Below are 72,089 nucleotides of genomic sequence, written 5' to 3'. Positions count from 1 at the left end.
TTGGTCCTAACAAGTTCCAATTCGAAATTCTTGTATATCCCCCTCCATCCTACTCCCTTGAAAATAATATCTCCTTACAAAATCACACAGGATTGCCACTCTCTATTCCCTCTCTTCCATCTCATCAGTTTGTTAGGCACATTAAGAGCTCGCACACCTTTCTATTTCCCTCATTTAATAACTATTGGGACTTACATAAAATTCTCCCCACCCCGGGGTTCCTATGCATCAATCACTAAGTATGATGAACATAACTGATCAAACATATGGGGTCAATCATTGAAATATAAGACCAGATTCAAAGAACATAAAATAACAAAGTTTTAAGGAGTTCCTGACCAGAGATGCGACAGCTGTAAGTAGCATCCTCTTCATCAGCAATGAACTGGTTGGCATCTGTTGTCCACGTATGAACCTAGAAAGTGATAGAACAAATCCTAAGTGTAATTATTTTTAATTTTTATTAGTCAAGATGCAAATCCAGAAAACTTGGAAAAGACAGAGGTTGAACCAATGGTGCCACTATACACCCATAATTTTTAATCTGTCAAGGAATTAAACCAAATATATGTCCTATCTCAAACCAACAATCCATAATTGCTCCAGTGTATTCTTATTATTTCATTCAATCAATATCAGTTGAGAGAAATTTATTGATAACTCAGTCAAGTTTTAGGAGGAAATATGAGGCTTGTTCGATAGCCTTGTAGCTAGAGGTAGAGAGATCCAAGGAATCATTAAAAGAAACTCAAGTATAAATGGGCTAGACACATATGCTTTATAACAGACCACTCTGGTGTCGCTGAATCCATATAGCTAACCCCATCTAGTGGGATAAAACTTTGTTGTTGTAGTGTGCAAATATAGGTCCTGCTTTGTAGCAAAATGAACACTCTTCCTAATTGAGGAAACACTCCACCGGTGATTTAGTGGCAAGTAAGGATGCATATATCTTATCATTCTTTAGAGACTAGAGTTCATAACCATAGGACCTCATGCACCGAGCGACCCATTTTTCATATACCAGAATATTGTGGTTGCAAGATCTAGTGCTGAAGCAGAATATTGGCCCATGGCATTAACCTCCTGTGAGCTTTTGTGGCTGAAACAACTTGCAGAAATCCAATTTTGGACAATCAAACCAATGACACTTACATGTGACAACCAGGGGGCTTTGCACATCACTTCTAATCCAATCTCACGGTAGTTAATTATGTATATCCTGTAATTACGTACAGAACCCCTTTTTCAAGCTATATAAACTTTGCTCCCCTGTGTAACTCAACACACAGAATTCTTATGTCTTTTCTCCCCTTCTCTAACACTCAACAGTTCATCAGTTCCAACATATAAATCCAAAACCCCTTGGTGCTGCAACACACACTGAGCATGATAAAACTAACTAGAAGATTCTCATCGATCTTTCCCTTTCATATATATGACACAAAAATGCATAAATATGCAAACCATAAGATGTATGTAGTTGCAACTTGCACATGTGGTAAAAAAAGACACAAATATTAGACTTCCATCCATCCTTCTACAGTGAAATAGGTACTAAAAAGTCATTGGCATTGCATGGGATCAACCAGCAAGATAGCGGAAGAAAAGCATATGAACTAGGAGTAATGCAAAGACTCAAAATGTAATACCTGTTGTTCAGTCATCTGAAGAAAAGCAATAGTGTGGAAGACCAATTCTCTGGCATTCGCTAGAACCAGCTACAGAAAAGAAAAACACATTTAACAAAAACAAAACTAAATAAAACCCTTCACAATAGAGAAAATTATCAGAAAATAACATTTTATAATGTTGCAAACCAAACCTGGCTTAGTCTTGAATTACCCACAATGGTCAATAGAAGTTCAAACAGCTGTATAAAAGTTAAGAACCAAAAATATAGTTAAGAAGTTATGATGAGAAATCAAGGAAACAAAAGCATATAAAACTATGTAGACCTGACTGAACCAGTTCAAATCAACCAGTTGATTACTTGACATCCAAGCACTACAACATTTAATCCTTTCCAATTATTCAGCAAAACATTTACAAGAACTAAGGAAAGATAAAAATCAAAAACTATAGGCGGCCCTCTCTGCTAATAAGTTGATCAAACCACTACATTTGATAACACAGAACAATATCATTGTCATTTCAGGAACTTCAATATCTTCTGCAGAATCTGTTTTGACTGACTTTGATAATTAAATTTAGGGTGTGTTTGGATAGAATATTCTTAAATTTCATTGTATTTCAAATATAAAGGAATTTAAATTCTGTAATTAAACTCCCTTCAATTTTAAAATTTTTTGTTTGGTTGAAGTAATTATATTAGTTGTATTTTTAAAATGCTTTGTTTTGGAAAAGATAGTTAGATTATCTTCATTAATAAAATATATAGTTGATTTTATCATTTATCAGTTTAAGTGTTAATTAATGCATATAAATGCATTTTGAAGTGAGGTAGAGAGAGAAAATCCTCTTTTGGGGGAATTAAAATTCCTCATTTTTAATAGCCAAAACCCCTCGATAAAATCACTTGAATTTTGATATTCTCTTTAGAAAATATCCAAACACATTGTTTCGCCATTAAGAAATTCAAAAATGGTGCTGAACAATAGATATCTGAAATTTGGATTGATTAACCAAGGATATCTTTAATAGGATTCTAGTTCCCCATTTACTCAATAATAAGAGACACACGTAAAAATAAAGTAACTGGAAAGGAAATTGAAGAAACCACCTATAATAGGGGAAATCAATTAGTTAGTTGACTGACATGAAAAATATCTCCAATAGTGGAATGTCCATTCTGATATCATAAAATCATACAATAAACATAACAACTATCTGTTTTATCATCACCTGGATAACAAAAGAATCAAGGCTTTTCTCTGAGCCGTCAGAATCATATCTTCCGTCATATGAATCTTCTGCTCCTTCAATCGATGCCTGCTCATATACTCTCAAAGTGGAGATAAATGTATTCCACAACGGTCCCAGTACAACTACAAGACCAGCATGATGTAGAACAAATATTACAGGACCACCAATAAAAGGCTCGGCATACTAATAAGCAGAAGAACATACCCTCAAATTCGCTTTTGATTAGGCTCGAAAAATATTGGACAAACTGATTCAAGCATTTCACAACCTTGAACAAGGGAAATTCATTATCACATTATTAATTACAAAACTAAAAAGAAAAATTACGAACAGGACTTTTGAAAGAACCAGACAAACCTCCATTCTGACACTCCAATCATCTGGATTTTCAGGTTGGACTGGAATTTCTAGAATAGAAGAGAATTGTTGCATCCATGGTTTAATCATAGGAAGAATCAGAGAACTTGTTTCTGTCTGAGCAGAACATGTTGATATATTAATAATTAAAAGAAAAATACACTAATCCAACAATGCACAAGAATCATTCAGTCACTTAGCTGAAAGAAATACCTTATATACACCAGCCATTGTCCCCAACACGGAGGTGCAAGAATACACAATTGAAAGAGCCTTGCTTCTTATGTACATGTCATATATCTAAATGCAAAATCAGATATACAATATGCTCAGCTTACAGAAAAATGCTCATTTCCATTCTATATTATTTTATTTTGTCAAGAATTCATTGATCATGGGTAAGTATGAAAATGAATTATCAACAAGATTAGATTAGTAAAAATATTTCAACTCAAACGGCATAGTCTCCCCATACTCACTTAAGAGGTCGCGGGTTCAAGTCTTCCTATCTTTGATAAAAAAAAAAAGGAAATCGCACTAATAAAATAAAAATGAATTTTTTTACAGCTGACAAAGCTAATATGCAATAGTGCAAGATGCCAGTAGGCAGAAAGGACCATTATCTATAACCAGACCTGTCAATTTCATTCCAATATGCTCCCCTCTTTTCCTAGATTAGAAGTTATTGTTAATGTAGAGAAAATAGAAGAAAGAACTCATTGCATTTTCATTTCGTCCAAAGAGAGGTATATATAAAGATATCTATCACTACTATCACAAATGCTAAACTACTATCAACCAACTACATTAATAAATGCTAAGCTACTAACAAGCAACTACATGCTGACTTTCAACACTCCCCATCAAGCTTGAGTATATAGATCATATACACCAATATGTTTAGTCCTCTCATGAAAAACACCATTAGAAGCAATATCTGTCACGACCAGATCCTTTATTCGAACAACTATGCACAACAAAATAATATCAATGAAATTTTGCAAGGCCACAAAAAGCTATTTTCTTTTGTGTGTTATGTGCAGGGAAAACTTAGAATAAATTTTCCTTGCAGTGGCTTATGGCTGACTCTTTATGTAATACTTTATTTGTCGTCATCTTTGGTGAGTGTTTGATCTGCCCTACAACCTTATGTCAATTTCAACTTGATTAGGTTTACTAGTTGTAGGTGTAGGAAAGATTTAGTGGAATCCATGTCAGCAGTTGGAGTATTTGGTTGAAGGGCACCCACCTTCACTGAAAGATTTTCAAATAAGCAAGTTTTATGGGATAGGATTAGAAATTAGACCTCTATTTCATGTAAAGCTCGTGATCTTTGATGGCATGAAAATTTTTCAAAGCATACTCAACAAGAAATTCCTTTTTTCCCTAAAGAAAATAGCAATGAGTTGGTAAACATCATGGAGGATAGTTCCATTTGATATCATATTGAATTGGTAGAAAAATAATAATAAATTTTGTGAAGGTGAAACAAGTATATGTGGCTTCAATCCTTAGGTTCAATTCTTGCTCTCTTGAGGATAGACATTGATCAACACTATACACCATGCAAAGAAAAAAAAAAGACATCCTCTATTATTTTCAGTTTGAAATTTCCATCGTACCCAGTATCATCTTAAGAGAGTGGCACAAAACATTAGTCACATGTATCAATTTTGAAATGAACAATCCACCAAAGAGCAACTTAAGAAAATCACCTGGGGAGAGGAGACAACTGTCATCAAACTTGGGAACATGGCAGGTATTAGTGTTGGAACCATTTTATCATCCAAGTCCGCACAAAGAAGAGCCAAGCATCTCATAGCTCCATGCACTAAAGTAAAATTACGTGAGGAGATAAAAGCAAGTGTATTAACATAGTGATTCCACAAACATAGTAACACCAAAATCAACAACAAATCCCCCAAAAATAACAAAAGAAAAAACAAACAGGTATCATAAATTTATTTACAGTACAAGAAAAAAGTGAAATTGAAAGAAAATCAACTAGTAAGCTGCATCATGCCATATTTCATTGGTATATGAACTGGGTGACCAATGATCCAAGCCTAGTAACAACATGCTAAGAAAACCAAAGGGCAAAACAAAAAAGTGATCTTTTAATCTAATGTTGTCTCTACAAGAAAATAGATCCCGTTTCATCTGACGCAAAAGTTGTTCACACACATAAAATGCCAGAATCACCAAGTTATACAAAAATGCATACCTCCATTTAAGTTGGTTTGATTGTTAATCAAATTTAACAGAACTGGTAACAAGTCTGGCCATGATTCCGGCCAGTCATACACTGCAATGGATGCCACAGCCATACCAATAGCTGTGCAGATTTTCCTATGACCGTCATCCAATGCTAACAGAAGTATTCTGCGTACAATTTCCTGATGATGAAACATGATGTAGCTAGCATGAGAAGCAAGCATAGTTGTAGAAAATTTCATTAAATGGCCTTCAACAGATGAATAAACCCTAAATCTTAATTCCAAAAAATCTTTAGAAAACAACAACCAAGTCTTTTCGACTAAGTGGAAACAATATCAGTACATACAACCATTTATAGTAAGCTTAATAATTTTGGAAATGAGAATATATTTACCTTCTCATCGTCAGGAACAACAGGAGGTTCAAAAGCGTCCTCACCCTCATACCAATGCTTTTTAACAAACTGCTTAAGAAGAACTGCAGCTAAGTATAGGAATGTTAAGTAATCAAATTTCATAAGATTGTTTTCGTTTCTTTTGAAACAGTTGACTATTTAACTGACATGAGGAAAGAATGTCCTGATTACTTAAATCATTGGAAAGATTCAAATTTTCAAAACAAGGAAAACAGCCACCAATGATGAAAAGTAGCATAATGAATGTTACTTTCAGCAGTTGATATAAAAACTTATCACAAAACAAGAAAAGATTCAGGAAAATATTTCAACTCCAAATGAAAATTGAAAATAAAAATTACGGGATAACTAAGAAGGATATCTGACGCAATCCCATGGCAAATTCCTTATTTGCAGCAACTTTTGTTAATGCACTGCCAAATCCTACACGGCCATTCAGATTGACAATTTCAATTAATGCAACACACACCATATTGAGACAACATAGCAATTTACCATTAAAATACAGTAATATCCAAGCTAGAAGTTGAAATATAAGAAGAACTGAACCAATTCTCATTGCCCTAAAACTAATGAGAAAATTATGTGCACTTAGCATGAAAGTTAGTATGACCACAGGCATTGCTCCAATCACTATCAGTCCATGAAGAACTAGAAAGACATGCCAAAAGTTATATGAATTATAAGAAAAACATCACTAGCAGTTAAAAGAGAATAAATTACTTTGAGCAGAAAATAAACGATTCCTCATTTATAAAGCTCCCTCATTTTACATTTGATCCATATCCTAATTATATATCCATATTCTTCCAACCCAATTAAGAGATAACACAGTAATTCAATAAAGAGAAATTGTTCTAGACACCGTAAATTATTTTCACAACCTCTTTTAATGAAAGAAGAAATATTATGATCAAGGTACAAACAGCACAGTGGACCACAGGTCCTCAATGTATAAAAGAGTATTAGCCCAAATTTATTATCCATTCCCACTTATTAAGACAGAAACCTTACTAATATCTATCCCCAGCATCATGTTCTTTTAATAGAAAAGAAATTTATTGAAAGATAAGACAATGTGCACAACAAGGTTAGACATCCTCACATAATAGATTAAGCTACAAAACTCTTGAATTACATTAGAAGAGGCAGGACTTAAGAAACTGACTCTACCCGCCAGAACTCCTAGGTAGATTAGGATATCTAACTTACAGGTTAAATACCTAATATACCCTTGATGAGCTTGTTCAACAACCCTCCTCTACAATACTATATAAGCTAACCGAAATTTAGTAACTCAAAGCAACAAATTCAGAAAATATCTTCTCTCCCCTTTCTCTCTATTCTCTCTTCATTCCAGCTTCTGTTATGGTATCAAGGGCTTTCATTGCATAACTTCAATGGAAACTCTGATCCATTCCTACTCGGAGCAATCAGCTCTGCCACTTCCTATCTCTGAAGCGCCACCGAGAATGCTACCTACACTGTCCTTGAAGCTACACGACCGAAACTTCCTCCTCCGGTGCCATCAAGAACACGCCACCATCAAGAGCAACAGGCTCTACAACCTTGTTTACCAAACAGCTGTGCATCCAACTCATTTTCTGTCGGTGGAAGATGCTCTCGCAACAAAAAGTCTCCACCAAATACAAACTCTTACCTGAATCTTCTAGTCTACTTCCTTCTAAATTGAGGTGTAAAGTAAATAGATAGTTAGTGGTTAGTTTATGTATAGATGGTGGACAGTTAGTGGTTAAGATATTTTTAGATGATCATTAGTTGGTTAAGATATTTTGTAATAGTTTGCCATAAATAGCAGGTTTGCTAATAGATTCAGTTTTCTTGCCATTTACACCAATTCACTTCTTTCTCCTTCTCCATTAGCTGCAAGCTCTCTCCCTTTTCCTCTCACCTCATATCTCCTCTCTTCCACTCTTCACATGGTATCATCCCTAGGTTTGATTCATGACCAATTGCAATGGCGTCCCTTCCCCTCATCTCTTGCTTCTTCCCCTTCTCTTAAACTCACACAAAAGAGTCTGATGAGAACTACTTTATCCTACAGAATTTCAAATCTGGTTCGGGTAACAGTTCCAATCAGCGAGTTCTAAAGAAGTTCTTAATCTACTCTATCCTAAGATTCATTGATCCAACCTTTCAAGATTTAGCTCATGATTCTTGATTCCTATTTCAATTGAGGTTTGTGCTCTATTCTGATCTTCAATGGATGTGCAGCAAACTGATTTTGGTAACATCGGTACTCAAAATGTGGATCTCAACACTCTCAATTGCTTCTTCAATTTCCTCATCTCCAAACTCAACGGAATCAATTCACAGTGCATCCCACTTCTGAACCAAATAGTTCCTATTTTCTACATTTAGTCAAAAGTCCCGGTAATCCTCTGATATTGTTTTGTTTCAATTCTCATAATTATACCACCTGGCCTGATTCAATTTGGTTAGTCTTGAACTCTAAAAACAATATTCCTTTCATTGATGGCTCCCTCCCCAAACCTGACATATCCGACCCACAGTTTAATGCCTGGGATCGCTGCAAAATATATGTTATGGATTAACTTGTCCCTTTCTTAAGACATCACAAAGGATAATTTCAAGGAATGATGCATCAAATTTATGGAGTGATTTGAGGAGGTATTATACTATTATCAGGGAGATCATTATCATGTTTCAGAATTGTATGAAAAGTTGTACAATGCAAGACAAGGTGACCTCAGTATAACATTCTATTTCACAAAGGTGAAGGGACTTTGGGAAGAAATTCATAATTTCAGACCAATTGCCCTGTGAACTAGTTGCTCCAACATATGCAATTGTGGATTAGGATTGATGAGAACCTATAGAAATGAAGACTATACAACAAGATTCCTTCAAGGCCTCAATGATCAATTTGGTGACTAAAACCCCTCCCTGAAATTGATACAATATTTGCTATGCTCACCCAGCAAGAACACCAAATCAATCCATTAACTGATAGACTCCAAGATTTTATATGTCGCAACTCAAGGAACAAATAGCATTAGGAGCAGAAGCAGGGGAAGATGGGACATGGTAGGTAGAGGTAGAGGCCAAGTTCGAGACCATAGCACCAAACATTGTTCCTATTGTAGAAGAACGGGGCACATAGTAGACACATGTTACAAGAAACATGGCCTTCCTCCACGTGCAAAAGACAGAGACTAGGACTATCAACAATGTTCACTAACGAGAATGATGAATCCAGCGACTCACCCAATGCTAGTGTTAAAGACAGTGAGAGTCTATATTGTAGCCTAACCAATGACTAAAGGAATGCACTGATGTCACTCCTACAACAGTCCACCCAACCAATCCAACAATCAATCAGATCTCCACTCCATCAAGCTCAAAAATCTAAAAACCACACAAGGTTCTCTCCTTGCTGTATCCCTCTCAATTAACAAGAAAAAGTTCTGGTGCCTGGGTAGTGAACACAAGTGAAATAGATCATGTTTGCTTCTCTCTCAAATTTTTTCACTCTTTCACTAATATAAATCTTATTGTTGTTAACATGCCTGATGATTCCAGTACTAGAGCCATGACTAGAGGCATTTTGCCAACCCCACTTGTACTCAACACTCAGATCACCATTAACTAACAGACCATGTGCTGAGCACCAAAAAAAAGCAAGCATCGTCATCATCATAATAATAATAATAAACCAAAAACCCTAAACATAGTATTTCCAACCAAATACACCATAACACTGCAAAAACTGTGAACAGCCACACAATCTTTGCTTCTTCTACATATGTCCAAAACTTTTGAACATAGTGAGTAGAAGCTTTGGTAAATTCAAACAATAAACTCACGATCCTCTGAGTTAGTCACTCCTTCAGGTCTGCTTAATTATGAATATCCTCTGTCTTCTACCCCTAATAAAAGTTTATAGTCACTTCAGAGTTGAGATATTGGCATGTTTAGTTGTAGACTTTATTTCCAGATTCTAACTCATTCCTTATATACAACCTCTTTCTACCTGGATAAACCCATCCAGAAGTTGGAAGCTCCCTCTAAAGTCAAATCCTTTACTTAGATACTTGTGCTTAAAAGAATTAACGCTAATGATAACTAGCAGGTTCAATAACCACATAAAGCTATGTCCAATGACATGGGTGTGATGTGTGGGGAAAGCTCAGAAACAGTCTTACATTCGCCCCTGCATTGTTCTATGGTCAGTATGGTGTCTTCGGCAAGTCTAGGGTGTGTAAGTGTGTTTATTTCTATTGACTAGGTTTGTTGGTTTTGGGAGCAGGAAAGAGGTGAAATATTTCTGGCAATGTGCAGTATGCAACAGAGTTGAACGCAATTTACGCACCTTTAAAGATAGATTTTCAGATGAACAAGTTGAATACGCAGAGGAAAGAGAGGAAAACCTGGTTGGAGAGAGGCTTGATTGAGGGAAGCTTCGGCAAAAGTGCGGACCTCGTGGTTTGGGTCGAGTGTGGCGGACAAGCAGTTGAGCAGCCATTGCTGATCGTGATCCACAACGTTAGCCATTCACCAAACAGAAAGAGAGTTCCTTCTTTCACTGCTGCGTAACCTATTTTTTTTCTTGCTTTTTGTCACTCTTGTTCGAGAGGAGTAAGAGGTAGAACTTCCAAGTTAGAAGGTAGTCTTGAGTGCGGCGTTCAAATGGTGAATGGAGGTTTAAGCCTTTATTTGTTTATAAGCATGGGACAACGCCACAACCGGACAGACACAAAATAGGTGTAGATTTCCTTTTTTTTTTTTTAACCATCGGTAGGAAGATTCGAACTCGCAACCTCTTAGATGAATATGGAAACCTCTTAGATGAATATGGGAAAATTTTGTCATTTGAACTATAATTCATTTACAAATCAGGTGTAGATTGTTTTAAGTGTTTTTATTTTAAACATAACAAACATATTATTTATACATTAAAATCAACCACTCAAATCAGTCATTCATGTATTTATGTATAAATATATGTAATTTAATTTATTTTTAATATGTATTTACAGGGACGAATCTCTTCCTATTGGTGTGAGACAAGTGTCCCACTACAATTTAAAATTTTATTGAGTAGTATATAATAATAATATTTATTTGTCCCACTAAATTATTAAATTTGTTCCCAAAATAATTTTTTATTCAACTTTAGATACTTGATAATCAATTTGAGAATTTCATAGTATATGTCTATTATAATGATCAATTTTTAAATTTATTAAGATGTGAGTTCTTTCTTAAAAATAGACTTCAAAAAATATTATCTATCTATTTGTGTTTTTCCTTTTGAAATTAGCTTTAATTTTTTTCATAATAACTACACTAATTGAATGAACTTTTTTAACTATTAATATCATCAAAAGCTAATTATATGAAAATTGAGTTTTAAATAATTGTTTAACGGCGTATACGAAAAAAAAAGATATTTTGATTATATTATCAAGGTTTCAAAATATGAAATATAAAAAATTAAATTTAAATTATATATTATTTTTTAAATTAATATTTTAGTAATTATTTTAAAATTTAATCATATATTACAATAACAAAATATAATTATAACAACAATTATGCTATGTATACAGAAAATAATCACTTGTATAGAATAAATTTTAAAATACAAATTTTGAAATACAAAATACACATCAAAAATAAATTAAATAATATATGTATTTATACACAAATATATAGTAAATAATTTGATAGCTAATTTTTTATGTAAATGTAATATTTTTATTATAAAAATTATTATCATATTATATATATTTCCTCTACTATTAAAATTTTCTGGATCTGTCACTGTGTATTTATATTTCAACATATATTTTATACTGATGACTAATTTTAATCACTGATTTTAGTGTACACGTAGCATTACTCTAAAAATAAAACATGAAAATATAATTATTTGAACATTTTAAAAATATTTTAATTAAATATATTTTTAGAAAAAGTAAAACAAAAATTAAAAATATATCTTTTTATTTTTGGAATTTGTAGTTATTATCTTTGAAAACATTTTTATTTTAAAATACGGAATTTTTAGTTTTAAGTTTACCATTTGAATTTCTTTAATTTTTTGTTTATGCATTGATTTTTTTTTTCTTCTCTTTTCTATTATTAATTTTACCCGCTGATTTTTTTTTCCTCCTTTTTTTATCATTAATTTTTTGGTATGCCAATTCCTCCGTTCTTTGTCATCAAATATTGTTGTTAGGTCTTTTATTTTTTAACCAACTTACATAAATATCCTTTTAAAAAAGTGAAGATAAAAATTTTAATATGGTCAACTTTTTAAAATAAAATTTTATTAATTAACTTCAATAAAAAATAACATAATTATCTAATATAAGTATAAAATAAGATGAGATCTTCTAAGTTGAACTAAAATAGCCAAATATAGTGCTAGAAACAATAAAAAAAAAAAACCAAAAAAAATATGATCAATTTAGTTCTAAAATTTAGAATTGGATAAAAAATTTAGAATTGGATAACTGTATTTATTAAATTTTTTTGTTTAGTACTAAATACCTACTAATTGAATCAAAAGAATTACAGGGAATAACAGATTAACTACTAATTTTTTGGCTAATCTTATTTTTAATATATATATATATATGTAATTAATTATTTTAGATTAAAGTGTCGTTTTTATTTCTAGTATTTTGGGTAAGTCTTATTTATGTCTCTAATGTTTAAATTATTCTATTTATTTATATCTCTAACGTTTATAAAAATGATTCAATGTTATTCTACTATTAATTATACTAACAAATCAGATTGGATTTTTCAATTTTTCTCACTTGAATATATTCATTCTCAATTATGTCTCGCTTGGATGTGTTCGATTTTAATATGATACCCACTATTTGTGTTCAGGTTCAATTATATCCATAAAAAAGTGAATTATGTGAATGTTGTAGGGATTAGTTTCAATTTTTTATGAGCTATTATTTAGAGTGGATAATTGATTTTGTCCCAGATATTTGTATTCTAATTTCAAAAAGAGATTTTTCAGAACTCCAACTAAAGCTCATTATGTGTAATTGACGGCAGGATAACATTGAACCACTTTTACAAACGTTAAAAATACAAATAGGATGATTTAAACGTTAGGGACACACATAAGACTTATCTCAAACGTTGGGAATAAAAATGATACTTTAAGTATTAGTTTAAGATAGTAATTTATTTAATATTTGATATTATATACAAATAAATTGTTAACTTAATAAAAAATTAAATAACTAAAATCATACATTTAATAAAAATATAATTTTATCCTCTAAAACATTGAAAAATACATTTTAAAAATAGACCAACCAAACATATTTTTATTATTTTTAACTTTTAGAAATGAATCCCCTTTTTACAAATCAATTATTGTTTCCTTATATGTGAAATGTTGAAAATGAAAATCATTTTTAAAAATTAAAAATAAAAAACAAAAATAAAAAATATTTTCATAGACAAATCAATCCCTTAGAATTAAGCCACTTTATCCACCAAAATCGTTACTGAAATTTCAATGGCACGAATTACGTGTTTGTTAAAAGTACATTAAGTTTAGGCCTGACTCATTTTTTGTTAATAGCGTGATGGCATAATGATAAATTTATATTTTATAATGAATTTTGGTTGGAAAAAAAATGAAATTTATCAACTTATCTTGTATTTATTCATTGAAATAGTATACTTTTATGAATTTCTCTTAATTGTGCTTGATTGTGAAAAACACACTTTTTATGCCTTTAAATTGTCAAATTTAATCCATCTTTATTTCATTTGATACCTTGATATGTTTGTTTAAATTATTTAAGTTTTAGAAGGCAAGGATGGTTTGGAAGGATGAAAAAAAGCATGCAAAAGTGGAGAATTCATGAAAAAGTGAAGGATTGTAAACTGTCAATCTTGACCTCTTTGTACTAAAGTGATCATAACTCGAGCAATAGAGTTCCGAATGAGGCAGTTCCAGTGGCATTAGAAAGCTAACATCCAGGGTTTCAAAATGATATGCATATGTCTATAGTTGACGTTGAGCGTCCGCGTACACAGCCATATCTCGTGTACGCGGGACACCAAAAACGTACCTCATTAGAGAAGTATGTGACTCGCAATTGGGCTCAATCTATTTTAGTCCCAATCCAACTCATTTCTGATGCTATTGAACCACGGATTGAAAGAGAATGAACCAAGTAGTGTTGTTTTAATTTTACATTATGTTTTAGGCCAATTCTAGAGAGAGAAGTAGATTTTGATCGTGTTCTAGTGTAGTTTTCTTTATATTTTTTATTCTGGTGTCTTAATTTTCCTACTTTTATTAATTTCTCGTTTTTACCACTTTTAGTTTATGAACGCTCTTGTTAAATTCGATATTCTTTTAATACAATTTGATGTCTTATGTTTTCTTCATGCTTGTTTGAGTTATTGTTATTAGTTTCTTGCATTTGGTAGCCATAGATTTTACTAATTCTTGTAATTTATGATACTTTATGCTTATACGCTCTAGGTGTTTGATAAAATATTTGGATTAGTTTTAGAGTAGATTTTTGCATTCTTGACTTGGGTTAATAACTTGGGTAACCTTAAGTCACTGATGTCTAAGTTGATTGATAATTTGGAGATTTTAATTAATCTTATTTTCATTGACACTAATTTTTTTGCTAATTTAATTAGTAAGTTTATTAGAACTTATGGATTATGATTAATTAAGCCCATTTGACTTTCTTTCGATGTTGGAGATAACGAAGTAGGATTGCTCTTTATAATTATCATGTTGTGGTTAGTGACAAGGATAGTGATCTTTAACCATTAACCCTTGCCAAGATCTTTCTTAGCTAATTTCCTTAAATGTTTTAGTTTAATTGTTTTGATATTTAGTTATTACTTGATTCTCTAATTTTTTGTCATTTAAATTCTTGTTAATTGCAATCCAAACTCTCTGATTTCTCTCATAGCCAATAATTGAGCACTCGATTGCAATTCTTAAGAAGAATGACCTAGGATTCTACTCCCGGTTATTTTGATTTGTATTATAACAACCTTTTAAACTTTGATTGAGAGTTATTTATTAGTATGGACTATACTTGCAATGCGATTCTTTTGTGAAAATTCTAAACTGACATCTAGCTCTTTGTCAAGTTTTTGGTGCCGTTACCAAAGAACTGAGATGGTGTTATATTATTGGCTATTGTGAATATTGTGAATAACTTGTTTTTTGGTTATTTCTTGGTTTTTGCTAGTAGTTAGGAGTTTTTTTTTTTTACTTTTTGATATTTTTTGTTTTGATTTCTCTCTTCCTTATGAATTATCATCCTTTTGGCTTTGTGTATGGTTGTGAAAATGTTGTAGGAAATGACAATCTCAATGTCGGTTTTCACCAAAAAAAAAATTATCACTTAAGAGAGGAGTCACATGCATATAGACAATCTTTATGGCAATCTCCTCATCTTCCCTCCCCCACTATGATCATAATCCTCCTTATGGTGCATATCCATCCAATAGATATAGTGGTCCTTGCTATGATTATGAACCTCAATCACTATATCCCCAAGACCTCCATCCTCAACAATTTTCTCAACCACCATACTATCAATTCACACTCCACCACCACAAAACACTTTCTTAAAATCCAAATCCATATCCTCCTTACCAATACCCTTGTGACCATTATGAACGAGCACCCATTGAACCTCCACCACTCCAACATCATTACTCCTACAAACCCTCTTGAACCATCACCTTCATATACACCACCTCAATATTTTTACTAAAATGAATCACCTCCCATATATGATGGCTACTCCCAATACTATCAACCATCTTTTACACCACAACCCTCTATGAAAGAATATCCACATCCATCGATCCAAGAACAAAACAATCCTAATTATGTTAGTCCAGAGGAATAAGAGTTAAGGGATCGTCTCAAAGAAGTGATGGACCGACTCACCGCAATCATGCTTCTCAAAAAGCAAGAGGAATCTCAAAAGAGGTAAGAAACCATCATGGCTACCCTAGATGATGCTTTAAACCACTTGACCTCAATGAGCTCTTGTAACAATTCAAGTATTTCCACAAATGAAATGCGAAGAATCCACTTCAAGTGAACGACGTGGTATGGAGGAAATCTTGGAGCCTCAAGAGAAAAAAGATGAGTTGAAGTATGAGTTGCAACAAATAGAGAAGGTTGAATACATTGAAATTAAAAAAGTGGTTGAAGAATTAGAGAAGTTGGGCAAGAAGCAAGCCCCGTCATTGAGGATGATTCTGCACCAACTAGTGACATTGGTGATCTTATTGAGCCTTCTTCCTTTGGGTTTAATTGATATTGATGCCGAGGAGGACCATGCATAACTTGCAAGACATAACTTAAGCAATGAAGAAGAGTTGGAAGAAGTTGACAAATAAGTGAAAATTAAGGAAGTTTGTCAAGAGATGGAGGTTATTCAAAAGGAATAAAAGAGAGTGAAGATCACATTGTTAACGTTATTAGAGACCTCTCTTCCTAAGTTACCATCATTCATCTTAACATTTGAGTGGGTAAAACTCTTGTCCCTAAACTTTATTATCCCACTTGAATATGGTTTGCTAGAGACGGATGGTCAACTTCGGGCCCTTTGTGGATTAAAGAGTAAGAGAGAGTTGTGTAGTGGTTGGAAACGTAATTCTAGGCTTATTAAGGTTGAATCTTCAAGGTTTAAGTACAAAGGTTGGCGTACTGCTCAATTGATTGGGTCTAGGAAGGTACTTTGGTGTCTATATGAGAATTTTGAAGTGAGCTCACCCGAGTGGAATCACAAGAATCAATCAAAAGACGGGTGTGAAAAAAAAGTTTGGGGTCTTGGATTACAAGATGAGGATCAATTTTGGGAGCTCTTAACTTGTGTGGAACTTCATCAAGGTTTGGTACACTTGATTGGAAATTCTGTCAATCACTTGAAGTCCAAATATTGGTGGAAGTTCAAGGATGAATTCAAGCACAAGCCATCTTGACAAAGAGCTTACCAAAATTAGGGGTGTTCATGGATCGGACTGATAGAGAAGAGTGCTTTGACTGTCTTATACTGCCCTCATCTGATCGAGGGTGGAAGCAAGCTGCTCCCAGCAGCTATCTTTGTCATCCTCATCTGCTCAAGAGAGGATGCGAGATGCTGCCAGCACTCCTAAGGTGGAAAATAGTTCCTTGAGGCAAGGGAGGCTCCTACTAAGCCTCCTCTTCATCTTGCTTTCCTCTGTGGATCCTCTGGTATTTCCTAACATATTCCATAGTCTTCTTAGTGATAGGCCTCTCAATTGGAATAGGGAAATCATTATCCACCTTCACCCTAGTAGCCTTACAAAGACAGTAGATGAGATGTGAAAAACTCAAGTTGGCATGTAAAGAGGAGTTGGAGGCAATGCTATAGATTTGCTGTGTAATGATGTCCTCTACCTCCACCTCCTCTCACAAAGCTTTGGTGGTTCTTCTCATTGACTCCAGTGACATCCTTGTAGGTGACCCAAAGGTTGCCATAAATTCCTGAATCATCAATTGTCCGACTTCAGTGTGTAGATTGCACAGAAATTGCCACCTCGCTTCTGAATTTGGAACTGGATTTCCGGATACTCATTCGGTTGAAGTGCAAATTTCACTTCCAGAATCATAGTTCTCTTTTCGGTCATATGCCTAGAGCATCCACTATCCAAGTACCACATGTCATCCTTCTTCTTGGATGCTAGGCAAAACTCATCAGGTTGGTTTTGGTCGGCCATAAGTCCTTTCTTCTTGTCTTTTCGGGACTTGTCTTCTTTCTTCCACTTTGAACAGTCATACTTGTAGTGTCATGCTTCCTTATAGTTGTGACAAATGACCTTGCTTAAGTGCTTCTTTGGTCCATTTGTGCTGCTTCCCTTACTTCTTCCTCTTAGTTTCATAATTTTTTTAGTTTTCTAGTAAAAAATACAAACTCGTCATCTGAAAAACTATAAATGGATTTATCATCCAATGACTTAGCACATTATTTGAGAGCAACTCCTTTCTTTTTTGTGTCATTTTTTAAGTGAGTGATTTCATAAGCAAGTAATTTTCCTTTCAACTCATCATAAATCATTTGACTAATGGTACTGCTCTCATATATGACAGTCGCCTTAATTTCCCACTATTTTGTTAGACTTCCTAGGACCTTTCTCACTAGCACATATTCAGAGTATGTAATTCCCAGAGCATCTAAGCCGTTGACAATGATGGAGAATCTTTTAAACATGTCACCAATGGATTCTTATTCCTTCATAGAAAACATCTCGTATTCTTTACAGAACATGTCGATCTTGGTTTGCTTGACTTGAATAGTTCCTTTATGTGTGACTTGGAGCTTATCCCATATCTCCTTTGCTATTTTGCATCTTAAAGTTGTTCAGTATTCTTCGAAGCTAATTGCACAATTTAGCATGTTGACAGCTTTGGCATTGAGTTCCACCTTCTTCTTGTCATCTTCATTCCATTCGGCTTCGGTTTTGGAAGATACAATTCCATCAGCGCCAATTTTGGTAGGGATTTGGAGACTATTCATGATTATCTTTCACAAGTGTAGTCCACTAACTGAACAAAGATTTTTATTCTTTCTTTTCAGTAGTTGTAGTTTTTTTCTATTGAAGAATGAAGGTCTGTTGTTAGACTGTCCTTCTGTCAGTGTGTAAGCTACTAGGTTTGAACCACCGTTGCTAGCCATCAAGATCTTTTCTCCAAGCTGCAAAACTTGATCTCTATGAGACCAAGCTCTGATACCAATTGATGGTAATCAGTGGTTAAGAGAAGAGGAGGTTGAATCTAGGCCTTCTTTTGACTTTTCTTGTAATTTTACTTTCTGTTAAGGAAATACAGGAGATACTTTTATTTTGTCTCCTAACACGGCAGGAGCCAGAATAGAGTTTCTTGAGAAAATAGTAATAATAAAATGTTGTTGAGTAGAGAAACTTGGAGATACTTTATTTTTGTCTCCAATTTAGAAAAATCAGTAAAAGAGAAGAGAGTAGAGAGTGACACATAAAAGTATCCTGGTTCGGTTACTCAGTGCAATGTAGCCTACATCTAGTCTCCATCACAATAATGATAGAATTTCACTATCTTTTCAACAGATTACAAATACTAATTCTCCCTAGGATCTACCCAATCCAATCTGGGACAAGTCTAGATTCTAACCTAACCTGAACTTGACTAGGACTTACCTTAGCTTTCAACTGCAAAGTACTAACCCAACTTGTAAGGAAATCTCCTCAGGATCATGACACAAAACAGAAATACTAATAAAGGATTTCTGAAATAACTTAGACTTTTTCTCCAAGTCTAGCTCTCTGCTTTTTTTCACTCATTGGCTTTTTCTTACAAACCTCACTATATTTGTCTTTTTCAAATGGGGCTCAGACAAACTAAACTGAGAAAAAGAACTACAAAATGAAAACTATGAAGAAGAAGAACAAGAACAGTTCAGGGAGCTATGAGAACCAAAATCATTGCTCTTTTTCTCTTGCTTCAATCATTGACCATTCATCCCTGTTATAGAGGAGTGAAGCTTCCACGGTTTGAGGCATCTTCAACATGGTTTGTTTTCTTCTCCAACAATCAGAATTGGCAGCGGCGTTCTTAGAGGTAGGAGAAAGCCGAAGCAGATACATGCAAGCTTACATTTCTCTTTCATCCTTTTTCTTCAAGTTTCTTGACTCTGAGCCATTTATCTTTGCTTTGACCCCAACTTTATTTTTTTTTTTTACTGTAGATTCACAGCAGAGCACCATTAGTTTCAATTTCTTCATAGTTTTTAGTTTGGTGCTTGTAGCCCAATTATTTTCTTCAACGCTTCTTAATGAAGCACAAATGGAGAAATATCATTTTTGTGATTCTCTGTTAGGTCGAGATCTTCCCTCTTATTGTAGTCCGTTTTCTTGCTTTTCTTACTTGAGAATGGAAACAAATTTTTTATTCTTAATTGTACCCTAGCTCTAGAAAATTTTTTTTCTTTCTTCTTGCTTCAGAGATGTTGTTATGTTAAAGAGAAGAGAGAGAAGAGAGAATTGCTGGTTCGATGGATGTGAGAAAGAATTCAATTGAAATGAATTTTATGTGATGATGCCAAGATAATGAGATGAATGGATTTGGATGTTGGACCAATGATTGGGCTTATTATGGATATTGGGCCGATGTGTTTTTCTTTTTTTTTCATATGGTTCAGCCGTTCAAACTTTGGATTAAGGTCGGAGCGAATGATTTTTTTTTTGGTCATAACGAGTGAATGGTTTGATAAGGTGGACTTGGTATCGGGTTTGAGTGTGTGTATATGAGCTTGTACGATAAAAATAATTTTGCACACTAAACAAAATATATCGTCCAACCAATTTGATTATTATCCCAATAATATTTAGTCATCACTTTAAACATGGGATAGTTTTCTAAACTCAACAACCTTTTACACTATTACATTTGTAAAAGATAATTTTATAGTAAAAAAATCTAATAAAAAATTGAAAGATATTAAACTACTAAGTAGAAAGATACCATCATAATAATAATATATTTAAGAATAAAATCTATCAAAAATTAAAAAATGTTCAGGATAGTTTTCAAACATATTTTTTTTAAATATTAATTAATAAAAAAATATATGAAGGGTAGCATAATATTAAATTATAAAATTAATATCATTTACATGTATATTAAGATAAAATATAGTTATGTGCAACCCACGGATTTAAATCTGATTGTAGTAATTTTTGGGTGGCAACAAATGTGGTTATTTTTGGCTTAAGTTGTAAGAAAGTTAGGTGCAAATTAAAATTGAATTGCTGTGTACAAATGATTACAGAAAGAAGAAATAGCCTAACACTTAAGTATACTTATAAATTGATGTAGATACTGATATTTTTTTCTTCTTAAAAAAGTAAGAATATAAAGTACAGACCTTCTTGATAGATCTAGAATTTTTTTTTTCTGTAACACTAATAGTTGAATGATGTATGTGAATAGTTTGATAATAATGACAAATCTGAGATTTAAACAAATCATGACATTATTTTCAAAAGAAAAAAAAAAGGTTTGTATTGCTTGGTATACTGATACTCCCAAAACACTGCACTATTTGGAGCACTATATCAATTTGCTAAAAAAAATAAACATCTCACATTCTAGTATCCACAACAATATTTTTTTTTGTTTTCTTCTCTTTGTTTTATATATATATTGGTTGGTTACCTTTTGTAAAGTGTGTTTTCTTTATTTTCTTATCATTTATTTTAATGGGATTTGCACCTCATGAGTCCCTGTTTTAATTCTCTCAGTATTCCCCAACAGATGTCTCCTGGCCTATAGTCAAGATAAAATACATAATCATAGAAAAAATAATTGTTACTAAATATAATATATAGGTAAAAGCATTACACTTCTATATACCAGACACTTCTAATATTAATCATATTTAGTAAAATTAAAGCATTGTTCTTTTTTTTTTTATAAAAAATATTGGCAACAACTTAAGATAACAAATGTAGAAATAACAAATTAAATTTTATAAAATATTATGTTTAGCTTTTTTTAAATGTATTTATTATCTATTTTGTGGATTATTGTTTTCTGTTTTTATTATTATGGATATGGTTTTTTTTTGTTGGTACTGTTGTGAATGTAGTTCTTTTTTCTATTATTTGTGTGTGTGGTGATTTTGCTTTTCTATACGGGTATTTTGGTTTTCGAATCCTTTAGTAGTATTTTATGATGAAGGTACGTAGTATATATAATATTTTGACGTGCATGTGTGTGTCTGTTTTTTTTTAAACTATGAAACTATTTATATTATTAAAATTATAGTAAATAGTTATATCCAAAAAAAAAATTTTGTTAAACGATTTAAAATTAATTTTTTCACCACAAAAGAATATTCTTATTATATTATTGTATTTTTTATTTTTGTATGTTGGAGTCATTTTATTTTAATAAAAATAAAATAGGTTAATTACATTATTTTCATTCAATCTACTTTAAAATATTAAGAACAATTCATGATTAGAGTTGTATATTTTAAGATAGTATCTTTGTGTAGATGGAGCCACGTTAAGTTATATAAAAATATAGGTTAATTAAAAATTAAGTAACTAATTTGAGCAAGAAAAATTATAAATAACTTAGTGTATGCAAAATGATAGATATCGGCTAATTTTTATAGTTATAAAAAAAATCAACATTATAAAAAAGTGACACCAACCTGGACTCTAATAGAAAGTTGGATTTCTCTTGAAATTTAGTAATTATTTTCGTCTATACCTTGCTTCTTGATATTGGGAGGATATTAATTGAGCAGTTGCGATTCTGAAAATTAATATTTGCCAAATTGAATAATATTTAAAATATAAATTGTGGGAAAAGCTAAATGAGCTAAAGAACATAAATATTGAACTTACCAATGCTCATGAGCAATTCTTGGAGGCATGCTGGCAATTTTGCATAGTAAATTTTGGTGATGGTCATGGATATTAAAAAAATATTCGACTACATATGAATTACACATGATCAAGCTATAAGCATTTTATTTTATTTTTTTTGGAGAGAAGAATAAAATACAATAAGATCACAAAAATAAAAACTCAATTTCTTTAAAATAGTTATACTATGAATGTAAATGGATATTTCAGAACTATATATATATATATAAAAGTGTGCACATATTTATGATATTTTTTTGTTATTCGTGACTGTTAAAATGACTATTATAGTTACCGTTGTAATCTTTCATTACTTAATATATAATTTTGTTATTCTTAATTACATTTAAAACAAATATTACAATTCTTAAATTATCAAAACATATAAAAGATTGTAAAATTTGATTACCCTTATTAATGCCAATAATACCAATTCATTACATAATAAATTATAAATAGTAACAATTTTTTAATTTTGTTTTTAATTATATTTGAAAATAAATATAAAAATTAATAAATAATGAGAATACATGAGGGAAAAAAAGTAAAAAATTGAGAAGTATTTTAATTAAAGATAAAAAGATTAAAAGGCAATTTAATTATATAAGATATTTTTTTTTTTGGTGAACAACTAAGAGGAAAAACAAAAAAGTAGAAAAGAAAAAGAAAAAAAATTAGGTTATTAACAATAAGAGAGGACAATAAGTTATATTTAAATTGTGTGAATTTGTCATTTAAACTGACATGATATAATAGTAGAAATTTAGACGGCTAATAATGCCTCTAAAGACCATTTTAATTCTGTTTTAATATATTACTAATATAATAGATAGTAGTACATAGACTCTCCCATAATGACTTAATCCTTCATGAGTTGTAAAACAAATAACAAACGGAAGAAAATGGAAAATCTTTCTTCAGTGGCAATAAGCATTCAAAGCATTTTGCTAGACTTTCCCCTAAATTGTGAAGAAAATTATATGTATTCAACTATTCATACTACATAAATTGAGCCAACATAGACTGACTTATTATTCGACACTCTTAAGAACCCCTCATGAGATTAGTGGAACACCTTATCTAATGGTGAACTAATGTGTGTTGACTCAGTTTACAAGATAAGAATGAGTACATATAATACATCAACAAAGCATGTACATGACAAGTTGACAACTAATTGCCGGAAAAACAAAACTCATCCCACTACATTTTGCTAGTTTCATAGTAGATCAATGCATAAATAATAGAGTCTATTCGTTCATGTGTATTCCTTTCTTCATGAGAGCACCGTTTCAACTTTTGCCATGTTGCCCCGAACATGGGTGTCTCCATAGAGTAAAAATGGCAACAGCTTATAATCCTGTCAATATTTACAGATTACACTGCAGACACTACATCGTGGTCCTGAAAAGCAGGTTCTTGGTCTGTTTTTCCTCTCCAGAGGATTATCTGTTCATCCTTGAACAAGATTGGGACACACGGCACCAAATCCTACAATAGCAACATGGTTAAATGACTTCACGCACATACTCATGTACGATCTGATTTTCAGCTACACGATGCAAACAATGGATTTTGACATACCCTTAGCTTAACTCCAATCTTTTTGCAGTCACTCATTCCAACATGCCTGCAGTCCAGTCTCACAACCTCCTGAGTCTTGAAAGCTTCTCTCACTCTCTCCACTACATTCACATATACACCATTTCTAGCTGAACATAAAAATTTGAAAATCATAACACGTTATGATCAGCAACTTCTTCAAACAGGCAAGGACTAAATAGTAGCCATTAGTTTAGCATGTATTTCTATTTCGAATGAGATGCTTTAGAAATTGGAATCAATTCTACAGGCCCAAAATCAATTTGAGATGATGTTTGATTTTCATGAACGATCATCAATTCTTGCCTCTAGAATTGACTTTAAAAGAAGTAAAATCTTTTTACTATCTATCATAATCACTTTTAGACGAACTATCAAACTTAATCACTTCACAATAAAACTAATTCAAACTAAATCACTTATGCTATCTTCCCAAGAATAATATGAAAACATAACCAAATACAGAGTCTTCAACACCAGAGTTCACTTACTGAGTTTCATCAGGGGGTCTAAGTCCAACCCCTTCTTTCTCATTTCCTTCGTTCTTTCATACGTCAAACCCTCAATGACACTCATCACAAGCCTTGGATATATTGGTGCATAGGGCTTCCACAGCATGAGAGGAATAACAGGGTGGTTCTTGGGATCATAATTTCGACCTCTATACAACAACAAAATATTGATGTTTCGGTAGATGACTTTTCCACCAGACTTGTCCTGTAAATACAGCAATAGTACACAAATTATGAATGAACATCAAACTGCAAATTAGACAGCAAGAATGGGGACCTCGAGGTGGAAACAAATTTTGTCCATGTCAAGAGTTGGCACACCCAAGCACTTGATTCTGACAGCTTCCGCTTTCTTCCAGTGATTATGGATGTCATCCAGCATGTTGTGTGTGACTCCTCCCTTCCCTACCACAACAACATATACAACATTATCTACTTCCAATTAAAGGTGGTAACTGGTAAGTATTCATCATACATTAGCCCAAAGAGACTTCAGCATGAATGGACTGAGTTTAGACACGATTCACAACAAGGTGCAATGACATTTTGTGCTCCATGCAGCTAACCCTATCTAGTGGGGCAAGCCTTTGTTATTGTATTTAGTAGATGAGTTAATTGAAGATGCATTTCTTTTGGTGCATCAGTTTAAAAATGCATCTAGTTTAAATTGACAATCTTACACTAATGATTTTGAAATTCACTTATATAATTATACTATTATACTATATGATAACCTGGTACAAAAATTTACTATAAAGAAAGATCCAGTTGAAACAAAAACGAAAAGAAACTGCAAAATTGCAGTATTTGGCGCTTCTCGATCCTTAAGCATTTACACTAGCATTGCAGATAAGCATAAAATAATACAGACATGCATACAGAACAATTGTGTTAGAATTGAAGCCACTAAAGCCAGGAAAGAAAATCACATAAAGTAATTTAACATATATACATGTTTTGGCAGTTTTGCTTACTGATAGAAACAGGTTTGGTTTAGTTCACAAGAGGAGAGGCAAGTAGTCTACTTGCTGGTTTTAGTTGTTTTGGTTCCTAATTGCTGTTAATTCGCAATCTGTTTGTTCCCTTTGAGCTGCACTAGCAGGCATAAGGGCAGTAGTCATAGTCCTAGCTAGTTGATTAGCTAGTTTTAGTTTTGTGAATTTTCTGTTAAAACTGTTAAAACTGGAGAGGAAGAACTCCCTCCACAGTTGGTAGTTCCAACCGTGTATTCCAATAAGGGGTTGTGATTTGCAATCCCTAGTTCATCAATAGAGCCTTACATTAACAATATTGAAATTTGAACTATCACCTCATGTAGACAAACCACTTCTCTTACCACCACTACTACTGGTTCTTTTCTTTTGTATTATTTGATTTATCTATAACCATAACCATAACCATAACCATAACCATAACCATAACCATAACAATAACAATAGCAATAACAATAACAATAACAATAACAATAACAATAACAAGAGAGATTGCAAAGAGATTACCCAAATTGATTTGCCTTGCACAGTCACTGTGACGGTATCGTTCCACGAGCTCCGCCACCTCATCCTCCGTGAGCGGTTCTCCAAGGACCCGGTTCCGCTCCTCTTCTAGCCTTGTCCGGTTCACTTCCTCCTGAACTGGTGCGCACGTCCCAGTCCATTTCCGGTCAAGCCGGCCAGGTCCAAACGGAGAGAACTTCGGTGATTCGCGGAAGCTGATGGGTGTCACGGAAGAGTTGGTTTCTGAGTAAGAGTATCTGAAATCAAATGGAAGCTCTGATTTTAGGGGAAGTTTCGGGGCAGCAATTTTATCAGGATCATTGTTGTTCTTTGTTTTCTTTTGCTTCTTGTTTTTCTCATTTACTTTATGATGTGGCTTCCTGGAGGGTGAAAATGGCGGGTCATAAATGTTCTCGTGGATACAGCGAGTGAGGAAGCAACGGAAAGAGAGCTGAAAATGACACGTTTTGAGTGAAAACGGCAGGTGGCTCCACATTGGTGAAATAGTGTCACTTGAAGGAGGCCTTTGGTCGGTAGACCAAGGTTCTGAAAACTAGACCGCTCATCAAACCCTTTAGTCACTGATTTAATGGTTCATTCGTCCAACCGGTTCAACCACATCAACTGAAAAAACTGTTTTAGAATAGAATAATAAATAAATTATAAATATGCAAGTATTAAGTTGAGGGTATAGGGTAGTATGAGGTTTTTCCAATGGAGTGGTGAATTACCTCTTTTAGGATTTTCCTTTTTTTATATTAAATGCAAAATTGCCAGATGAAAGCATGATACCAAGCAAGTACAATTCCTCATCAGTACAGAAAATTTTAAAAGAAATATCTGACAAGAATAAGAAGAATATCAAATGAATTATCATAAATCCAACTGAAAAATAAACATAGTAGTCGGATAAATAAATTTGATAACATTATTAATAACAAAGTTGGTAGTGAAAGTGCTGGAAAGGCTTCACCAAATGAAGGTGCATACAGGCTTTAAGAGACAATAGACTTGGGTTTGTACAGTAGCATTTTAGATGAGTTGCTTTAAAGACCATTTGGTAAAACTAAGCTTTGAATAGGTACAATACAGGCTTCACCAAATGCTCATAACACACAGAAACACAGTTTCTCATGACACTAAACCTGCATAGTAAATAATCTCAAAGACAATGATCACCAATACCAGCAAATAAACAATAAATATCTCAAAGACAATGATCAACAATATCCAGCAAATAAACAATAAATACACAACAACAATTTAGCAAATAAACAAGAATAAGACCTATATAGAAAATCCAACAAAATAAGTCACAGCAACCTAACAATTTGGCAAATTAAAACAACAGCAGCCCAACAATTTAGCAAATTATCAACTTAGCAAGTTCAAGAACAGAAAATCACAACTAAAACAAAAAAAAAAATTAGAAGTAACAGAAGAACAACAGAACAACAACACAAGAACAAGTAGAAAATTAACAAGTTCACAATAACAGTTAAAATTTACCAGAAGAACACTAATGCAAGTGGAATAATCATGCTAATATGTTTTCTGCAAAGATGCTATTTGTGCAGCTAAAATTTCCTAATTACTATGATCCAATTATTCTAATTTCACATGCAATCAACTTACTAAGTTTCTAAAAGCTAGAAATTATAAAACCAACCAGAAATATGGTTAAAGCATTTCATCAAACATGGTGAGTGCGGTGAAATTAAAACGAAATAAGAGATTTCAAAGCTTGATTTCAATGTGACAGAGAAGAGAACATAACAATTGTAAGTTTGTAACTTTAATTCAGTCTATGAAAAAATCCAAACCACTACCAAATCAAATAATTACTTATTGTAATAGAAATCAGAAGTTGCAGAGTTTGAAGCAGAGTATTGGTGGTGTGTGAGTATAGGGAACGGCGGGTATAGGGAACTCACGGCGGCGACAAAAGAGAGCTGTTCGACGGCTGGGTGGAGCGCGCGGGTTGGTCGCAGAGTTTGAAGCAGAGCAACGTGGCTTCCAGACGAACGCGAACTCGAACGGTGAACAGCGAGTGAACGCGAACGGCGAAGAACTTGAACGAAGACGCGAACGTGAACGGCAAACAAACGGCGACGGAAGCGCGGCTGAGCAGACAAAGACGACGGACGCCGAGCTCGAGGAAGCAGCCGCGATCGGTGACAGCGAACAGGGGTTGAAGACTTGTAGCACGAGGGAAGCTAGATGACGGATGGCGAACTTTGAGTGCGACGGATGGCGGCAGTATGCCACTCCTTGCGGCGGTGGTGTAGGCTTACAGTGGTTGGGTTTGTGTGATTTCTCTGACTGAAAGAAGGAAAGGGAGAAAGGGAGAAAGAAACGAAGGAGCTTTCTTTTGTGTAAACCGGCCGGATTCCGGTTCGATCTGATTGACCAGTTCTCGTCTAGTTCAACAGTTATTTACTGGTTTTACATGTTTGACCGGATTATTAATGTTATCGGTTCGCAATTGAACCGGTCCGACCGACCCCTGGTGCGGTTTTCAAAACATTGCGGTAGACTGTAGACATATGCTGGGAGTCAAGGAGTGAGGTGTAGCGGCAAATGGATCCACATATCATAGCTCATATACCCAGCTCTAGTGGTAGAGTGGTGGTAAGTTCCTTCAGCAGCAGAAATTGAATTAAACATCAAGTATATGTCCTAAAACAAGAATTTCAGCAAATGTGAATATATCTACATCTTAAAGATTAATCATCTCCAAAATAAAATAAAATATGAAGAGCAAACAGATATAATTATTTAAGAGTAATGTCTAAGAAACAGGTTAAACAATAAGATTAATTATAAAATTATTAGCAAACTTTTAAATATGTGAAGAATATTTGTTCTCATTCTACAACATATTTGTTAGAATATAGTTATGATCAATTAGGATCAATTAGTATATCTAAATATTTATTATAGAATATTACGTTTTTATTATTACGATTCTCTTAGCCCCTATAAATATCTTTCTATATTATATCATTTCATATAACTTGAATAGACAACTTGATTACAATTCAATAATACACTTTTCAGATTACTCTCTCAGTCTCTTGTTTCTAACATAATATCAGAGCCATGGTATCCTCCTTGAAGATGATAGGTTGTTTTCCTTGCGGTAGAATTACCGTAGTTTTTGCATTTTTTTCTATGTCATTTTTCTTTACCTTTTGTCATTTCTTTGATGCTTTTTCACCTCACCGACTAGCATATTCTCTCCGTCTTGTGTCTTTTCGAGTCGAATGATCAAACAACAATGTCATCCGCTGTTTTCCTATTCTCATGAAGAAATCATATAGTTTTTGCTCTCTTTCGGTAGTTTCATCTGTGTTCTCTTGTGGCAGTTTCGCCTGCGTTCTCTCATGGCAGTTCCATCTGCGTTCTCTCGTGACAGTTTCGTTTGTTCTCTCGTGGCAGTTCCGTTTGCATTTTTTCGTGACAGTTTCGTCTGCGTTTTGTCTATGTTTCCTTGTGGCAGTTCCGTATGCGTTTCTTTGCGGCAGTTCCGTTTGCACTTCCTTCAGACAAGCGGCAGTTCCGTCTGCGCTTCCTTCAAATTAACGGCAGTTCCATCTACGCTTCCTTCCGGCAGTTCGCACCCGTTTTATTTATCAGTTTATGCAGTTTTTTCTCTTTGTTTCGTTGTTTTAAATAAGTTTCAAACTCAAGTTGTCACTTGAGTTTGATGGGAAATGTTAGAATATAATTAGGATCAATTATGATCAATTAGTATATTTGAATATTTATTATAGAATATTACATTTTTATTATTACGATTCTCTTAGCTCCTATAAATATCCTTCTATATTGTATCATTCCATACAATTTAAATAAACAACTTGATTACAACTCAATAATACACTTTTTAAATTACTCTTTGAGTCTCTTGTTTCTAACAATATTATATATTAAGTATCGCTATTGCCGTGAAAGTTGATTTCAATTATACATAAACATCCAAATTTTATTAACAGAAAGATTGTTTTACTTGTAAAAAAGTAAAACACAATATAAATAAACTTGAACAGCTAGAACCATAAAATGAAAAACTGAAAATCCATCCTTATTTATACCAACAGCATTTCTATCATCAAATTAAAACATAGAAACTGTATACTAAGTACTATACATTGAAATCAGCGAATAAAATTAAAACTGTAAAAGTTGAAACAAAATGCAGAAACTCCATTGCTTTGTTAGTCTCAAAATTTGTATGTAACTATCATCTTTGTCCTCAAAAGATTAAATTTTTGACAAAATAGTCCTTTAAAATAAGAAATGATATTTTGACCCTCCAAAAAATTTCTCAATTTCACAAAATCTACCATCTTTTATTATAAATTGCAAACAATTCATGCATTTGATCCAAATTTTTCTTGGTAACATTTAGAAAATTATTTAAAAGATAGATACAAAATCTTGAGAAAAATTCGATCTCTAAACCCCTTTTTCATTTTTTTTAAGCAAACTTGCAAAAAATTATGTCGAAATCTAATGTCAAGAATTCTTTCCCGAGTATGTATTACTATAATTGGTGCATTTTATCAAATTGAAATCATCTTTAAAGGGTGAAAATGTCATTTTTTTCTTCAAAGAATGTTTGGTCAAAAATTGAATCTTTTGATGGCCAAATAGTAGTTTATTCTTCAATAAGTTTTCAATAATCTAAAGAATGATCAACAATCTAATGTAACTTGGATATAAAATTAAAATTTGCTCTGCCACTGTAAGAAACTCTCAAGGTAAGTTATGCCTTTTACTAGTTGAAAGTTATAACACCCTAATTCTCTAAAGAGTTATTCTCAGAAATTCTGTGATGAGAAATTCAATAAATATTTGAGAATCACCTCATCATAAATTAATAAGGCGGATTTAGGTTTGGTAAATGAAAATAATAGATATACTGTGAAAGATAAAAGCGTATCCTAAGTTAAAAATCGTACCAAACAAACTCCACCATTTCATAATCAAACCGATTTTTCTTTCATTTTAAAGTCACGGTTTTATTTCTCTTCTTCCGGTTCAACCAAACCATGCTTCCTTAATTAAACCAAACCCTAGGATCTCTCATTAAATCCATCTTCCCTTCTCCTCTCACAACCAAACCTGTTTCAGAGGAAATCATGGTCACCACTTCGTGAAATCAATGCAGCACCAGCTCATCCTTCTCCACCTTCTATACATATATATAGCAGAGTCGAGCCTTTCAATTCCTCTGGAAACCACACAAAGAGAAGAAAAAGGAAGAAAAAGTGGCGATTGCTCGAGGAAGAGGAGGAGGAAAACGTCAACGGGATCATCATCATCTGCGTACATCACCATCAAGAAGAAAGAGAAGGGCCATCAAGGGAGTTGCTACCCGAAGCCAAAGAAGGAACCCTACCCCTTTTCCTTTATGATTTCCTTAGTGTTCTTCTTGTTGAGTAAGACCCAGTAACCTTTGTTCTTTCTTCTTTTTCCCCAATCCAAAAATTCAACTTTTATTGTGCTCCATTTCTTGCTAGAGTAACTGAATTTCCCAAGAACTGCCACCTACAAGGGTGAGAACCCTTCTCTTACCCATTCTCTAGCTCGGCTAAATGGCCATGAATCCATAAAAAAATTCTGATTGTTTTGTATGTTAGGGTTCCTGATTCAAGAAAACAAGAGAGCAAGAATTGTGTTCTTGAGCATCAAAAGAGGTAAGGGGTTAGGTGATTAGATTAGAGATATGTGTAGCTGACAGTTGTGATTTTATTGTTGATGATGATTCTATATGAATGTGTGGTAATTGCTACTGGAATTTTGTAGAGGAGTCATAAATTTAATGTTGCAATAGCTTGCTACAATTCTGCTAGTGTATCATGAATTTGTTGAGTAATTGTTGTTGAGTATAGTGCAAAGTTCGATATTGTGAAGGTGTAATGATATGGTACCGATGGTGTAAATTTTTGGAATATATGGAATTGAAGCTCTTGGAGCTGTAATCTATATGAAACAAGAAGAGATGACCTAAACAAATTAGGATCAATGATGTATAATGGTTAGGGTTTTAGGGAAGCAAGTTAGTGTATACAAACTTAAGTACCTCTGCTGCAGAAATTCTGCAGAATTTTGGACAACAACTTAAAATAAAAACCGGGAGTAGTAGTAGTTTAGACGTGATTTTTTATCCAAATTATTTTTCTATCAAATTTGAAGAAGTCAAAATTACTCCAAAAAAATTTCAGAGAATTTGGCCAAGTGGTTTGGAAGATATGAATTTTTAAAGTTTAGTGGTTGCTGCAGAATTTCCTGATTTTCTAGTTCTGTAGTACCAACTTTCAGCAACTGTAATTTTTTATTTATTTGGAATTTTGAGTTGCTTTCAAAAGGATTTATGAGATCTATCAGTCTATTTTAAGTGAGTACAAATTTCATGTCTATATCTATTTTGTAGACGTAATTAAGTCACTTGGAAACTGGATTGCTTGTTGGAAATTCTGAACTGATTTATGAAAATAGGACGCCACTTCCAATTGACAATTAATTAATCAAATGAAGTGATATGAACTTGAAATTTGTGGATTCTGAAACTTAGGGGTGTTGAGTTTGATATCACCAAAATTTAGAGGCAACGAATTAGAATTGAAATTATTATTGAAATTATTATGGATTTTATAAAAACACTGTTGTTTGCTGTTTTTCTGAATCCTTATAAGTGCAATAGCAGAGCTTTAAAACTTTGTATAAAATTCAATTTTAATCCAAAGGGTAAACCACCGAAAGCCTCTTATATTTTGACCAGGTATGCTACACCTACCAATTCTTTTGGAAACTAACTTCACTCAAATCCAATAAAAACTAACTTAAAATTAAAGAGCATATAAAAACTAACTTAAAATTAAAGAGCATGTATATGTGACTATGTGTGCTCCTACATCTATTCAGTACCACAAATATTAATATAAAAAATATTTTTTCTTTTTCGATCAAAACTACAATGATCAAAATTTAAATGTCATTCAAAATCTCTCAAAAATTTTTTAAAATCGTCCCAAAAACTCAAGAATTTCTTAAAGTTACGTTTGAAATCTTCACAAAGAAACACCAAAATAAAAGATGAATTATTATTAAAGATATTGTTCACTAATTATTCAATTTTGTACTTTTTTCCTTCTCACTTTTTATCGCAAAACACTAGATAGTTATATTTCTGTTTATTTAGTAGATTCATTTTATATGCTTGCGTTAAAGTATATATTATTGTGGTCATTATACTATTCATTTGATGATAATTGTGTTAGGTCGGTGTAAAAATGTTACGTAGTATTTTTAGTATAGTTTAACATATATTTGCAGGTGTTTGAGGGATTTGAATGTGTTTTGTGCATGCTTGAGTGTCTGTATGTTTCGAACTGGGTTTATGTGTAATAATCAGTAACAACAACTTCAGTGTATTTCATGTGAATTGAGGTGTACTTGGTGTTGTGGTCCTTTTTTGTTGTAACTAGACAACAGAATCTTGTTATAGTGCTTATGGTGTCATTTTGTGCATGTTTTATTGAGCTGCATGTGTTTTTATTTATTTTTGAGGGATTTGTTCATGTATTTGTTGTAACAAGCCTATAGAATTTTGTTGTAGTGTTTCTGGTGTCATTTTGTATATGTTTGATTGAGTTGCATGAGTTTTTGAACTGACATTGGGTGAGGCAATCAAGAAATAATAATGGTGTATTTGAGTTATATTTCGGTGTATTTCATGTGAATTGAGGTGTACTTGGTGCTGTTATCTTTTTTTGTTGTAACTAGGCAACAGAATGTTGTTGTAGTGCTTTTGTTATTTTTTTGCATGTTTGAGTGATTTGCATATGTTTTTTGTCCATTTTTGAGGAATTTTATTCATGCATTTGTTGTAACTAGCCCATAGAAAATTATTGTAGTGCTTCTGGTATTATTTTGTGCATGTTTGATTGACTTGAATATGTTTTTGAACTGACACGGTGTGATGCAATCAAGAGATAATAGCGATGTATTTGTTTTGTATTTTGGTATATTTCATTTGAATTAAGGTGTACTTGGTACTGTTGTCACCTATTAACCTAAGTTTTTATTCCTTATAGAAAAAATGACAATGAAAAAGTTACTGACAGGAACATTGCAGAAAAGGAAGGACCCAAATATTATGTAATCATATATATGTTAAAACTCAATTTTTTTTGTATAAATATAGTTATGTAACATAATTCTTATTTATTTATAGAAAACTCATGATTTGAGATGCTTCACAAAATCCATTCATGATATATTCTACAACATGAGCAACGAGAAAAAAGCTATTATCAAAGAATTGGGATTTGGTGCTATGACGCATATCCCTACCTTAAATGTGCCGCATAAGCTCTTGAAAGAATTGGCATATTCATTTAATTTGTTCAATAACACACTGCATACGCGTTATCATGTAATCGAGATCACCCGTGAAAAATAGAAGATGCCCTTGGCTTGAATGCATATGGTAAAAATTCATTTTGTAATCTATTCTGTAAATCAAATTTCAGTATTTTTTAAATTATTTCCGTGTTATTGAAATATTTTTGCTACTATTGTAGAGGAGCACTATCCAAACAAAATTAAAAATAAAAGAATCAATGAGGAGCAAAAGGAACTTATTGAAAACTTCAAAGGCTGGACTTTGTCACAATTGAAAAACTCTAGAATGGACATGACTGCGGATGGGCAGGAAAATCAGCTGAAATTCAAGAGGATATTAATCCTCTTCATTTAGAAGTGCTTCTTATTACTGACAACAATAAACAAAATTTTTCTGGTTCACATGCCACCCATTCTTCATGTGGACACAATACGACAATGAAATTGGGATGCTCATGTGCTCAACTTTCTCATCAAGAGCATCAGAGGGCACAAATTGGAAAAAAAATTTGCAGTCCATGGTTGCCTCTTTGCTCTGATGATGGTATATTTTCATGAATCTACAAACAAGAATAAGTCGGTGGATACAATTTTTGGACCATCGTGGGTTCAACATTGGATTAGGGAAAAGCTAGTTGAAAGAATAGAAGCTGAGATGAAAGATAAAATGGCAACTCGACAAAAATTTTTTCTTTATTTTCGATGTATTTTTTTTAAATATTTTATGCTAACTAATATTTTTCCTATTTTAGGGCATCGTGAGAAGAACACAGCTGAGAGACCAATCAAAAGACAAAAAGAAGGGAAAAAAAGAAGGAACAAAAGAAGCCACAGAAGAAAAAGACTGTTATATCGTACTCATCTTCGAAAAGTGAAAATATTTCTGAGTATGAGTTTAATTTTGAACATAACTCACAGGAGACACCGAAGAGCAAAAAACAATCTGAGAGAATGGCAAAGAAGTAAGTATTATTTTTCGATATCTTTTGTAAATATTTATTCACTTTATTTACCTTGTGTGTTTGTACTTTTTCTGGATGGAATCCAAATAAAGGAAGCGCATTATTGAAGATTCATCTTCCCAAATGGAGACTGAATTTGATGATGAGTAAGATTCGGAAGCTATCATTGTATATATATATATATTAAAATTTTCTTTATAAACAGAATTTTTTGCATGTATTGTTAGAAGTGAAGAAATGGAGGAAATAACAAAAAGAAGATTGAAGAAAAAAATGATAAGCCTGCAAAAAAGTATGTGTTAGTTTTCAGTGTATTTTGTCAATTTTATTGTATTTATTTGCCTAATGATTGTTTGCTTTTTCAATATGGATTCCAAAAAGAGGAAGCGTGGTATTGTGGATTCATCTTCCCAAAAAGAAACTGAATTTGATGATGAGTTAGATTTAGAAACTATCATCGTAATGCTATATTTTGTTTATTCATCAAAATTTTATATATTAATAGAATATTTTGTATGTATTGTCAGAAGTGAAGGAATGCAAGAAATAACAAAACCAAGATTGAAGAAAACAAATGACAAGCTTGCACAAAAGTATGTGTTAATTTTCAGTGTTTTTTTTGCCAACATTTTGTTTGAGTTTGCATTACTTGGGTTTGCCTATTTGAATTACTATGTCTAATTGCTATACGTTCTACCTACTGTATTTGCACTCTATCTGTATTTTCTTTGTCTGTATTGTATGTCTATGCGACTGAGAGATCCCTCGTTTGGCGGAGGAGTGACGAGGGTAGTTCCACTAGTGTTTCGAGAGTTGGAGGAAAGTGAGATCGAAGTGTTAAGTTAAATATTGGATTAGAACATGAGTACCTTGGATAGTTTACTTGATTTCTGGTTTAATTTATAACTTTAAGTTCTAGATATGAGTGTCGGAGATCTAGAATCGCCTCTAGCTTTCCCGGGACCTTATATATTATTTATATAGGTAACATTACCATGTTGAGAACTTTTAGTTCTCATTCCATACATATGTTGTCGTTTTCAGATTCAGGTCGAGAGGCTCCTCGCTAGGCGTCTGAAGGTTCCTATGATGGCAAGCAAAGTTAGGCTGTTATATTTTGGGTTGTCGATTATGTATTTATGTTTATAGACTTTCCTATGTATATATAACTTATTTTTAGTCCTCTTAGAGGCCTTTTGGAGAACTATATATACGATTACTTTATGTATGTTGGGATATTTTGGGATATACTTAGATACATGTATGTATGTACATATTCTCCGGCCGGCCTTCTCTTCGCAGGTCGAGGCTGGAGCTTGATATTATGTACCTTTTGACTTTTTGCTCTTATTATTTATATATTTCCTTACTCTTCTTCGTACTTAAGTTTCCGTTCGCGCGAGCGATGCGCTTTTCTGTGTGGTAGGTGATGCGTCCGCATCTTTAGTATTTTTCCTTCTTGATTTGAATTGATTTAATAAGAATTTAGGGTTAGAATGAACATTACTTTGATTAGTTGAATTTCATTAATTATAGGAAGTTTTAAAAGAAAAACAGAAAGAAACAGAACAGAAAGGAGGATGGAGAGAAATAAACAGAAAGCTCTCTATGACAAACAATGACAAGCAGAATGCTTTTTATGAATGACAGAAAACTCACTGGAAGGAGAAGGTGAAAGACGTGAAACGTGAAAAGAAGAAAAGGGATCTGTGCGTACGGACACACTTGTGTGTACGCACACGCACATATTATTCACTATTTCACGTAGTACGTGGGCAATTTCATGTAAGACGCAGCAACTGTGCGTATGCATGTATGTGTGCGTATGCACAACAAGCGAATGTGCATATGCACAAGTTGGTTTTCATGTATAACGTGAAATTCACCATATATAATGTGAAGAAGCAAGGGAAGCCCATAATTAAAGAAAATTGACTCACGTACAGTGTAGCCTATTTCACGTTGTACGTGACCCCAACAGAATGCATTCCAGGCCAAAAGATTGCTTCACTTGGTGCGCAATACATTTCATGTGCTACGTGAGATTTTCTACACCTCTTAGGGCCTCAATTCAAGTTACCAAATGTCCACTTCTTCATCAATTCAAGACTCAATTCAAATTCCATTATCTCAGCATTAATTGAGTATTACAAGGAGATAAATATTAGAAGTTATGCTAGAGGTAATTATTAATTAGATATATTTGATTCTATTTTAGTTTTGATTCTGTTTTAATTTAAATTAGGGTTAGTATTTAAGGCAGAGGGAGACTCTTCGGAGGAGGCTCTTGGCTACTTCGGCAGCTTTATTTTTCAAGGATTTCAAGGAAGAACATGAGTTTCTAACTCTCTTCAATTAAGGTTAGGAGATTTGTTGATTTTATGGATTAATGTTTATTTTAGCTTTTTACATCTTTGATTAATGAATTTATTTCTTTTCAAGAATAGGTTTTTATTCTTTATCTTAAAGGGTTTGAATGTATTGGGAAACAATTCTTCTCTGATTTGAATTATTTTAATTTCTTGAAAAAGTCGATTAATTGAATTAAGATTGAAAATTGATTCTCATAATTCTTAAGTTTTGAAATTGGATTGATAAGTGACATAAAATCAACTAGGAGAGATTCGTATGAATTGTGTGGCTTTATAAATCAGTGAACGTTCTTCAACTCTTTTTTTAAGTAATTAACTAAGGGATTAGCAATTAATTATGTTGAAGAGAAATTAAATCACTAAGGGATTGGGATTTGATTACTAATGGTTTGTCATAAAAGTATTTTTGCATGATCAAGGTGAAAAGTGAAAAATATTAGTCCGAAAGTTTCAACATCTCCGAAATCTTAACTCTTTAATTTATATTATTTCTCACACTCACTGTTTTCTTTCGTTTAATTTCTGTTTATGCATAAAGCCTTTCAAAACCCTAATTTGATTGCCTGACTAGATTAATAGATTAATTTTACTTACTTAATCTGTTAATTTTCGTGAATCGATACTCACTCACCGTGAGTTATTACTTGATATAATCCGTTGCACTTATTAATATATTTTGTAGTTTGTAAAATTCACATCAGTAGGATGTTAAAGGGATTATGTGTTTTAATGGATTTGTTGTGAACACTTTGACATTTATATTCATCAAGGAAAGACTGGATTCAATTAGTGCACAGTTTTTTGAAATTGTTTGGATTTTTCTATTTTAATTCAAACTTGGCAGAAGCTCCATCTGTATTCTATCCATGATTGTCCATCATCTTGGATGGAATTAAGTATGGATAGACAAGAAAGTTGACCCTAAATTCTAAAAAGAGTTTTTAAATATTAAAAATATTTTTTATTTTTATTTTTTTAAAAGTAATGTATTATTAGTTTTTATAAAAAATAAATAATTTATTTTTTTTAACAAAGTATTTTTTAAAAATATTTATTATTTTTTATTCACTTTATAATGCTACACCCAGACAATTGAATTTTTTTTAATAAAAAAAAATGTACTCAAAAGAGCCAATCTAAATCAACGCTAAGACATAGATATGATATAAAAGAGCTGAATAAAGAAGGGTGTGTTTTTTGTATGGTATTATTATGGTTGCTATGTGATTAACTTTGTCACAAATATTTCATCAAATAATTTCTCTCCTTACATTTTCCTTTCAATAGTAGTTACTATCTTCTATTATCTAAGCTGTGTAGAACAAATAGTGAAGTATATTTTAAAAATGAGCATTTCGATATGGAAAAGAATGAAAGATGGAATAAAGCTCAAAATTCAGGGATAGGACATTATATATAGAAAATAGAAAAAACTACAAAAAATATTCATGAAGTTTACGAAAGTTGATATAAGTACTTAAAAACTAAAAAAATTAACGATATACCTATGAAAGATGGATTTTGTATGTTAAAAGTATCAAAATTTTAATTTTTTACTGATTTTTAAATAAAATTTCCAAACTACCCCACTTTCAACCCCAACTCACTTTTTCAACATTTCATAATTCAACATGCATCTTTAAAATCTTTGTCATAAAATTCGAAACTACTTCTACACGAGACTAGACTAAAATCAATGGTGGTGGTAGAGGATCGGACTTTAACCGGTTCAGTCATAAGTTTACAACCCATACCCAAACTAAATCAATCAAATACGAAAAAATACTTAAAACATAAAAATTTTTAAATTCATTAATCCAATTTCAATTCACTCTAGCAAAACCAGAAATTAAAACAGCTATCAAACGTAAAAAACTAACAAATTCATTATTCATCCGATTTGAAATTTATTTCAGCAAATAATCATAAGTAGATTAAAAATTAACAAAAAATTAAAGTTTGAATACTTTTATTGTTCAAAATTTATTTTTCATGAATATAATGTTAATTTTCTTAATTTATAAATACTTTTGTCAGCGTTTATAAATTTCATAGATATTTTTGGTAATTTTTCCATAGAAAAAATATAAACAAGTAGGCTCAAGAAGTTAGTGGTGAGTTTCATATTGAGTAGAATGAATGGATAATTAGTCTTTGCTAATTTACCATTCCAACTTCCAAGCATGCGTAGCAAGTTTGGTGCAATCGCTTTATGGCCAAATACATAAAAGATTGTTTTTCTTTTGTTATTTTTTTTTTAAAAAAGACTATACTCTATCACTTAATTAAACACTAATTAATTAAGTTGTAAACTTATCTAATCTCGTTGAAATTTTTAACGAACTATCTAGCTAAACTATATATAGATATAGATGTTTATTAGGGAAAAACAATGCTATCTGCTTTTATTATACCCAAAACAAAATATTAGCCAATGTCGAGGTATTACTTGCTTATTGCAATGAGAAGTTTTCTACTAATTATAGTACTCATCAGTAGTTCTCAACTCGGTTATAATGATGGTTAATTAATATTCTGTAAAACGCATAGGGTTCTACTACATTGGAAGATTCCATTAGTTTTATATTAAAAAAATATAGGATACTAACATATTTTTTGTCAACTTATTTTTAATAATAATTAATTATTATATTTTAAATACATATATAAAAAAATATATCTAAAAGATATATTATAAAAATAATATTTTTATTAGACATATTCACAAAAATATTTTCATTAAATATAATTATAAATAAGAATGGACAGAAGTTGCTAGAAATGTTGGTAACGTAACGGAATTGATATATATATAAATTGAATTCACTCAAATATAGTTTATAATTAACAATTCAAGGCTGTGCCTGTTATAAAACAATGTAACTAACCAATCCCGCAACGAAATGAGATGACACAAGAACCTCACATTCTTCATCATCAAATAAAAGCAAAAAGGTTCCAACTAAATAGCCATTTACCATTTTAGGTCAAAACTCAAAACCTCTCTCTTGCTCTCATCTTCTACCACCACAACCACATCCGTCCCTTTTCGATGGCCAACCTCCATTCCGAGCAGATCAATCAGCTGCACGACATCTTCAATCGCTTTGACACCGACTCCGATGGAAGCCTCACCCACCTAGAGCTCGCCGCCCTCCTTCGATCTCTCGGCATCAAACCCACCGGCGATCAACTCCATGCCTTACTTACCAACATGGACAACAATGGCAATGGATATATAGAATTTGATGAGCTTGTTCATGCCTTATTACCTGATTTGAATGAGCATGTCCTAATCAATCAAGAACAACTCACCGAGTTGTTTCGATCATTTGATAAAGACGGAAATGGCTACATTACCGCCGCAGAACTTGCCAGCACCATGGCGAAAATGGGCCATCCGTTAACTTACCCTGAGCTTTCCGATATGATGGCCGAAGCTGATAGCAATGGTGACGGTGTTATTAGTTTCAATGAGTTTGCAGGAATCATGGCAAAGTCAGCTTCTAATTTTTTTGCGTGTTAATATTCAAGGAAATTCATTCAAGAATTAGGTATGAATAATGTACAAGGTTTGATTTATGTGAACATATATGTCGTTACATTGTTCAACAAGTTAAGACGATGAAAGACAAATGTTGAAGACAAAACAAAATTAGGAATATTGTATATATATGATGCAATGGAAAACAATGGTGGATTTAATCGGCATGTTAAAAGATTGCGACTAGTTGTGAATGAAACTTGTACATATACTTTTCTGGGTGTAACATTTTATGTCTTACATTTTTCTTTCTTTGTTTCTTTTTTTTTTCTGTTGTTTGCTCATATTCATAATTACTGTAATATTATGTTCATCTAAAATAAATTACAATTTGAATATCGAAATGAGGACGAATCCAATTTAAAGAATTATACCCTACATATTAATTAAGAATAATCTTTTGAAATTGAATGGCGACATAGTTCTGTATAAATTGCAGCTTATTAATTATATAAATCATTTTTGCTTCAAAAATTTTACCATTACCTAGTTTTAGATTAAGGATAATAGAATCCTTTAATCTAATTTTCTTTTGATCTTGATTTCTTTGGGTGCGCTTGGTGGGTTTTTTTCTTTACATGTTAAACTATTTGCACTAATGATTAATTTACGGCTTTTTTATAATTTTAATTTCACTCTCGATGTCATTTAGAAATAGTAATAAAAAATGGTAATAAAAAAATATTAACTAAAAATAGTTAGAATTTTTTTATTTAATATTAATTAATTATTATAATAATTATAAATATTAAATAAAATAAATTCTAATTTATTTTTTTGTTCCCCTAACATTATTGGATTAATTATTTGTATAAAAGACGGGCAGATTGGATTTGGATGAAAACCACGATGCTAATAGAGGAAGCAAAAATAGAACGTAAAAATAAGTTAGCTAATAAAAACCAAAATTCATGAAGAAAAGCTTTGAAAGGACACCACACGTTGTTGGAAAAGTGATACCCAAATCGGTTTTTTGGGAACTTTTTATCAGACATCAAATTAGTTCTAAAATTAACCAACTTGGGTTGGTCGAGTGATCAGCTCACGTCTGCTTAAACAAGTGTCGGGGGTTCGAATTCTGTTTTGTACATACCGTAACCTATTGGCCAGCAACAGACTCTTAAATAGAGCTCAAATCTGCGACGAATTAGTCCTTAACCTGTCAGGTTGGAAGATACCCAGAATATTATATAGAAACATACCTTAATGCTAAAAGGCAACGTACGTCACGTGATTTTATTTAGAAAATTTTTTTCGATGCTAGCATTTTAGATTACCTCTTCCTTATTACAGGCCAAGAGCATTTCCAACGAAAAAAAAAATTAAAACCCTATTTTACATAAGGTCAGAAGAAAAGAGGGATTTATACATTAAAAAAAATTATGAATAAAGTTTCAAATTGGTTCATGTTCATTTTTTTGAAGGACAAGTTGATTTTTATCGAAAAAAGTGGTACCAACCGATCCTTATTTCTGGTAGCCATGAAATATGACGATCATTCCGTCATCTCCAGTGTAAAAAATTAACGAAATTTACTTACATGTTATTTAACGACGATAATGTGTCAATAGATTGTCTGTTAAGTGCCACAGTGACAAGTCAAAAATGGATAGGGACTGATTCGTCAAAATTATAAAATCCAAAACGCTACTGTTTTCTAACTAGGAAATCGGTTCGTTGAGTTTCTTCCCATATAACCCCCCCAATACCTAACTTGTATTTACAGGAAGCCCTAGATTCTTTTCCTCTTTTTCCTCCAAAAGGCAAATCTATGATGGTGCACGTGGTGGTGTTGCTGAGTGGACCTCTAACAGTACTGCTAATAAAGTGCGAGGAAAGGGAATTGACGGCGTCAATAACAGATTCTGTGACAACGTCAACCAAAGTTGAAGGTGGTAGCTACAAAAGTAAGAATGGATTTAGGATATTAAAAAATGTGGTGAATTTGTACTATTGTATTTGTTTTCTTGGATGTTAGGAACATGGATTATTTGGAAAGAATTTTCTTTTCTCCAGGATTCGAGGGTTGCACATTGTATTTGTTATTTTGTTCTTTAGTTACTATTCATAGTTTTGCACAAGGTTGGGTTTAACTGAAGGGTTGGTATGAATTTTTTTTAATTATTCTTTATTATTACATCACTGAGTTGAACTATGTATGTTGATATGAACTTTGAATATTTATGCTAATTTGACAAAAATGATTTTCATAATTAGATTTTTTCGTAACTTATTTTTCTGTATAATTATTATTGTTATAACAGATGGATGATTATATGGTAGTCCATGTGTTTAACTATGGAGTTCTTTTAAGAGAAACTCGAAAAGAATACTGTGTTACGTTATTGGGAATGTGCATAGGTATCGCCGATAGATTTACATTATCTTAATTTCTTTGATTTACGGACTTTATTTAAGGAGTTGGGATATGGAGAGTATAAAGAGATGTATTGGCTTGACATGACTACACCTGATATGAAAACTGGGCCACATCTTATCAAAGGTGATGTTAAGATAAATCAAATAAGAGATAACATGTGGAGAAATAAGGAGACTAATGAGTTTTACTTATACTTTGATCATCCAGTGAGTGTTCCTGAGATTGTTGATAATGGGGTGAGGGTTGAAGTTGTTTTCTTTAAGTCATCATCCTCATCTTTAGATGATGGATATGAGAGTGTAGAGGATGAGGCCTACAAGCCTCCTCCTCCTGGGTTTGAAGATTGTTATAGTAGTGAAGATAGTGAGATAGAGAGAAATAAACTCAAGAAGATGAGAAAGAAGGTTTCACCTAAGAAGAAGACTGCTCAAGGTCCAAAAAGAGTTGACAGGATTGGCCTAACTGATGAGAATACGGTTGGGCCTAATGGTACAAATAACAAAGTTAAGTCACCTAAGACAAAAATTACAAAGAGAAGGGCTTTTAAGAAGTACTTTTAAGTAAGAAGAAGACATATTCTCAGGGATGGGCTTGATAAGAACAAAAACAATAGGGTTATTGATGGTGGTAGTAAGGAAAAAAGAAAGTGTGGATGGTCTAAAAGATGCTAAGAATTCTAACAATGATCAAGATAGGAAGAATTCGATTCTGACTATGAGAAGCCTTATGAATATGAGAGTGAGGCATTTAATAGTCCAGTGGCATCTGAAGATGAAGGTAAGACTGGATATAAATCATGGAACTACTGCTCCTTCCTACTCAGAAGCCCTTAGGATGTTTGCAATAACTAGTCCTGCAACAAATGCTATAACAATACATCCAACATCATTGCACCTGCTTTGAATCTTATTCACTCTAGATTTGTATAACTTAACTTCCAATCCAGCCAATCTTTTCTCAAACTCCTCTGCTTTGTCATGAACACCATGAGAATAGCCTTCAAAATGAACCTCCTTCTGCTTCAACCCACCAAAATAAAGATTCTTGCTAGCATCCTCATTAAACGATGAAACATACTCATCAAGCCATGCAAAATACTTGCAATGAGGTGCTGAAGTCTGCAAGATAGGAGAAAACATTTTAAACCTTCAATCGAAATCTAGATGAACGAGAAAAAATATAAACTACCTTAAAGTATGGGCAACCAAAGAACAGCCTGGCCGAATTTAACTCTGTTCCTGACATGAACAGAATGGCATGAGTACTGCAGTTACATTCTGAGACAACCCATTTCTTTTTCTTCCTCGATCCCAAACTCGCGCTAGAATTCAGTCTCTAACTTTCAGAGTCTATTGCATCTCTCCACTTTTTCGTTTGGAGAGTGACAAAATCTCACCACTCTAGGTTAGGTAATGTGACATAAAGTCCTAGGCTAGGTGTCTCTAGGAATAAGATTTAATTGTGTGATTAAATGGAATTAAGATGTGATCATTTATGAAGTGTTGGATTTGATTTTTATTTGGTGATTGGGTGTTATGAGTTATGAGAATGTAATATGAATTGATGATTAAAATTATGAATTAATGAATTATTGAAATATTGAGTTGATTGAATTAGTGAATGTTGGGTCAAATGCCGTGAATTTGGGTTGGAGGCCGTGAAAGGTAAGTTTGGTAAGTTGGTGAATGTATTGAATGTTGATGCATGAGCATGAAATGGTAATTATGTGATTGAGCATGTGAAATTTGGTAACAAATTGTTAGAATATAGGAATTGAGGATTGGAGATGTGAAAATGATGATTTAGAGTTGTAATATGTAATTTAAGTAGGCGTGAACGTGGTTGATATCAAATGAGTGAATAGGGATGGTTGGGAGGCATTATATTGAGTAGAAATTGATATGGCTTGTGAATCTTTGAAAAAATTGGTGAATTCTGTTTTTGGACAAAAATGGATTTTTGGCCAACTTCGGCGGGTCGTAACTCGGTCCTCAAAGTTGAAAACTTAACGAAAATAGATTTTTATGGAAGTTTATTTATCGATCTTTCCAATGTTCAAGAATGGATGAAAAATAATTCTTAACGAAAAAGTTATACGCTTTTAAAGTTGTGATAAAAAAACCGCATTTTTGCAACATATCATCTTTTTTCTGGATTCTAATATGCATGCGTATGCGGACACGGCATGCGTATTCGACTTTGAAAAATTTTGGATTTGTGCGTACACAGAAGTGGCTTGTGTATGCAAGCCAATGCTTCTATCTGGGTACTCGCGTACGCGACTATAGTCCGTGTACGCAACATTGTCAAAAGTTGGACTTATGCGTACGTGGAAGGCATGTGTACGCATGACCACCCAGTTTTGAAAAAAATATATATTTTTATATTTTTAACCATTCTTCGAGCCTTCTAACCCTTTATAAACCCTGTTATGAGTCTAGAGCCTGTGTAATGGAGGGTAGAGGAGTCAGAAATAATACCTAATGAGTCAAGAAAGTGAACTGAGGAGAGATGGATTAAATGAAATGAGAGGTGTGATGAGGATGAGTGTGATAATGAGAATGATGAGGTTGATTATGAGAATGAAGGATGACGAGGATTTATTTTAATTATGATTTTTAAATGAAGTGGAATGATATTAAGAATGGATTTGAAAACGATATTGAATCTGATTAAGAAATACCACCGAGTACGATGCAGTGGCATTGTCCACTTACTGCGGGTAAAGGTTTGAGACACTAGGTAAGATGCAGTGGCGTTGTCCACTTACTCTGGATAAAAGTTAAGACACCGGGTAAGATATAATGGTGTCGTTCACTTGCTCCGGGTAAAGGTTCGAGACACCGGGTAAGATGCAAGGGTTTGAGTTTAGTCACACTTGCTCTGAGTTGAGAATTGTAACACCGCCTGGGTAAGAGGCAAGGATTGAGGTTGTTCCCCTTGCTTCGGGTTACGCGGGTAAGATGCAAGGGTTACAGTTTGGTCCCACTTGCTCCGTGTTGTAGTGTTCCTGTCCAGGGTTCACTACCGGACATGTCGAGTTTGACTATATAACTGATAGATGATATTATCGGCCATAGTGCAAGCATACATCATTTGTATATGATTGAATTATTTGGGCTTACTATTCTTGTCTTGGGTTGATTAATTGTGCATAATTACATGTCTATATGCTAAATGTCTTGCTTGAATCTACTTGTATATTATTTACTTGCTTTGCTTGTGTTTGCATTTTGAGAGGTCCTCATGTTGGTGTTGGTTGACGCTGAGGGCTGTTCTATTTGGAGTATGGAGTATGGTGAAAAATCTTGAGAGGAATGATTGTGAAAACTTGAATAAAAGTGACTTAGACTAGCATTCCCTAGGAGAGTTGCCTGATTACAGATTAGTGAGAACCTAGGATGGCAATGTTAATGTATGAAGTTTAAAATTACTTAGTGAGTTTCCTATTACCTTATATTGTATCTGTGTTGGCACTTTTATGGTACTGGAAACCCATGAGTTGGTGGTTCTCATTCTGTATATATATCCTTTATTTTTCAGATACAGGTCTTGGTGCTCCATGAGTTGGAGTTCGTCTAAAAGACGACGAACTTTATTTTGACTCTACTTTGTACTTGATTAGAATCTTTCCCCTTTCTCCTTCCCCTCGAGCAGTGCGGCGCAAGTTCTCCACTTCTCCTCCTCCTCATTCAGATACAGGTATACAGCCTCTCACCCCCAAAACACAAACCCTAGTCTACTTCCCTACTGCTGATGGGTCTCACTCAGTGCCGCCTTCGTTGCGCTCAGATTCCATAGTGTCTTCGTTTGGTCGTTTGCGGCTCCGCGCTTCTTCCTCATTCAACAATTGATGCATCTTCCTTAAGCTCACGAAGGCAATTGTTTCATTTTTTTTAATTTTCATTCTTTTTTTTTCGATCTTTGTTCAGAACATTGATTCAATAATTTTTTTGAGATTCTGCTAGAACATTGATTTTTTTTTTAGATTCTGTTAGTGCTACCCTGATTAAAATTTGAATCATTGATTAGCTCTACTCATGTGCTATATTATATGGTTTTCTTGTTTTGGATTAAATTATTAAATAATTAGTTGATTTAGTTCGGTTAATCTTTGTTAAAATTACATTGATTTAGTTCACTACTTAACCTTGCTTTAGCTCTCAAGTTGCTTGCTGCTTCAATTTAAAGGGATTGTGAAGTTTGGTTTAAGCTGTGATTGAAGTTTCCTTCATTTGGGTGTTCTTCACCTTTTCAGTGAAACTTAGCCTTTGATTCTTTGAGCATACACGTTCAAGTTATTATTCCCAGCAATGGTGATTCTTAGATATTTTTTTTTTTTGTTTTAAATGCTCTTATAGGTGTTGTGTTGTTGCTGTGTTTTAAATGTTCCTTTGATTCTTTGTTGTGTTGTCGCTGTGTTGTCTTTCTTTTTTTCGAATGTTTGTATTGATTTGTTGTCTGAGAACATGCACACCGACTCGAATTCTCGCACTCTTGCAATGAAGCTTTCCATGTTAAAACTATTTTTGCATACAAAATGAATGTGGAGAGAATGATGTTATTAAGCAATTGGAGGGTTAATAGTGCTCATTCAATGCTTTTTTTTTTCTGTTAAGCATTATGCTGAATTTGTTAAAATTGGTTTGAAAACTGTTAATTTTTTGTTAAAGCACGTTAATTATTGTGTTGATCTTGTTGAAATTATGTTTGAAACTTTTTGTTAATATTAGTTAAATATAGTTAGTTTTTGTTAATTTTAGTGTGTTTATTTATATTTTATTTATTATTTTATTATAAAACGATTATTTCGGTTGAATTACGATTGAACCAATTGGACCAATAAATCAATCACTAAAACTGTTCGATAATCGATCCGATTTTCAGAACTTTGTTCTCTTCATTACTCAAAAGAAGGAACCAATTAAATTTTCTCCACTTTTTGCAGGAAAGTAATGGCTAGAGAAAAAGATGGAGAAAAATTTAGTGTTATTTGATGACTCTAAGTTAGGAATGAAATTGTGATATGAGGGTACAGAAATTCTATTAAGTTAAAAATCTTAGCAGAACCATTTGAAATAATACGTACTCCGTGATGAAGACAAATTAACAAATAAAACAAATAGATAGTTTATTCTCCATTCTGCAATCAAACTTCAACTCCCCCAATCCACAAAAAAACAATTCCCCAAAATGAAAAAAGGTTTTGTGCATTATGCGCTTACCATGAAAGTGGATATACAAGCAACATTCCCTTGTAGTGAGTAAGCAATTCAAAAATGATATGCACAACAAATATATTTTCAACTTTCTATACACAAAACTACATTTCCTTTTTCGAATATGGAAAAAAGAATAGTAAAAAATATAGATATCATCTATGGTCAGTGAAGCTGCCTCTAAGGCTGTTAGTCTTGGCCGCTCTGCGTGCCGTTGATCCAACAGTTGTGGGCCTCAATGAACTTTGCCGCACCATAGCGCAAAACTCGGGATCATTCGTCTTTCCTTTGTGCCTCAACCACTGCACTATTTCATGATACATGGGAAAGAATCGCATCTGTAGTGCTGAGAAAGTGAAGTATGGTACAAGTGTTGTGATTACCACAAAAAATATCAACAGCCAATAGCATGGAGTGGGAGCCAGAGTTTCAACAAAGACATGGTAAGCGTTTCCAGAAAACGATGAGGCCATTGCTCCATAGGTAAGGAGGAAGATATACCAGATAACAATGGAGCCCCATATTAAAACATGTTGAATCAGGGTGAAGTAATTTACAGCAAGTGCCATTTGCAGGTTTACTACCCAAACCACACAAGTGTACATTGTTGCTCCTAGTATATCTCTTCCTGCAGTTCTTCCTCCTTCATCAAAGGCTTGAATCTCCATAGCTTTTGTGCAGAAGAAGAAAATTATTATGGAGCTAATAAATCCATTAAGCATCCAACTAAGTATTCGACGCCAGCTAAAGAGGATGTTTTCTACACCTTCTCGATACAACATAGGAAACTGCCACATCAATAAAAAAATAACAATGATTAGTGAATTTTACTTTATATAAGCATGAGGATTTATTTACATGGTAAGATACAAGTGATCAACATTGAAAGGGTTCTATTTATTTCCCTTTATAATGGGCTCTCTGGATACCAAAACTGAATAAGCCTAATTCAAATCCCACAAACTTGATCAAGAGTGAAAGATTACTCAAGACTTTTTAAGGCTATTGTGTAAATTGTTCAACACGAACCATATCATATTTCTCTTATGTTAATATCAAGATAATATCCAAAAGCCACCATGAGAGTTAAAAAGCAACCAAGAGTAAGAGCTTGTTTGGGTGAATTTCTAAAAAAATATCTTTTTTGAGTTATCTTTTTTTTTTTAAAAATCTTATGAAAAAGTAAAAGTAATTTTATGTTTGGTATCTCATGCAAAAAGATTTTTTTTATTTATCAATTATGTTTGGGTATAACAATATAGAAATACCTTTTTGTTTATTTATTACATAAAAAATATTTTTTTTAAAAAAAAGATATTTTAAAAAAGATGTAAATTACACTTCTCAAAAAAGATGTTTTTTTATTTTTATTTTTCTAATACTTTTATTTTTACTATTAGAAATTTGTCAAACACGTTAAAAAATAAAAAGATATTTTTTATTAAAATTTTTTTTTATTAAAATAATGACACTCAAATACGCACTAAATATCTTTTTTAATTTCTAACCATTTGTGTAAAAGACAAAGCGTATCTCCACATTTAAAAATTTTTAATTAATTTTCAACCATTCAAGTAATTAGTCTAAATAGTTTTTATAAATAGTAATTTGCTGATGTATTAAAAGCTTCTTAAACTAATTACTTGAATAATTAAAACTGATTAAAATATTTTGAATTGTGAAAAAGCATTTTTTTGTCTTTACAGACAAACGGTTAAAAATCAAAAAAGAAAGTTACTCATAAATCAATATGTCAAAAAGGGCCTAATCATGTACGAATTATTGCAAGTTTTTTTTTTTTTCTAGCTTCTTTATATATACTCTCTATCTTTGCTATTCTGTCAACTAAAATAGGGCTATTGAATTTTCATTTGAAAAACATTATTAGAAACATGAAAACCTTAATAAAATATTTGAACAATAAGCTTACCCTCAAACAAAACCGGGCTGATACATCCTGGTCAAAGACCCCAAGGGCAATGACTGGAAGTGACGAAAAAAAGACATTATACAGAGACAAAAACCAATCATTATATGCAGGTTCTCCAGAAAATGACGCATGGACCTCAAACAAGAATAAAGTGAAGCCAAATGTGATATTCTTGTAAAAGAAATAACATATCTGTAATAAGAAGAATGAGCAAGTTAATATACCAAATAAAAGTTAAGGTAACCTTTTAGGGGTGATTTCGACTTTGTTCCTAATCGTTATTTTGGTTTTATTTTTGTTCCTAACTTTAATAACATATATAATTACTTTTTAGTTTTTAAAATGATTGAAAATTAAACTGCATTGAAGATGCTAAGAGATAAAAATAGAAAAAGAAAATGTTTGGAAGAAAATTGAAATCACCCCAAAATGTTAAGAAAAAAATATACTTTTCCTAATATAATTTATTGTTGCCTATACCATTGATGAGATTCTTCGGTAACACCAATGTCCATGCACAAGAAGTAGTCGTTCCAAATAACAAAACTGTGCAATTGCAACATCACTGGACATAACAGCCTGTAAGAAAGAAGATACAAATAACAACATGCAATAAAAACAAAGGAAATGGAAGCAAAGACAAACGAAAAGAGCAAAACGAGAACAATTTATCCTTTTTTTTTTGTGTGAATAACCTGCATTCCTTCAACACCACTGATTCCAATCCCTATGTCCGCTTCTTGAAGCATTCCCACATCATTAGCTCCATCTCCAATAGCTAACGTAGTTTTACCGGTTCTAGATTTTACAAGTCTGGTCACCTTTAAGAGAATAACCAAGAAAAATTATTTTAAGCCAGCCTTTTTAACAATATAATTAGAATGAGGGTAATATTCTAAATCACTTCCTAACGAATTTTAGTCGGATAATGTGATCATCAACAAATTCATCACCAAAATATTTTTTAAGAATTTTTAACATTTTTAAATATAATCACTCCTTTTAAAAAGGCAAAATATAATATGAGAACTAATTTGTATAACAAAATAAAAGTTTGGAGACTAATTGGCCATTAAAATTTGTTGAATAATATGTGCTTAACTAAAAATTCTTTAGGTTCTGACTTGGAATATTACTCTTAAAATTCTTATCATAAGGAGTAGAATAAAAAAGAGATGAATGGAGAGGAAACCCAATAGACCAAAACATACCAATGCTTTCTGTTTTGGCGATGAGCGACAACAAATAACAGATGCACATTTAGTTGCTAAATCCAGAAGCAAGTCCTTCATATCATCCTCTAAAGCATAAGTAAGTGATTTGCCATCAATAATTAGAGCAAATGCTTGCTCAGGGGTTCCACTAGCAGCTGCAATTTGTTGAGCACCTTGTGATAGTTGACGCTGAATACTTTTTCTTGAAGCCTATGATATAATATAAGTTGGAACAAAATTATCATAGCTTTATATATAGTTTCATCAACACATTTGAATTCTAGTGAATTCCATAAAACACGAGCAACAAAGACGATTTATAACGTGAAAAGGAAGACATAAAAAATAAAAAAGATAAATAAAGGAGCATATTAAAAAATATATTGAAAGTAAATAAGTGGACCATATCATTATATGTAGGGACGTATGTGGGTTGGGTTGGGTAAGTTTTCTTTTTGTCATTTTTTTTTCTTTGAACCTTTCAACCTTTTTTTTTTTTACCACAACTAACAAAATATATGTATATTGTTTTCTTTATTTTAAGATTAGATTATTAGTTGGTGGCATAGGTTATATATGATTAAATCCACCTACAAATCAATTGAACTGATTTCACTTCTCACCCAAATAAAAATTTTAAAATTTTTTCTTTGCATCCACTTGCAATTCTCTAATTAGGTTTTTGGGAGATTAGTGTGAGTGAGAGAGAACAACTATAGAACGAGAGAAGAATGAAAATATTATATCTGTTTTTTGTGCAGAGCTGTCATTTTTTAACAACAATTTTTTTGTTTATTTACCATTAGATTGGCCTAAAATTTAGACTGATTATTTGGTTCTTCATTTTGAATAGTTGGATCATTGATATGAGTCTATAAAAATAAAATTTGTTGTAACAAAATAATTCTAAATTTTAGATATTTTCATTTTTTAACTTCCTATTTATAAATTTTAGTGTTTTTGTTGCTATTATATGTATAATTCTTGTTTTATTAAATATTCTCATCTTGTATTCTATATTTAATTATAACGAAAGATATTTTTTTAGTACTGTTTTTATCTGTCACATTAAAAATTTTGGTGTATTTTTATTATTGTTTTATTTAATATATTTGCTTGATAATAATGGCTGTCTTATTGAAATTATTACTTATTGCTCTTGTTAGATATTTGTATTGCTTTTACTATTAGGCTGTACCTGTCTATCAAAATCATGGGATGCTATTTTTTCGAGTTTGAACCGACCCATATTTTCTAGTTGGATTGGGTCAAAATGCATGAGTTGATGGGTTAGCACATAAAATTTAGGGTAAAAGAACATAAAATTAAGGGTGGAATTTATTTTTACCTTGAAAATTTCTCTCTTATCTCCAACCTTCTCTAGTGATCGAATTTCTGGAGTATCCAAATGAATTATGATTTGCGTCATTCCTTCTCTAAGTAAACTACAAGCAAAACTGTAGTAGTGTACGTTGTAGTCAAACATCTTGAAAAATAATTTTCATCCTGAAGCCACTATAAAAACTACGTAACCAAAATGTCATACCCAATATTGATGGCAGTCTCCATTTTATCCCCTGTCAAAACCCAGATTTTAATTCCTGCTTGAGAAAGCTTGTCAATGCAATTCGGAACCTAGCAAAACATGAGAAGCATCAGAAGTCCTATTTTATATGATAAATACGAGTAATGCTAGGAAATTCATTTTTTTGGACAATATTAATCAATTTTTTTTATTTTACTTATCTTAAATTTTTGACTCTGCGTCATAAACCTTTTGGAAAAGTATGAGGAGCCAATGGAATACTTGTACAATGTGTACAATGGAGGTTTAGAGAGTATTAGAGATATAACCATTAGTGTTATCTTTTTTCATCACACTTTAAATCCGAAAGGTCAAGAGTTCGATCTTTGGTGAATCTTAAAATTAGTTTAATTTTTTTGGAAGATGTTTATTATCTTAATTCTCGAATGATTATTTTAAATAGTATGGGATGTTCATTTTGTAACTCAATAGTCGTATAACGTACCCCGTGTTGGAGCTTGTCCTCTATTGCAGTGGCACCAAGTAGAATCATATTCCTCTCGATGTTATCTGATACTTCCTCAATCATTGTTTCTCGATCTGCTGAAACTGAATTTTTTGCTTCGGTAAATTTATCTTGAAACTCCTTGTATTCTTCTTCATCAAGCTCGCGGAACGCTAGTATCAATGTCCTCAAACCTGCATCGGCATACTCATGTACATGTTCCAAGATTTTCTCTTCAAACTTTCTTCCATTGTTTGCAAGTCTTTCAAACATGACACTTCCAAGGAAAATAAAAATGACATAAGCAAAGTTTGCAAATATCGAATATGAAATGTATATGGTGTGTGTTTGAACTTTGAACCCACTAAGTGATTCAAAAATTTATTGTGTTAGGCAATTTTTTTCAAGCAAAAGTAAATATGTTTTAGCATAATAAATGAACAAAAATACAATTTTATATTATTGTATCTTTAAATTACTTTTATTTTTAAAAAATATCACAAACCTGTCAGCACCTTTACAAAGTAGCAAAATTCTTCCCTTTTCATCTTTTACTATGACTGACATTCGCTTTCTTGTGCTATTGAATTCTAAAACATGGAGAAGCATGTATGTCCTGTAAAATATGATTAGTTAGTACATATATGGTGTATTAATCAATCTTAACTTGAAAATTGAAAATTCCAAAAGCAGTAGCTATAAACAATAACAAAATTTGGAATATAACATTGTAAATATATTTTCTTTATAAGAGAATTCCTTAAATTGAAAGACAACAAAATAATAATAGGCAAATAATAGAAAATCAACAAAGAAGCTTAAAAAGTGTTAGATTACAAAAGTTTCTTATCCAAAACCATAGGGACAAGTTTTTCCACCATTATGCCAATGCATAAACTAGAAGTTAGATGTCATCAAAGAAAATTTAGTCAATAATTTTTAATCTAAAAATGTACACAATTGGTACAATTTACCTATCATATTAGTAATTTTTTTTAAACAAAAAAGACAACAAGACGAAACATATGTAAAAAAAAATAAAACAAAAAGATCAACAAACATCTTTAATTTCTTCTTTATTGACACAATCGCACTCCTTGTAGTTTTTAATCCCAAAAGCTTAAACTGATTTTGGGGTTTACCAAAAATCGAATTCTTAACTTTTCAAATTTAGAGTTCTAATACTATGTCATGATACCACTCATCCTAAAAACTTCAGCTGATGAGAAAAAGTAACACTAATAATTATATCTCTAATACTCCCTAAACCTCCATTGTACAATTCCATTAGTTCCTCGTACTTTCCCAAATGGTTAATATGTAATTCATGTGGGTTTCCAACAAGAATTCACCTTAAAAGTTGATTGGCAAACATACAAAGAAACAAATAATATAAAAACAAAAAAGCTTGCCTTTTAACTTTTTCTTGAGAAACAGGATCCAACTCAAAGATTGATAAACTAGTCTGAGTCCTTTTGTAGAATTCAAAGCCAAGTTCTTTGGCCGCAATGACGAATGCTGCTTCATCTGGAGATTCAGCTTCATAAGAGATATTTCCTGTGTCTTCATTAATTTCTGGTATAGCTGTATGACAAATTGCCAATAATCGAAAGAAATTCCGGATAACATTTGCATGAGGCTCATTAACCCAATTTCCATCCATGATCCTTTCATCTGTAAAATTAAAACCTTTGATTGGTGCCTTTCTATCAGGAGAGTTTCTTAAGTCATCAAATTCTAAACCATTTCTTCTGTTCATGGCCTTCTCCACCTCTGTGACTCCACGACCATAAGCGACTCCGGCAATAGAACATTTGATGAACTCCATTGAATTGCAAGTCAGAGTTCCAGTTTTATCAGAAAGAATTGTGTGAACTTGGCCAAGTTCCTCATTCAAGTTGGAAGTAATGGCATGAGCTGGCTTGTCTGTTTCTTCATGATACATTAGGATATCTTGGTTTATGAAAATGCTCTGAAGGACCTTAACAACTTCGATGGATACATACAATGAGATCGGAATAAAGAAGCTGTATAACATTAAGGCTGTTAAACAATGGAAGAAAGCAGCAGCAGGTGCTCTTTTCGGATCAAAGAAAATTGTAGAATCATCTGGCCTTAGATACCATCTTTTCATCACATTATTGTTCAAGTCCTGTTTAGTTTCAATGCCAAAGAAAACTGATCCAACAAGTGCCATTAGGAACAAGATTAAGAACATGAAATAGATAACCCGATCCATCTTCCTCTCGATCTTGCTTCTCTTGGAAGGTGGAGAAACCGAGTTTTGGATAACCTTTGTGTCATGACCGGTGAAGATGACAGCTCCAAATATGTAGTCCGTGTTGCGCAGTTTAGAATCTCTTAGGAGAAGCTGCTGGGGAGAAAGTGCATAAACTTGCTCCTTAAACTCAATGCTTCCAACAAATGTATACAAGTTTGCATTGGGGTCTTCACATTTGATTGAAGCTCTGAAATCACTCAAGTTGTCTTCTGTTAAGGAGCAAGTTACTTCCAAGCCTTGTTTCAACTTCAAGTTTGTTTCTCCATCTAAGTTCATGGTCTCAACATAACAAACTGCATCCTCATAACTTGATGAAAGAAGTAGTAGGTCTGCAGGGAAGAACTCATCCTTTTCAACCTTAACTATGTCACCCACCTTTAGGTTCTTCCACTCAGTACATTCAAAAACTCCATCCCCTTTATGCACTTCCACTATTCTATTGTTCACCTCAATATCCTGCAATGCTCATATTCCGACTAGGAAAGTTATCTACTATCACATAATAAATTTCTTTTATAACACCAATGCAAGACTCATTTATGAAATCACTTCCTTCCAACTAAAAATAAAAAAGATAAAAGGAGGTACTATAATGGAATGCTTTGGTGTGTTATTTTTTACACTTACAACAAATTAGTGACTTCAGAATTAAAATTTACATTGAAATTGATTGATGAAATAAAACCGATCTTATTTTAGAAAAATAGTACTATCAATTTTTATAGAAATCTAATAAAAAATTATCATTTATGTGACTGTCTTGATAGAAAAATTAAGAAAATAATTATATTATATGTATACAAAAAATTGACTATTAAATCAATTATCAGTATAAATATATATTAAAAAATTAAATAATATATATATTTATATACAAATAGATAATGACTAATTTGATAATTAATTTTATGTGTTAACAAAAATAATGTAAGATTCAAATTGAATTTAAATTAAGTATTAAAGTAATAAATCGAACATTTAGCTTTAAATAACTGTTTATGAATGGAGTACCTGCTTTTTGCGACGCATATCTTCAATACCTTCTTTGACCATTGTTGCAGTAATGACAACAATCAAGGGCAGAATGGCACTGACAGCTGTATAAGGCGCAAGCTTGGTAAAGGACAATACACCAGTGACCAAGAAAAAGAAGTTTGCAACTCTCCTAAACTGCTCAAATAGTGACTTGGGTAAGAAATTTGCAACAGTATACTTTGTGGATCTCACAACATTATCTGCATACTGCTGGTTGTTATTGTTGTTCCCAGAAGCATTCTCAGAGCTCTCTGAAGCCTCATTCAATACAACCACCCTTGAAAAGCCAGGACTTCCAATTCGAGAATGTTCTTCATTCAGTAATGATTTCTTACCACATGCGAAAGTGTAGATCTTGCTCAGACGTAGATTTCTTAATTTTCTAGTAGTACCCTTCCTCATTTTTGTTTCAATGTCTTGTTTTTTCTTTCTATATTGCAGAAAAAAGGGAGGAGTCAAACTAATATTATGGTTGTTATTCACAACCCGAATTGGAAACTATTTCCCCTTTGTGTTATATCTTCAACTCCCTCATAGAGGCTGGCACAAAATAAGCCTGAAAATTTATGGCATTTGATCAATTCTGTTTCACACGTGCATGAAGAACAATAATAGGAAGGATTCGAAGAAGGCCAAAGGGTTGAGCAAAGAATTGGATTGGATCTTGCATTTTGACCTTCCAAGAGATTTGCGCATTGTATCTTTTTTGTTTTCGACGTCACGAATTCAAGCATACGCTATTTTCCCAGAAACCACGGTGCAATAATGAGGGAACAAACTGGAATTCGTCCAAAAGGAATTTCTTTTTAAATTTTTGAAAAGAAATGAAATTTCGTGAGAAAAGGGAAATGATGAAGAAGAAATGAAAAATGGGAAGAAACACGAAGAGAGGACAAATGAAGATCGAGATTTTCTTTTGGAAAGAGAGAAAAAAAAGAGTTATGTATTTTCTTTCCTTCTTCGTGTTTGTTCTATTTTTTCTCTCTTTCTCTTTCTCTCTCTCTTTGTTTTGCAGAAAAACTATGGAGCTTGTTAAGGGTAACAAGGTGTCTCTCTTTTAGAAACTTCACAACTAATTCATAAACCAAAGAAAAGATAGAAAATGCACTAATTTTGTATTATGAGCGTAACCATGTGTTGTTAACAGAAAAAAATAATAATAAAACATTGGCTTAAAAAAAAAAGAAAAAATATAAATTAGTTTAAGAAATCAAAGGCAAGATGAGTTTGCCCTTCAACCAAGACTAATTCTATAGTGATTTTCATCTGACTTTTGTGTTTGACTATTAGATGTACTGCACGATTGTGCATAATAATAATAATAATATAAACTAGTTTAATTAAGAAATCATTAATTATTATTTATGTTTAAAATATTTTTAAAATAAACATTTATAGACATATTTAACTCATATAAAATAAGTTAGTTTGTATATTTTTTATTATTTATATAAATTCTAAATAACGGTATAAAATAAAAAAATAGCAATGCTAGGGGCAGCAACTTTTGTGATTGTTAGCCATCAATTAGTCATCAATGATGATTTGATGGTGTGAGATTGGTGTGAGATTTCATCCAATGGCTCACCTTTCTCTGCTGGTTACATGCTGGCCAAAATTCAATAGAATTGCTGACCCCCTAGATTTTTCCATAAAAAAATATATAAAGTATTTGATTTTAAGCAAGAAAAAGATCTAATACAATAAACAAAAATCTCAAATTTATAAGGAAATATATGCACATTTTTTTTAAATAACCAATACTTCAAAATATATTTTATACTTTCCGTTCATATTTTTAGTTTATAAGACATTGTCTTGACATTTTTAATAAAATCGCCTATAAAAAAATAAAAAATAAAGAATATAAATAAAATATTCAAATAATAGTTCATTTAATTTATATATTAATTAACTAGAAAAAAAAGGTAAATATGGGAATATGTAAAAGCTATAGAGAGAAAAAATAAACAGAATTTAACTTAAAGAAAAAGTTATTAATATGTCAAACTCTTTTAATGTATTTTGATGTTTTATGTCATGAGTTCAAAAAAATTTTTTTGTTAAGTTAGAAGAGTACTTAATGTCAAAGATTAAGCTAAGTTAGTTTAGTGGTGACAAATTTAATTAGAAGCTTGTATGTTTCTTAATAGGATTAGGAAGAATTCTAAAGAATTGATAAATATAATTTCTCTGAAATTATAGTAAAAATTCTATTATTATTGTAGTGGAAAAGTTATATTACAGTAAATGACTAAACCAAGATATATAATGGTGCAAGCTCTTTTTCTCTGCTTTGTCTTTTAATTTAGGTTTTGAGACAAAAATAAAATGTCTTTTACATAATCATTTTTGCAGACACCAAATCAACTAAGTTTTAAATCTTTTTTGATGTTTAAGTTAAAAAGCACCAAAAATGGCCCTAGATTCAATCCTTTTTCTACAAATCTTGAGAGTTTTCCTAGAATATTAGAGAAAATGAAAAAAATAACACAGCTCGATTTGCATGAAGCTTCTATAAAAGAATTGCCTTATTGCATTTGTAATTTTACTCGGCTTCAGTTTTTACGTCTGTATTATTGTGGAATCATTCAATTGCCAAGCAGCATTCTCATGATGCCAGAACTTAATGACTTGAAACTTTGAATGTGAAATGATTAGACTTGTCAGATAGTGGTTTCACAGTTCTGCCAGCTTGCGTCAAATATTGTAGCTTTTTGAAGTTTCTTTTGGTGGATGGCTGCAAGTATCTTGAAGAAGTTAGTGGGATCCCACCCAATGCAACTTAGAATGCTTCTATGCAAGTTACTGTGTTTTCTCAGTTGCTAAACTAAGAGGATGTTATTAAATAAGGTATCTATCTATTTTAGTTATTTTTACATTACCAATGAAATCCCAAATTAATAATTGATTATAAAATAATTATGGACTAGAAAAAATTGCATGAAGAAGGAGGAAACAAGACATTCAATTTTCTAGAAACAAGGATCCCAAATTGGTTTAAGCATCAGAGCAGTGGACAAATAATTTCGTTCTGGCCTGGTTTCATAATAAGATCCCCGCCATATCTTTTGTCTTTTCTTTTGAAGGAATATTTTGCAAATGATTGCGCACTTTTTTATCGAATCAGATTCTTGGACATTAGTGTCAGGATTTGTCCCAGCCATATTTATATTTATGACTTAGAAGGCTATGCCAATGAAGAGCTTCTAGGAAAAGAATGGAATCAAATAGTGATTTCTTTTTCAAGTATATCTGGAATGTATAGACACAACCAAAGCTGAAGGATCATGATATCATGTTTGGAGTGCATATACTCAAAGGGAGAAGTAGCATGGATGATATTCGATTCACAGTTCCAGTGATCCAACATGTGCAGCAACAAACAAATTTGGCTTCATTGAAACTACACGTGATACAAGTTATAAATGATCAACAAAACAATAAGACTATTAATCCACTAGTATATAAAAGAGTAAACATAAAATGATAGGATATTTGTCATAATCAAAAACTGCATGTTGACTTGTCCTTTTAAATTACATCTCTGCTTTTGTATATTGTGATTCAGAAAAGACTACAGGTGAAGTTTCTCAAGTCCCAAATCCTACTTTATTAATTAAGTGGCACTAAAACAAGGAGAGAACGAGAGAGATGGGAAACACAAGGTGAGGTAGAATTAGGCACCACAACACTATAAAAAGGATCCAAGGGTTTAGAATTAAAAGAAGTAATAATGATTGGAGAGTGAATCGTTCATGATCTTTGTGGATAATCTACCAAAAATATCTCGAAAAAAGAGTTGTTCCACATGTTTAAATGGACATGTCGAATAAATGACATATATCTGTCATAAAAGGAGAGGAATGAAAAATTCTATTTATTTGTATTCATACGATATACTACCAAAGGAAGAATTTTAAAGGCAATAACGGATATAAATAGAATGTGATTAAGGGATAAGAAGATATTTGTAGGAAAAACCAAGTATTGGAGGAAAGTAGAAGTTAAGGGGAACAAAGTTAAGAAAAAAGAAGATAACATGAGATACATTGAAAAAAGTATAATTGAATGTGAAATAAACGTTGAATTAGGAGCAGATGGTCTAGACAACACAAAGAGAGGACAAAAAAGGTAATAGATCCGCACGGAAATGGATGAATGAAGAAGATAAAAGTTTCAATTGCAAAAAAAATTAAAACTGGCTGCAAAAGAGCATTATTTGGGGGACTACCACTGCCATAGATTTTGACATGTTAGACAGAAAAAGTGAGAATGGAGTTAGGGGTCGCAATAGATAGGGTAGGATAAAATTTGAACTCAATTTTAACTCTATTCGCAGGTTGAATTTGTTACTAAAACTCAATCTTATCTTATTCACGGGTTGAGAACAACCCAACCCTAACCCTACCTGCGGGTTTTCACAAATATGCAATATTATCATACAACTTAATGAGCATGCTAAATTCAATACAAACAATACAATCATCTCACAAACAACATAATCGTCCATAAACAACATAACCATCAAATATTCAATTTTACATAAAAAAATTTTACTTAAATTAATAGCACAAATAAATAAAATATTGTGATATAATATTATATTTATATGTCACTAAAATAGAATTGGTTTTTATATAAATAAAAAAGTGTTAAACTATTGATTGCTAATCTTGACTCCGTAGTAAAGACCTTTTGCACTAAGTGGGAGATTCTTGGTTCAACACTCACACATAACATATTTTTATAACATATACATATATAGGGTGCGGGCTTGTCAGATAGGGTTGAGACTCAACCCGCACTCTACTCGACCCATGCTCAAACCCGCTTCGCACTCAACTCTACCCGTAGCGGATTGGGTTAGCAATCCTACCCGAGCGGGTTGAATAGGGTTGGATACCTGCGAGTAAGGTGCATGCTGCCACCCCTAGATGGAGTGGCCGCATGGAGTCCGAGTTTGAGACATGGAAACATACAAAACCTTTTTGTCTTTTGATAGTTTGCTTGATGTTGAAGATGCGCTTGCAGCTAATAGGAGTAATTTCTTAAAAATGTTTCATAGTTCATAAAGATGGGATGGGAATGAACGAAGCAAAAATTAAAGGGTATGGTTGGAGTACTTTGGCGTTCCGCTACATTCTTAGTCAGTTGACACACTTAGAATGATTGGAGGGCAACAGAGGAGGGGGAAAAGTGGTTAAATGCGACAAAACAACTAAGTTATGCAAATCCTTTAGTACGGGACGGATGTAAATTGATACTTGTATTTTTTATGTTATTAACAAACGGATTCATATAACCATAGGTGTAACGGACCACATTTTTTAAAATCTAAATATAAATAAGTAATAATTTATTTTATTAACCGGAGTTTCTTATTTTTAGAAATTATTAAAATAATTAAATTAATTTTATAACTATTTAAATTCAATTAAATTCAGATTCTTATATATATTTTTATTATGATAAAGTATTTTACATAATTAATACTATAATTTTAGTAATTTATAAATAATAAAAATTATATATATTTTAATTTGAGTAATTGATATTTTTAATTTAAAAATAAAGCTTAGTTAATAATATTATTATCGAGCTAGATATTCGCCGATATGAGTAAATATCGGTACCATTCGGTGAACTTAGTTTTACTAATATTTCACTATATATTTTTTATTATTATGTTACTGATATCATTTATATTAATAACTCATATTTATTGATTGTGTTTTAATATATTCAATTTTTATAATTATCCGTTTAGGATATTTATAACCTGAATCGCTGACTCAATAGCTTAGTTTCGTAACACCCACGCCTCCTACGTGTCACCAAATCATTTAAAACCATCCTCATCATTATTAATCTCCATCATCAGCATCTCATTTTCTCCCTTAAACGTTACAAGAAGAAAGAAAAAAGAGAGAGAGGGAACGTAAATTCTATGGAACCTAAGAGCTTCCGACTTCAATTTTTTGATATTCGTAACTCCAATAAAAAATCTAATCCGATAAAAGTATTCGTATTCTTCTCCTCTACACGTTGGCATCACTTTTGTTTAGTACAAGTTGACGATGACGTAGCTCCCTTTCCTCTTGAGTTCAGCTAATTAGAGTTCTAGGAGGCACAGACAATTTTTTATGTTTTCTTCTTCACCAGCTCGGACAAAAAGCTTTTCTAAAATTTCTGTTGTTTTGATTTCATACAAAGGTAGGGTTTAGTAATTTTATAATAATTAAATATGAATTTGATAAGTGAATGTTGGTTTGATTAAATTTATGTTGAAATATTGTTGTTGTTTGTGAATTATGGTTCGCCCATAAAGAATAGCCCAACTGGGGTTATTTTGATGATTTTAGGGCTGTTGTGAATGAGAATTTGATTATAATTGATGAGGTTTGATGGCTGGGAGATTAAATGAAAAGCGAAAAAAAATTGATAATAGTAAAGCTTAAAAACGGACTTAAAACTCAAGCTGAAAATATGGGGGTCATGCGGACGCGGAAGGCATGCATACGCATGACATGATTTTTTTAAGGGGTGTCACTCGTACGCTTGAGGCATGCATATACGCGACCTTGAATTGTGCTCACACACATAGTTTTCACACAGTATTGGCACGATGGCCAAATCTCTCTGTCCATGAGACATGCATGCGCACAGTACGCGTACAGTACTTGCACGATTACCATTCTCTTCGAGTAGGGTAGTCATGTGTACGCATGGGGCATGCGTACACATGATTTGGTGAACTTGTAAGGGTCTCTATTTTTTTTTTCAAAAATTTTCTATTTTTTTTGCACCAAACCAAGCATTCTAAACACCCAATAAGTTACCAAAATACTACCAAACCTTATTAAACATGTTAAACTATCAAGAAAACTTAACTAACCAACTAAAATAGGAATTAAAATTTATTTAATAATATATACAAAAGAGAAAAAATAGAAAAATTTTACCATAGTGGGGTGTTTCCTGCCTATGCGGCTATGCCTAGCACTTTTAGTTATAGTCCTTAAGTTGGATATTGGGTGAGCCCCTTGTTATGGTGGCTTATGCTTATACTCATCTTTGAATTTCCAACAATGCTTGGATTTTCAAAATGCTTCAAGAATACTAATTGATTGCACCAAATTTTGATGAAGTTTTAAACAAGCTATGGAGCTCCCAAAGTTGATCCTCGTCTTATAATCCGGGATCCCAAATCTTGTTTTCACACCCGTCTTCAAGTTGATCATCAAAATTCTATTCGGGTGGCAAGCAATTAGAATTCTCATTCAAACACACAAAAATCTTCCTAGACCCACTCAATTGAGCATCACACCAATCCTTGAACTTAAACCTTGAGCTTTCAATCATAATAAATCGAGAATTATGTTTCCAACCACTAACCATCTCCCTTTTTCTCTTAAAGCTACAAAGAGCTCTAAGTTGACCATCCGTCTCAAGTAAACTATATTCAAGCGGAATAAGAAACCTAAGAGATATGAATTTTACCCACTTGAAAGAAAGAATGAATGGTGGTTCCTTAGGGAGAGATGTCTCCAACGGTCTTGACAAAGCAATTTCCACTCATATTCGTCCTTTTTGAGGGACTTCAACCATTTGATAAGATTCTTCAATTTCAATCTTTTCCTCACTAATTCTTTCTAACTCTTCTCCATCACTCAAGTCATAAGTCGGAGGTTGAGTGAAGTCTACATCAACATCCAATTCAAATTCAATGGGATAAGGTTCATCAAGCTCAAAGAGATCATATGTTAGTGTGGAACTATCATCAATAGGAGGACTTGTTGCTTGCTCCATTTCTTCCAATTCTTCATTCACAATATGCTTTGGAGGTTGTGCACTATCCTCCTCAACATCACTTTTAAGATTAATGGAAGAAGGTTCTACAACTTTAGATTCCTCTTTGCATTCAACATCTCCTAAATCTTCAACCACTTCTTCCTCTTCAATAATTTTGCCTTTCTCCACTTGTTCCAATACAAAAGTCCACTCCTCATTCTCCACTTGAGATTTTAACCTCTCTTTCTGACTATGTTCTTCAATTGGTTCTCCATATTCAGCAATGAGAGTGTCTTGATTGCATAAGCGTTGTGAGACTAAGTTAGTTGCTACATCGACTAAGGTAGCCATGAATTCTTCTTGCCTCCTTCGAACTTCACGTTGCCCTTGAATAATTGAAATGGGAGTGTCATCCATAAATGTTTGAGGTGGAGAGGAGGATTCATTATTTGGAAAAAATGTTTCATTATTGAAAGGTGGTTCATATTGATGAGTATAGTGAGGTGGTGTATATGGAATTCCTGGCTCTTGGGAGTATTGGTATTGGAATGAGGGTGGTTCTATAGGTCTTCGTTCATAATGGTCACAAGGGTAAGGTATATAAGGTTGATGGATTGGTAGATATGGGTTATGGAAAGGTGGTTGGTAAGATGGAGCTTGTGAGTAAGGTTGAGAACAATGTTAAGGAGTTGGTTTATATTGGTGTGCATTATGGGGTGGATTATGATCATTTTGAACAAAGAAAATTGATATGGATACCAAGAAGTTCGTTAAGAAGAATGCAATTCCTCTCTCAATTGACTTCCAATCCTATAGCGCCTACCATCATTGAAGTTTCCATTTCCTACAACATAGTTGTAACGAAACTCAAAGTCAAAAGGATGAGAATTCGTAGTGGAAATAAAAAATAACAAAACAAAAACTATTAAGAAATAAAGATACAAACTTCTAAACTAACAAAAACTAGTAAAGAAACAAAAATAAGCTATTCACAATATTAACATATATACAATAACCAATAACAAGCACACATTGCAATTCCCTAGCAACGGCGTCAAATATTTGATGCAAGAATTAATGTCAGTTCGGAATTTCACAAGATAATCGCATTGATAGTATAGTCCAAATCGACAAATAACTCTCACAATCAAAGTTTAATTTTGTTTATCACAATACAAACCAATAAAGACTGAGATTATTTAAATCTCGGGTCGTCTTTCAAAGAAATTGCAGTGAGGTATGCGTGTTATTGGTTATGAGTCTAAAATGGGAGGTTTGCAGATAAAGAGCCGAGAAACTAAATGACAAGAAAATAAAACTAACAACTAAAGAAGTATAAATGCTAAAAGACACTCCTGGCAAGGATTGAGAATCAAAGCTACCTTTTCAAGTCATTGACCACGAACATGGTGATTATCCAGAGTTAATCCCATTTAGTCATGTCTAACATAGAGAGAAAGTCAAATAGGCATAGTTAGTCTTAATTTATAGGTCTTACTCGTTAATGAAAACAACTAACAAGAACAACTAACAACTCTCAATCACCAATCAATATCGAAGAGTGTAGAAATCTACTCTAAAGCTAAAAGTAACATTTTTACAAACATTTGGAAGGTATAAAATGAAAGCATGGTAAAATTGCAATAATAATAAAATCTAAAGTTATCAAATGCAAGATAACAACAAGAACAACTCAATTAAATATCAATAAACATAAAAATACCAAATTGCATAAATAGAAATTGGAAGTAACAAGATGGTTCATAAAACTAAAAATGACAAAATAAAGAAAATAACAAGTATAACTAAGAGAATTAAGGCAATTCAATAAGGGAAGGTAAAGAAAATCAAATCAAAACAAGCATGAAAATCTAAATTTAAAAGGAATTAACTAAATCTATCTTAATTCTAGAGAGAGGATAGAGTTTCTCTCTTTAGAATATAACCTAAAACATGATCCAAACTAAACCTAATTGCTCTCCCCTTGTTCCTTCTTGAATTTGGCTTGAAATAGCTTCAGAAATGAGTTGGATTTGTGTTTGAGGAGGTCCAAAAATCGCCAGCCATGTTTTTCTTAAGTGAATCATGTGCTTCACATCATGCATACGCATGAGGCATACGTACGCGTGACATGGTGAAATCCCAAAGCATGCATACGCGTAAGACATGCGTATGCATGACCATGAATTGCTCCAAAATTTCATTTCTTCATGAATTCTCCACTTTGCATACTTTTTTTTCACTTTTTCAATCCAATATTTTTCTTCTAAGCCTGAAATCACTTAACAAATACATCAAGGTATCGAATAGAATTAAAGTAAATTAAATTAAGCAAATTAAGGGTCTAAAAAGTATGTTTTCACTCTTAAACATAATTTAGAAAGAACTCCTAAAATCATGCTATTTTAGTGAATAAATATGAGATAAGTTGATAAAATATACATATTTCAACACAAGATAAATCATAAAATTGTGATTTATCACTGTCCATTGTATAAATCTTATTTTAAAAGATATAATAAATATTTCTCACATAGCTCACCTTGACCCGGTGCATCAAAAGTGATTATGTGTATTTACAATCTTATGATCTTTTTGTTTTGGCTTAGAAAAAGAAAAAATTAGAAAAAAATTATTTTCATTACTTTGAAAAGTATATACAATCACAAAGAAGATTTACAACCATTGATGGTAGATAAATTTTTTACTTCTCATAAATTAGCAAAAAATGCTAATGAAAAGATTGTTAGCTCAATTGTATTGGATAGTAAATTTTGGGAGAATTGTGTTATTACTGTGAAAATTCTTAGACTTTTTATTAAGTTGTTTAGAATGTTGATGCTAATAAGAAACTCTCTTTATGACATGTGTATGAAGGCATGCAAACGAGCCAAAAATGCCATAAAGACAATGTATAGAAATCGAAAAAGTTTCTTACAGGTCTTATATAAGTATCTTGAAAATGCAGTGGGATAAACATTTGAAGCGTGATTTCCATACAGCGGCTTACTTTTTAATTTCAACTTTTTTCTATAGCGAGAATTTTGTTGAGAAGGCAAATATTTTGAGGTCTTTACTAGATTTGCTTGATGTTAAAACACTCTATGATGACTCAGCTGCTGCAATGCAAGAGATACAATTGTATCGAAATCGTAAAGAAAGTTTTGGGAAGAAAAGTGCTTTGAGAGTAACAAAGAGACTCAAACCTGGTAATTTATTTTATTTCTCAATTGAATTCAATTTGAAGGTGTTTTAAATATTGAGTAATAAATAATATTTGATTTTTATATCTATGTAGGTAAATGGTGGAGGTTACACGGTGGGAGTGTTTCAAATTTGTAAAAAATGACAATTTGTCTTTTTCATCAAACATCTTCATCTCTATGTGAAAAGAACTAGAGCCTTTTTGAATAATTCCATTCAAAGAGGAGAAATCGATTAGAGCATTAAAGGTTAAGTGATATTGTTTACGTGACCTATAATCTGTGCCTTCGATTTAGGTTTTTTCAAAAAAGAGGAATTATAATCCAATTGACATTCAAAGTATTGACATGGTAGATTTTTGGGTAATGACAGATGAAAATGATTATAAATTTATTAATAGAGACATTGAAGGCATTGAAAATTCAATAGGCACTGATAATGTTATGCCTTTATATTCTAATAGTGAATGAAATAGCAAAATTTATTTCATTCAATAAAAATATATGTTGGTAAGTGTTAACTTTGGATTCTTATTGATATTTTATTAGATGGTAGAGATATAGAAGTTGATGTGGGTATGCCTAATACTATAATTGAGTCTTCGAATACAACTTCTTTTGGTGGTATTTCTGAAGACTTGACTTTAGAAACTCTATCAATAATAGATATCTTAAAGCACTTAATGATGATTATGATTTTTGATGATTAATGTTTTTGTTTAGTTAAAAATTTGTTTGTCAATATTTTTTTTTTGTAGTAAAACATTATATGTTTGTCATTTATATGTTTTGATCTATTTTAGTTATAACTTTAATGTTTGAATTTGTTTATGAATTTTTATTGATAAATTATGAACAATATATTGTGTAAAATTCTGAAATTTTGAATTTTGTTAGGTTACAAATTATTTAATTTAAATATTTAAAATTATATATTAAATTTTTAATAATTTAATTTAATATTTAATTAAACCAATTGAATTTGAATTTGGGTCAGACTATTAAATTAGTGAACTAGTTGTCTTATCGATTCATTTATCAATCCGATCCTCGCAACTTTAGTTAAAAGTATGGTATTGGACTACAAATTAAAAATACTGGCTAGTATAAATTAAACGTTTAAATTTTTTTAATATTATATAATATAATTAATTTATCTTTTCGTACTCACATATGTCTTACTCGGATGTAGTTTTAACATATTCAAAGCTGTACATAGAGTATATAATCAAATATTTTGCCAAATAATATACGTCTATACACTCTGGCTGAACTGTGTTGTGTGCTTTTGCCACAAACAAACAAGGCAAATCAAACCCCAGCTGAGACTATTCACCACCCTCTTCCTTTCTTTCTCTCTCTCTCTCTGCTTTCCCCAATCTCACATTTCTCATCCTATTTCTTTCGTTTATCACGCTTTAATTTTGCATTCAACCAAGCTTAGTGTTCTTCCAGTACACATGCAGATCGTAGCTATGGTGTATAGTACCCATCACGGTTGAGGGTCTCACTTGCTTTTCGCTTTCGAAATCTCTCTCTTCAAAAGGCACGCGCTCTTTCTTAGTTAGGTACACATAACCCTCTTTATAATCAGTTTTCATGCATTTTCGTTATTTTATCGCAATTAGTCAAGTTTGTATAGAAATCGAATCCGTGTACTCTGGGTTGGTGAAAACTGTGTGAGCATAGGGCAATTCTTGGTTTCGTTTAAGAATAAAATTAAAATTATTATTCTTGATTTCAAGTGAAAAAATGATATTTCTGCGTTGATGATTGTTTATTAACACAAAGATTGCAACTACTGTACGGTTTTTTTTTTCCCGAGTTTAATTCATATGCGTCCTTCTGACACCGTTGGCATCCTTATCTTAGGCATATTATTATATAGACTGTATATAAGTTATAATTGACAAAATAATGAGTTCTTTATTGGTATGATTTAACACATTAAGATTTATTTATATTTTTTATTCAGTGTTATGGGATGTAGTAGAATATAAGCAGAGTGTGGATCAGATGTATTTTGAAGGTGATTTACTCAGCGAGCTAACACGCTTTGGGCTTCTACATTGACTCCTAGCAGATTACAGGTGACAGCTTATTACGATTGCTTTCGTAGCTTGCTCGGTCCACCTTATATGAGCATTTCTGGCTGTGGTCTGATACTTTCTCTACTTGAATAGCTCAGTTGTGAATAAAAGAGCTTGCTCAATTCATCAGCTTACGGTACCCTCTCCCATCCTTTCTGGGAAGGCAAATGTAACTATGCACAACACATATTTTAGCTCTACAATATATGCTGTCAGGGGTAGGGAGTCATTCTCATTATCTTTCAATGGTTACTCAAACATCTGCTATGAAAGATTTGACAGAACTCCATCACACTGTTCATCATGTTGTCGCTGTTGTGGTTGTTGTGCACTCTCCAATTATAGGGTACCAATAAAGCCTAGTCTTCTAAATGGGTTGAGGCAGTCCACTCTCCTTCATCTGTCAGCTAGAAGATTTATTTTGGGTAGAGAACAGTTTTTTCCCCGTCTACCAGCTTATGGTCTACACAAAAGATGTTATGTGAATGAAGAAACTGTTTGCAATAGAAGTAGAAGGAGAATAGAGGGAGAATGTGTCTGTGCAGGAGACTCGCGAAAAGGGAGGGAAAGTTACCATTCATTTGGTTCTGATGATGCCGAAGCAGTTCTCAGCTTATTGAGTGAGCAATCAGATAAGGATACTATTGATGTTAAAAGGAAGAATGTCTCCACATCCAGAAGAAATGAAGCAGAGAAAAACATAAAGAGTGTGAGTAGGCAGAGAAATTTGAATTTGGGTAAGAAAGTAGAAACAAAGACAAAAGGGATCTTGAAGCAACGCGAGACATCTGCTATTGACTTGAGAAGAGAGAATGAAAAATCTAGCAGAGGAAATGTAGCCTTGGCCAGAAGTGAAGGCCATAGGTCGAGAAAAGATGTTTCTAGTTGTTCATCTTATTACACAGTTTCATCAGGAGATCTCGGGAGTGACATCGATGTTCAGGATAAACATGGTTTGGAAGAATGTTCATCAGGATATGAGAATGATGAAGCAAATTATGTGAAGGGACAAGTGAAGGAAGAATTCAACAAACAAAGAGATGATCTGGTGAGGCTGCAGGACTTTTCAAAGCATGAAAAAACTGCATTTGGTGCTGACATTGATTCTAGCCTAAGGAAGAAGTCTGAAAAGAAGCTGGCCGAGGTAACAGTGCAGGAAATAAAATCCACAAGAGAACAGCAAGATGTGCATTCAGAAGGATTTAGATCACATGAACCTAGTAGTTATGGTAAAGCGTCTCTTTCACATAAGCAAGTCAATAGTAAGGAAGATGATTCGTCTTTTCTCAAGCGTCAGAATGCATTTATTCAAGCAAGAAACAAAAGGCATCAATACACAGGTGTGCAAGATTCTGGTGTCGATGAATTTGAAACAACCTTGGTTTCAAAACAGGGATTTACTGGCAGGCATGAGGAACTTGATCTATCTGATGCACAGTTAAAGGAAACAAGAGATGAACATAAAAAAATTGTTGGAAAGAAAACCTTGAATTCAAAGAAGATTTCCAGTAGCAGACATGGGAACCTTGAGATACTAGAAACATGCTCACACGAAACGAGTGATGAACAGAAAAAATTTTCTGGTTCTACTTCTACCACAGGAAAGGATGTTATAAATAGAAGTTCACATAAATATATTGAAACTTCAAAAGTTGAAGACATTCAAAGGACATCCATGAA

The 72,089-nt window shown here is 32.5% G+C and overlaps 5 protein-coding genes and 2 long non-coding RNA genes across 11 annotated transcripts in view; 4 read left to right on the top strand and 3 right to left on the bottom strand.

Annotated features, from left to right (window-relative positions):
- The window catches only part of LOC107490907 (uncharacterized), a 30,136-nt gene extending 19,594 nt beyond the window's left edge, over window positions 1–10,542 (bottom strand). The window contains exons 1-12 of the mRNA XM_052261868.1: window positions 10,288–10,542; window positions 6,237–6,298; window positions 5,855–5,947; window positions 5,468–5,639; window positions 4,959–5,074; window positions 3,457–3,543; window positions 3,244–3,360; window positions 3,091–3,154; window positions 2,866–3,008; window positions 1,826–1,873; window positions 1,653–1,721; window positions 340–415 (exon numbers count right to left, since the gene is read on the bottom strand). Of these exons, the coding sequence (XP_052117828.1) occupies window positions 340–415; window positions 1,653–1,721; window positions 1,826–1,873; window positions 2,866–3,008; window positions 3,091–3,154; window positions 3,244–3,360; window positions 3,457–3,543; window positions 4,959–5,074; window positions 5,468–5,639; window positions 5,855–5,947; window positions 6,237–6,298; window positions 10,288–10,411 (1,171 nt within the window). The 5' untranslated portion in view covers window positions 10,412–10,542. The remainder of the gene's footprint in view (window positions 1–339; window positions 416–1,652; window positions 1,722–1,825; window positions 1,874–2,865; window positions 3,009–3,090; window positions 3,155–3,243; window positions 3,361–3,456; window positions 3,544–4,958; window positions 5,075–5,467; window positions 5,640–5,854; window positions 5,948–6,236; window positions 6,299–10,287) is intronic.
- Window positions 10,543–23,327: 12,785 nt separating this feature from the next.
- Window positions 23,328–28,230, bottom strand: LOC107491269 (CRS2-associated factor 2, mitochondrial; the record flags this gene model as incomplete). Its single annotated transcript, XM_016112083.3, has 6 exons — window positions 23,328–23,821; window positions 23,915–24,042; window positions 24,424–24,649; window positions 24,722–24,849; window positions 25,944–26,197; window positions 27,875–28,230. Coding segments are annotated over 6 exons (1,206 nt in total), but the record flags the coding sequence as incomplete, so codon positions are not given.
- A 2,831-nt stretch (window positions 28,231–31,061) lies between these two features.
- Window positions 31,062–31,746, top strand: LOC127739639 (uncharacterized). The gene is made up of 2 exons (XR_002376221.2): window positions 31,062–31,504; window positions 31,589–31,746. It is a non-coding gene; the product is annotated as an uncharacterized LOC127739639 (long non-coding RNA).
- Window positions 31,747–35,203: 3,457 nt separating this feature from the next.
- LOC107490910 (uncharacterized) lies at window positions 35,204–35,600 on the top strand. Its single transcript, XR_002376220.2, has 3 exons — window positions 35,204–35,317; window positions 35,410–35,463; window positions 35,545–35,600. It is a non-coding gene; the product is annotated as an uncharacterized LOC107490910 (long non-coding RNA).
- A 5,141-nt stretch (window positions 35,601–40,741) lies between these two features.
- On the top strand, window positions 40,742–41,215 carry LOC107490911 (probable calcium-binding protein CML15). The gene has a single exon (XM_016111713.3). The coding sequence runs from the start codon at window positions 40,742–40,744 to the stop codon at window positions 41,213–41,215; it is 474 nt and encodes a 157-aa protein (XP_015967199.1).
- Window positions 41,216–48,987: 7,772 nt separating this feature from the next.
- Window positions 48,988–57,724, bottom strand: LOC107490912 (putative phospholipid-transporting ATPase 9). Its single transcript, XM_016111714.3, has 11 exons — window positions 57,299–57,724; window positions 55,419–56,743; window positions 54,512–54,622; window positions 54,007–54,283; window positions 53,523–53,611; window positions 53,325–53,433; window positions 51,974–52,186; window positions 51,458–51,583; window positions 51,243–51,341; window positions 50,763–50,954; window positions 48,988–49,620 (listed from the first exon to the last, which is right to left on the bottom strand). The coding sequence occupies exons 1-11, from the start codon at window positions 57,722–57,724 to the stop codon at window positions 48,988–48,990; spliced, it is 3,600 nt and encodes a 1,199-aa protein (XP_015967200.1).
- An 11,868-nt stretch (window positions 57,725–69,592) lies between these two features.
- LOC107491270 (tRNA(adenine(34)) deaminase, chloroplastic) overlaps window positions 69,593–72,089 on the top strand; it is a 9,576-nt gene continuing 7,079 nt past the window's right edge. The window contains exons 1-3 of one of the 5 annotated variants that reach the window (XM_016112084.3): window positions 69,593–69,887; window positions 70,295–70,409; window positions 70,508–72,089. The exon at window positions 70,508–72,089 is cut by the window's right edge and continues 2,085 nt beyond it. In XM_016112084.3, coding sequence (XP_015967570.1) covers window positions 70,585–72,089 — 1,505 coding nt within the window. In that variant the 5' untranslated portion in view covers window positions 69,593–69,887; window positions 70,295–70,409; window positions 70,508–70,584. Of the gene's footprint in view, window positions 69,888–70,294 lie in introns of all 5 variants that reach the window. The other 4 variants (XM_016112086.3, XM_052261561.1, XM_021143431.2 and 1 more) reach the window with 4 other exon arrangements.

The sequence above is a fragment of the Arachis duranensis genome, chromosome 5 (assembly GCF_000817695.3).
Source record: "Arachis duranensis cultivar V14167 chromosome 5, aradu.V14167.gnm2.J7QH, whole genome shotgun sequence".
Classification (NCBI taxonomy): domain Eukaryota; kingdom Viridiplantae; phylum Streptophyta; class Magnoliopsida; order Fabales; family Fabaceae; genus Arachis; species Arachis duranensis.
The sequence above is the reverse complement of the archived record's forward strand: the minus strand, read 5'-3'. Positions and strand labels throughout refer to the sequence as shown.

Bases quoted from the DNA above. Each gene is read 5' to 3' on its own strand.
- LOC107490912 (XM_016111714.3), bottom strand. From the start codon at position 57,724: ATGAGGAAGGGTACTACTAGAAAATTAAGAAATCTACGTCTGAGCAAG. The intron at 56,744-57,298 runs GTACTCCATTCA...TGAGCATTGCAG, and splicing joins ATATGCGTCGCAAAAAGCAG to GATATTGAGGTGAACAATAG. The intron at 51,584-51,973 runs GTATGTTTTGGT...ATTCTCTTAAAG, and splicing joins CGCCAAAACAGAAAGCATTG to GTGACCAGACTTGTAAAATC.
- LOC107490911 (XM_016111713.3), top strand. From the start codon at position 40,742: ATGGCCAACCTCCATTCCGAGCAGATCAATCAGCTGCACGACATCTTC.